Source organism: Salvia splendens, chromosome 15, assembly GCF_004379255.2.
Source record: "Salvia splendens isolate huo1 chromosome 15, SspV2, whole genome shotgun sequence".
Classification (NCBI taxonomy): domain Eukaryota; kingdom Viridiplantae; phylum Streptophyta; class Magnoliopsida; order Lamiales; family Lamiaceae; genus Salvia; species Salvia splendens.
Window position 1 is genome coordinate 20161101 of NC_056046.1, and position 72089 is coordinate 20233189.

At 38.0% G+C, this 72089-nt stretch overlaps 2 protein-coding genes and 1 long non-coding RNA gene across 4 annotated transcripts; 2 read left to right on the plus strand and 1 right to left on the minus strand.

Annotated features, from left to right (window-relative positions):
* The first annotated feature begins 4665 nt into the window (after positions 1-4665).
* Positions 4666-7065, plus strand: LOC121767506. 2 transcript variants are annotated; one of them, XM_042163789.1, is made up of 5 exons: positions 4666-4802; positions 4954-5837; positions 5999-6052; positions 6176-6348; positions 6759-7065. In XM_042163789.1, the coding sequence occupies exons 2-5, from the start codon at positions 5027-5029 to the stop codon at positions 6846-6848; spliced, it is 1128 nt and encodes a 375-aa protein (XP_042019723.1). In that variant the 5' UTR covers positions 4666-4802; positions 4954-5026; the 3' UTR covers positions 6849-7065. The 2 variants fall into 2 exon arrangements, with proteins under 2 accessions (XP_042019723.1, XP_042019722.1); XM_042163788.1 differs by having other exon boundaries at positions 4680-4863.
* Positions 7066-16185: 9120 nt separating this feature from the next.
* Positions 16186-17675, plus strand: LOC121767138 (ethylene-responsive transcription factor RAP2-13-like). The gene has a single exon (XM_042163336.1). It carries the CDS (start codon positions 16527-16529, stop codon positions 17238-17240), a length of 714 nt encoding a protein of 237 aa, XP_042019270.1. The 5' UTR covers positions 16186-16526; the 3' UTR covers positions 17241-17675.
* A 20896-nt stretch (positions 17676-38571) lies between these two features.
* LOC121767736 lies at positions 38572-39508 on the minus strand. Its single transcript, XR_006043190.1, has 2 exons — positions 39316-39508; positions 38572-38997 (listed from the first exon to the last, which is right to left on the minus strand). It is a non-coding gene; the product is annotated as an uncharacterized LOC121767736 (long non-coding RNA).
* Between the last annotated feature and the right edge of the window lie 32581 nt (positions 39509-72089).

The following is a 72089-nucleotide window of genomic DNA, read 5'->3' on the forward strand; positions in this document are numbered from 1 at the left end:
GGTCCGGCCATCAGTTTTGTAGCCAACGGCAACTGGCATGATATGGGCTACTACTTGACGGATGGGATATATCCTAGGTGGCCCGTTTTGTGAAGACGATCCGATGCGCATCAGATGAGAGGAAGGCCAACTTTGCGGCTCGGCAGGAGTCGGCGCGCAAGGACGTGGAGCACGCATTTGGTGTGCTCCAGTCTCGATGGGCGGCAGTTAGGGGTCCAACGCGTTTGTAGCATGTCGACTACATTGCTGATATAATGTACGCCTATATTATCATGCACAACATGATTGTCGAAGATGAAGGTGTACAACTGACTAGTTGGACCAACGACGATAATGAAGCCGGTCCAAGCCACGGCGTGGCCGCCCCCAACGTACGGAGTGGGGTACCTCACGATGAAGCCGGCCGCCTCCAAGCACATGCCGACATGCTCCAAAGGGAGGCTCATATTCGACTCCAAAAGGATTTAATTGAAGAGTTATGGGCGCGGAGGACTGCACGGCGTTAGTTTTTTTTTAAATTATGTAATTTTTTTAATTAATGTACTTTTTAAATTTTAATAATATTATTGAATTTTCTCGTATTTGTTTCGTAAATTTAATTCCGTATTTTGTGTGATTGTTAATTATTTGTTTTATATAATTTTGAGTGATGTGGCTAGGCTATGGCTGGGCTATTTGCTTGTTTTGATGATGTGGCAGGAGGATTTTTAGTATTGATGATGTGGCAGGAGGAGTTTGTGGCTAGGCTATGGCTGGATTATTGCTGGACTATTTCTATTGTGGATGGCCTAAAGGAGCAATTGAACCATGCAGGTAGTGATGATAAGAAATGTCTTTGATTGCAAATTGGTGGAAGAGCAAGAATATGCATGAAGAGCATATTCACGCAGATTACACTTTTGGACACTTTGGGCTCAAGGAAGAAATTTATCATTCGGGCTCACAAAAGAGTTGTAGTACTTTATTTTAAAAGGATTAGGCCCAAAATAATAACTACAGAAATTCCTCGTTGTTATTCCATGTAGTAACCGCAATTTGAACTCCTCTTGTTGATTGTTATCCAATACTCCTTAAATTGAGAGTGGGAAACTAAGAAAAAATTAGGCTCACAAATTCGACCTCTTTCCCAGAACTATTAAAAGAGATGGAAAAAGTCGTGGTGTTACACTCTGCTAACTCATCAACGCAATGTATAAGAAATGTCAGACACGATGACATTAAAATGTCGACACATAATGTCAACACAATATATTGAAATGTCAACAAAATCATGTGTTGGCAGTTTTAATACACTGCGTTGATGAGTTAACATAGTTAACAACTTAAGGAAGTTAGCAATTGATCACCCCCTATTATAGTATATATATAATACAATATACTTAATAATTTGTTTGAACACAAAATACATAAAATTATTTAGTATACTACTTAGAGCATTCCTTAATTATTCATGGACTCCACACCACTTCTAATAATTTTTTATTCTATTTCTTATCTAAAAAACAACACCTACAAGTACAAAATACATCTCATCTCTTAACTATTCATGGGTGTCACTATTTAACTCTTCAATTTCAAAAATACAATTAATAAAAACAGGTAATTAATAAACTTCATTAAAAACTCGAAAATGGCATTGCAAATTCCTAAAAATCAAAAGTTACATAATTTAAATCCTAAAAATTTAAAATTGCATAATTTAAATCCTAATAATTGAAAACTACTACAGCGGTTGTGTCGGCAGGACCGACGATCATCTGGCAATGCACAACTTGTTGTTGGAGATTCATTCAGCTCGTGCTGTTGTTGAGAGCTTGTTTCAAATATCCGAATAAAATATCATCATTAGAACGCGGGGGAGAGGGTGGAGCCGCTTGGGTCTTACTCGTCTGCAGGCTGCAGCTAGCTTTCGCCACCTTCGTCCCAGGCGGACGACTTTGCGTCCCAGTTCCGGAACCACTCGCACCGGCGTCAGAACTATACAAATGAGCTCCAACGAGCTGGCTTGCCCCTTCGTCCTAGCCGGGGTCGGCGTTCGACCTCGATCGTATGGATTCGGTTCCACCGGCCCACTTATCCAAATGGCGAACCATCCTCCAAGTACTGACATGCTTGAAGGCTCTACGGTTGTCATTTTGGAAGAGAAGCATGGCCGCTACCGATGTGCCAATTTTATTGTTGGATATCTTTGCTTGCTCATCTGAAATGCATGCGAAACATCTTGATATTGCATTCAACAGTCCCTTGCGACCGCTTTGCATTGTAGAGCTCCATGGCCCGTTCCCAAAACCTCTTTGAGGTTTGGTTGCTTCGCACGACTGAATCTTCCGAAGTGGCAACCCACGCTTCGAATAATTTATCCGTCTCGGCAGAGGAGTACGGATTACGGGTATTGAAGATTGGACAACGACTAAGTCAGGTCGTCGGTGTGCTGCATATCTATAGGATATGGTCGATTGAAAATTTCAATAGGAGGCCGAGGCTGCGATCCGGACATGTTGGCCGCCATGGGTCCTTGGGTACCCGGTGTCAGATAATCTTGGCCCGGAAATAATCATCCACTTTGTAAAAAATAAATAACACTGTACATAACAAAAATTGTTTCACTGAAATTTATTCAAATTACTTGGCCTAAAATTAAAAAAAAAAATTAATTCTACATTTTCACTATTGGCTTGACCATCATTATTATATTAATAATAGCATCATTGATCATGTGGTCACCGTGGGATCCATTATAATTGTTGTACAAACTTTTATCTGTAGGATGAATATCGAAAGTTATGTACTGTAGTTATGTGAATTGTAGTTATACCATGTTGTACTTATAAATATAAAATATACTACTCCACGCTTAAGATAGATGTCATAATTGAATAATAACAAGAAATTTTAAAAGAAATTTCAGAAGATGTTATTTTGCACATATTAAAGTGGAGAGAAAAATTATAGAGTAAAGGTCAAAATTGGTGCTAAACATATGGCTGAAATATGAATGTGGTCCAAAACATTCACTATCGGATCCTAAACAAACGAAATTGTCATCAGATTGGTCCTTTTTTTAATGATTCCGTCAAAACTGACGGTCAATGTCAGATTAGTGATATTTTTGACTAAATTAGTGTATATTAATGTATTATAAAAATTTTTGAAAAAATAAGAGAAATAAGAATTTCTCTCTCTTCTTCTCTCACATCTCTCTCCTCTCCATTCTTCTTCTTCCCTGAATCAGACTTTCTCTTTCTTTTGTGCCTCTAGCTCCTTCAACCAGCCGATGTTTCTGACACCCTCCTGGATAACATCAGCTATACTGTTATATATATCAGTAACTAACATCCCTAAGTTGTCGTCTGCTCGTCTTTCTTTTCACATCTATTGGTTCAATTTCTTGATTATACATTCTACTTTGCAGCATAGTTAAAGAAGTATTGGAAGGATCCCTCACAATCTTCTCGAATCAGTAACTGAATCGAGCATCCAAGATCTTCAACGAGCATCCCCGGATTTTTGTTGTGCGTATCGTGCTGGAAAAGTCGCATGTGGCTGTTGTCGGCCGTGTCGACTATTTGGGCATCAAGAGATTATCAGACGGTGAAACAGAGCCGTGAAGAACTAGAGCCCTTGCCATTGCTATGGTCAATTGCAATTTATAAACCTTTCTTATGTATTTTGTTTTTATTCGCTGCATTTTCTTTTCTAAATTTGTTGTTTTAGCAAACACATTAGTCCTATGCAAAAAACTCTGTTTTTATACATATAAAATCTTATCCTACACTATCCAAAGGGGCTTAAATTCTTGAATGCTTGACCTTTATAAAAAGTAAACCACATTTTTACAATGCATTCAACTCTATTGAACCTTATCTTAGCCGTGAGCCAGCCAGTTCAAAGATTTTCTGCGCCACCCTCGGAGGGGTCGAAAGCAGTCTTCAGGTTCATTACAGCTCGGAAACGTACCTAAATAAGCTTCCAATCAGAGTCACAAGAACTTTCACCAGCCGATTTTCTTTCTTCTATGTCGGCCTCAACTTCAACGAAGGAAGGAGAGGAGAGAGATGAGAGAGAAGAACAGATAGAATTTTAATTTTTGAATTTCTTATATTCTTTTTAATTTTTTTAAATAATTAATTAAACACTAATTTAGTCAAAATATCACTAATTTGGCATTGATTGTCAGTTTTGACGGAATCGTTAAAAAAATGACCAATCAGACGACAATTTCGTTTGTTTAGGACCCGATTTTCAAAAAGTGAATGATTTGAACCAAATTCGTATTTCGGCCATATGTTTAGAACCAATTTTGACATTTACTCAAAACTATACTACCATTATTATATTAGTATTAATGTACAAAGAAAAAAAAATATGACATCTTTTATGAGATAATGAAAAATAAAAGTGTGACATCTATCAAAATAAAAAGTTAAACTTTAAGTATTAAAAATCGACTTGCAGACTAACATTGAGCTCCGCAACATGGACAACTCCGAATCCCGAACCCCTTCCCTTGTCAAGTCTCCCACCCTACCCGGGACCTCTTCCACCGACTGCACCCCTCCGAGCTATCCGGGCCGCACCCCTATGTGGTGTGTGGTTTGCCCTAACAAGAATGAGAAAAAATTAAAAAAAAGTTTGCCAAATCCCTCAAAGAGCGCGCCCAAATTTCGCAATTCAAAAGATTAAGGCGGGTTTCCTCATTCTCTCTCTACCCTTCTTGACTCTTCACAATTTCCCACTGCTCCTCTTTTTCTCCAATTGAGGAAACCCGCTGCAGCTCAATCGCCATATAACTCTTCTTCAAGGTCAGTAATTATCAACGACGCCTTCTTCTTAGCTCTAATTTCGTTTTCACAGTTATTCTAGGTAAATTTGTCTCTCTTTCTGCTCTCATTCTAGTTGACCTAACTCTAGTGATGTGTGCGAAATTATTGTCATTACTATTCGTTTTTCTAGGTTTGTGAATTGGGATGCTGAGAATTCGTTGAGGTTCGGAAATTTTCGGAAATTAGGTTGTGAAATTTTTATTATGGCTGAAGGGAGTGGATCTCGTGGGCAGAGTAGGTCGAGGCCAGCTCTAGGTGACGTCACGAACCGGATTGGTAAAAGGGGGTTTTCAGCGAGGGAGAAAGGTGAAGGAAGAGGTTTCGATTTCAGTGGTAAAGATACAGTTAAGAGGATTTGTGTTTCGCCCCGGCCGTGTTCTGGTCTCTCCAAAATACCATTTGAAAACAGAGAGGGTAATTTGAAGGGGGGGAATGATGTAATAGGTAGCTTCAAATTTAATGATGGTGGTGAGAAAGGCAAGATTTTGGATCCTAGGGGAGGAAATGTTGTTAATGTGAGTATTAATGAGTTGGATTATATTGATGATGATGGGTCGAGTAACGGTTGTGATGGAGTAGCTGGTTTAAATTGCTTAGATCCTGATTTGGAAAATCTTGAAGGAGAGGAGGGTTTGAATTCCGTGGATGGTTGCAGCCCTTTAGACTCGTTGAAGGAAAACAAGATTTTTGGAACTGCTGATGAGCTTGGTGAGAGTTCTCATGCTGACACTTCGTGGACAGTGAGTGAAACTGGTGTCGATTTTCTCCATGATGGGGAAGAGAACATAAGTCTGGAAGGGACTCAGGGTGAACATAATCATTTGGATGATCATAATGCTGATAATTTTGTCGTCAGTCAGTCAGGATCTGTTGATTTCACGGCCCTGCCTCAGTCTCAGGAATCGAGAGTGTTTGGAATAGATAAAGGCAAGAAATTGGAGGAGGATGAATGTGCTCTTATGACCGGAGGGAGTAAAGCTATCAATGCTTGCTCTTGCTCTTTTTGCTCAAAAGGTTTGGCACCAGTTATTTTGCTTTATGGTTTTGTATGCAGTGAGTTTTAATAATTTTGCGACGTTCTTTTAGGAATGTAGCTTTGCTTAATGCTTAGTGTGCTGATCTTTTAGTTTTAACAAATTGCTATCTAAGTCTGGGCACTTTGTTTCGATAACCAGCTCAATATTTATGGTTGGACCTCCATCAGAAGGACATTAAGGCTCGATTATCAGGTTAGTCGCTTAAACAACATAGTGTTAATGAAATGTCATCGTTTTAGTAAAAACAACAGCCAGTCATATTTTTGCAATCTACTTCAATTTTTTGGAAATTTCAACTGTTTCGAACTTTCTTAGCATTGAAAAAGAGTCAGAAAGATGCTAGCATATTGGCTGAAAGAAGTAGCAGGATGAAGGTCAATGAGAAACATGGTGGTGATAGCTCTAAGTTGGAATCTCATCTGATGAATCAGTGGAGATCTCTCTTTCAGCATATGTCGGACATATGGGCCGCAGAAACTAGTCAGCTTGTAAGCCCCCTTCATATTTTTTCCTTATCCGGTCTTTGACCAAAGCCTTTTCAGTGAGTTATAAACATACGTTACAAGGCGTGCTGCATTTTCTGAAAGTGTGAGGACGCTCGACATATGAAATGATTATTTGATGTTTTGAATCCAAAATATTGGTGTTTTTGTACTCCATTAATCATTAACATTATTCATTGTTTAAAAATCATCACTTATTATGGAAAAACAAAGTGGAAATACTAGAGTGGCATCTTATAACTCTTGAAACTATACTTATAGACTTTGTTTTAGGTTATTTTCTGCCTGTGGCTGATGTATGTATGTAGCATTATGGCTGTTTTAGGTTTCATAAGTTATTTACTTATCGAAACTGTGAAAGCTGGTATCGAGTAATAATCCATTGCCTGTTGCAGGAAGCTAGTCTATTGCCACTGAACAATCTAAGAGACAAATGCAAAGTGGAGATGGAGTTGAATAATGCTAAGCTGCCAGAAAAGCATTAAGCCTGTTATGGAGACTCGAAATTTCTGTGAGATGAGTTTTTTTTTTTAAATCTTGTGCCTATCATTTATTACCTATATCAACATTATTCTTGCACTTTAGATAGGAATTTTGTTGTACTTCTATATGTAAACGTACTAAAATATCTTCGTTGTTGTTTCTATCATTATTCAGTAAGTTTTATCTGGAATACTCGTACAATCGATTAAAGTTGGTGAATACCCATCTTCATGTTACTTTCATGTCCTATAAGTTAGGTTGAACCTCCATAAATTGTGCTGGAAAAGTTCAGTCATAAAATCGGAATCTTTCTCCAGTTGATTCATCTCACTGGAAGCGATTCCCCATTCTCAACTGCAGAACTAGATCTTTCAACCGTAGTCGACTCTTGATTTGCAAAACTGTGGCAAAGGCATTGGAGAAGATTCGAACTTCTAACCTTAGAGGAGGCAAAGCTTTAACCTCAACTTGTAACTACTAAGTGTAAGTTTATTTATTTGGATCACTTGCTAGGCTAATCATATTTAGATATGGATTATTGACCTTTTTTCATAGGCATAAGTCATAACTAGACTGATAAGACTCATAGAAGGGGCCTAGAGATTTTATAATATAGTAAGCTTTCACTTTCAAGATTGTATAGATTAGTTTAAGTGTTGACTTTGGATCAAATAATTGAAGCTCCACTAGAAGTTTACACATAGTTGTGTCCCTCTCGTAAGGTCACCCCAATATTATAAACAAAATAGTAAGAAATATTTATATAAAAGTCACCATACTACATATGCAAGGCCCTAATCAAATGACTAATGACTATAGATCGAACCTATCCTATTTTTACAGTATGATGGTTGGCTGTTCATGGCCTGGCTATACCTACCGTTTCTTTTTTGGGGACAATATCAACACTGCAGTTCATCCAACGATATTATTATTATTATTATAAATATAAAATAGTTTATGTAATTTTTATTATTCCCTTCGTCCCATTTTAAGTGGAGCATTTCTATTCCGGCACGAGATTTTATGTAGTACTTACTCCCTCCGTCCCGGACTACTTGCACTTATTTCCTTTCCGGGCGTCCCAAGTTATTTGCACTCTTTCCATTTTTAGTAAAAATTATCACCTACAGCCGCAATTGTTGACTTTGCTATACACTCATTCCTTAATCTCCGTGCCGAAAAGGAAATGTGCGAGTAGTCCGGGACGGAGGGAGTATTGTTTTGTGAATTAAGTAGAGAGAATAAAGAGAGAAGGAAAAAGTAGAAAGAGTGATGTTTCTATTTTTTTTAAATGTGTCATTTAGAGTGTGACATTCTAAAAAGGAAAATAGTTCACTTAGAATGAGACGAAAAGAGTATATTAGAAAGAAAATATGGATTACTACTAGTATTTTATTAGGATTTGTTTGGGCTATGGATGGTAGTCGAAATTATATTAAAGTGTAGATTATGTATGTGACTAGATGAATAATATTTTATTAAAAAATAAAATTACTAAGTTGGATTGGATGAGGGACATTTAATCCATGTTTAATTTGACTTTTGTGATGATGAGGCAGATAAATGTGCGCTATCAACCATCACTAACATCTCAACTCAATTGTTATATATTCCCAACTAAATAAACTTTTCCTTTTATTATCATTAGTTGAAGCAAATACAATAATTTCTGTTTGGCGATAAGGACATTCAAAGCAGAAACAGAGTCAAATTTGATTGAAGTGTTTTTGTAATTTTTCGAATTTTGTACGAGTATTATTTGATTCAGACATAAACCATTTGAAATTGTGGTGATAGATTAACTGATGCTGCTCGCATTGCAAAAAGGTCAATTCAAATATACGTTGTTGACGGTTTGTTTGTTTTGATAAAAATATATATGCATCAAATAATTATTCCATGGATTCGACCATCGCCTTATCATGAGTTTATTTTGTGTGGTTTAGGTACAAAATTTGTTTCTTGGTGAGAAAATTTGGAGAAAGTAATGGCCTTGTTTGAAGCATAAAAACCATAATTCGTTTGTATACATTAAAACGTGACTGACTATTTTTTTTGGTACTGGGAGAGTATTATTAACTAAGTAAATTGTGTCTGGACAAACAATTAGTTCCATCAATCTGATTAATGATCTAATTATACTCAATCACATGTTCTCAGATTTGGCCAAATGTTTTAAATTAGGACGAGGGTATTTATGTCGAATTTTCCCAACATCCATAAATTAATCACTGTTTTAACTTTGAGAAGAACTCACTGATATGAAATTTTGACTGTGGGTTCTTTTTAGATTAAAAGTATTTAATTTCGTAGATTAATAGGCTCTTAAACTATATTTATAAGTTGATATGTTTCAGCAACCACTTATTAACACCTCAGTTTACTTTGGCAATATGCCTATTTTGTAACTTCAATTTTGAGCTACAATTTTTTTAGTACAAGACTTCTTGGTAACTTATACTTGCCACATTTCATTACTGCGAATTAGGCAAAAGAAGTCTCTCTTTTAATATTAAATGCACGACTAATCAAAATTAAATATAATTAAAAAATATATACTCCAGTAAAAAAAATAGTTTTTTGCATGAAAAATAACAAAATGCATGTGAATTGAAAGGACAACGCTTGTTCTTGTCACATGGATGCCCACAGAAATTTATTTAAGTTGATTAAACTTAGTTAAATATATTTGCACATGCTCCTCTATTTTTTATACATCTTCAATTACATGGTTTTTATTGATTATTTATTATAAGTTGTACGCATTTAAACCATATTATCAGATTGTAGAAAACCCGCAGACAAAAACACTGATGCCCGGCTAATAAATAATTTTAATTAAATTTTACGTAATTCACTAACCTTTACTATTTCGAGCTTGAAATTTTAACTTATTTAAGATACACAAAATTTTCGCCGATTCTGGTTTTGTACCTTATTGAATTTTGTTCTCAAATATACAGATTTAAAAATATTGTTTGTAATTTCCTTATAATGATTTCATTTTTCGAAGAAATGAAGCTTATTTGAATCATTTCACAGTCAATATTGTTGATGTTGAAAAGGGTGTAATTTTGTTTTATGCAACCAATAACGATTATAAACTAATTTTCTGATGACCAGGACTTAATTTGGCCAAGAATATACAATAGCCAATGTAAAAATTTTATATTCTTGAGGCGGGCATAATATTTGGAAAAAGTAAATAAAATTTCTGAAAGAAACTTTAAATTAGTTCGGATACAATATCATTTTTTTGAAAAAGGTAATAGTGGCTGCAACGTAGATTAGATACAGATGGCTCTCTCTTTTCTGGTTTGACCACAGGTGTATTGAATCTAATCCTGCTTGATCGGGTTTGCGGATTAAGACCGAAAATCTCCCGCGATGCACTTAACTAATTTAACAAAAATAATAATACTCCTATTGATGACCAATATAATTGATTAATTAGGTCAAAATTAAGTTTTTCGGTTAAAATTTACTAAAATGCATCAATATGTAACATCTTGGTCCAAAGCCATTAGATATAATATTTTAATTAAAATTACTAATTATTTGTATTTTGTCACCTTCAACTACAAAGTTACTAAGTCATATTAGTAAGATGTAAATTTGCTATATACTAACACCATTCATTTTCAAAACTCCTCTTCTAGTTTGCAAAAAACATAGAGTAAAGAAAGGGGTAAACACTATAAAACTCCTCTACACATGCACTTAGGATATCACCAAAATAAAGATTAAAATAATATTTTTTGCATTAGATTGAACATATGATCATGTTTCGTGGCCCACCTCGTTTGTTGTTACATAAACAAGAAACAATGAACCTAGCAATCCTCTGTTTTTGCAGCCGAAATCAATAGTTAATAAAGTCCAAATTTTTATTTTGTGAGTTGGTATGGATAAGAATGATAATTAAGGAAATTATATCCCCAGTTTCCACGACCATGTTAGTACCATGAGCCACCAATACATTATTTTTCATTCAAAAAATGTTTTATCGAGGGCATCAGCAGTGGGGCGCCCTAAGGCGCGCCACGTCATCAGTTTTATCCTCCTTCCCCCACCTGCAGTGGGGCGCCCTAAGGCGCGCCCTATGGTGCGCCACATCATCATTTTATTGTTTTGTTTAATTAATTTAAATGTTTACAAATAACAAGTAACGAGTAAATAAAAAACGTCAAAATAACAAATGGCGACGCATTAATAAAAAAAGTTACACCATTCAACTTTAAAAAAAAAACAACTAAGTCGGTGCAATTCCCAACTTCCGACACAGCTCATCGATTAACGCCCGGAGATATTCGGCTTCGTCGGGGTCGGTACACTTCTTGAGGGCCTTGTGCGTCTGCAATAACGTCATCGCCATCGACGCTGTTGCCAACGACTCAAACGCGGTGGCCGTCTGGGTCGGGAGCGTTTCCGGGAACGGAGATGGGTTTGCAGCGGTCGAGGATGAGGTCGCGGCCGCCTTCCCCTTGGCCTTCGCAGCCTTGACGTCGGGAGGACACCGGTGTGCCGGAACTCCCTTCATCCACGTACGTCCGGTTGAGGTCAACCGGGTGATTGCCGCTACCGCTGCTCGTGTAATCACCAGCTTCGGTGGTCTTCGTCCTCTTCGACGCACCAGTGTACAGAATTCCACCTTGGAACTTCTGCTTGTCCCTCAAGAGCGCCCAGATGGTCTCGTGCTTGAAGTCGCCGTACATCGACCGGTACGACAACAGCGCTTTAGCGCGCACGTCGCTCAAGCTCTCGCCGCTCCCCTGTGCCCGCGTGAACTTCTCGAACTCCGCCGCGTACAAGTTCACTTGCTTCTTCACTTGATCCCAGTGCTTGAGGAGTTGCTCACGTTTGCGCTTGTACGCGGTCGGCGGCTTGGCCTCATTGTAGAGGCCGGCGATGCGCTCCCAGTACGCGACCTGCCTATGGTTGTTCGCGAAAATCGGGTTTCGTCGTCGGTGTAGTTCGTACGCCCGGGGGAGTACTCATCGCAATTTCTGGGAGACGGCAACTTCTGCGCCCGCTGCCGGTTCCGCTTCTTTTTGGCTGGGGCGGAAGTGGTCGCGGCGGGTTCGGGATCAGCCGCTGCGGCGTTACGGCGGGAGGGAGCGCTTGGTCGGTTTGGAGACGGCTCCATGTCAGACAACCCGTACGATTTCGTACTGAAATCGGGATCGTACTAGGTGTCGGCGACGAACGAACGATATTCACCGGGTTCTGTACCCGGCCAACGCGCCTCTCCGCTAAACATAGGTGATAAGGCTAATTTCATGCATCGGTCTAGGGGTTCATTTCATGAAATTGCTGGGTCTAACGCATTGAATTAAGTCAGGTATGTGAAGTTTTTCGCCAGATCCAGGAAAAGAAGAGGACGCTTGCATGGTCCTAGGAAACTGGCGAAAGGGTGAACAATTGGAAGAAAATTGCTAGACGGAGGAAGCCTCGGAGGTGAAGGGTAGAATAGGGATTTCTACGAAAACTCTAGAAGGCTATGTCCACATCTATAAAAGGGAGAAGCATGCAGGCTGGAGGGACCTTCTCAGTGGAGGCCTCACTAACAGCTCCTTGCTCGATTCACCTTTCCACACACTTGACTCTGAATTTGCGAGAGATTCCAGTTAGCACTTGGCTGGTGGTTCACGTTTAGCTTTCCGACAATGGTTCGAGGGTTGTAACACCGTCCTAGTTCAAGGGCGAAGAAACAATTTACATTTCCGTTGCTATCTACACTGATTCCGCCGAGCTTCGCTGTTCGAAGCTCGGATTTGTTTTGACAACCAATATTTCCTGTTTTATTTCAGATTTTACTTCTGCTTATGTCTATTGTGTTCATTTCTGGTTTGCTGGTTGAGTTCGATTGATTTCGAGTTAGGATTGTCGGAGTTAGTTATTTTTGCAGTTGGTTCTGATTTATTGCCGATACTTGTTGTTTGGATCTGAAGAATGGTTTTGCTTTTTGGATGAATCGGAGGTTGGGTTTTGCTGGAGTTTGTGATTTGTTGCAGATTGTTCATGATTGATTGAGATCGGAGTAGATCTGTGAAAATCGGAGTTATGGCGTTGGTTTTGCTGTTTGTTGGGTTCGGATGGCTTGGATCCGGAGTGGATTAAGCGTCCGACGTAATCTGAGAAGGAGTACTTGATTTCCATGCCTAGTTTACGTATTTACATTTCATTTCGCCTAGTTTACGTAGATCTGTCGTATCTTCGAGTTATTGTAAGTTTCCGTCGCCCAAATCTGTTTATTATGTTTGAATCTGGGTATTTCCTCTGTTTTCTCCACTTGCGAATCTGAATTAGTTAGAAAAGTGCATGAAGATTGTTAGCTGCAGCCTTACCGTACGTTGTCAGGCTTGGCTTTCATGGTCCCCACTTTTTATTTCCTTTGTCTAGTGGTTATCGGTAGTTATGTACTCGGTCTAGGAATTGTTTAACTTTTTCTGCCTGTTACTTGGTTTAAGAGTCCTTTGTTCTTCGGTCTAGTATTTACGTTTTGTGCCTAGGTCTAGTAGTAGTTAAAATCTCAACCCCTTTTGCGTGGCAGCAGCCATTTTGTCCAAATTCTCTCAATACTAGCCTACGAATCCATCTCTGTGGGATCGACTCCACTTCCCTATACTAATCCATAGTATTCGGGTTGAGGAAATTTAATTGTTGAAGGAGAGTCGTGAGTGCCCAACGACCGAAGCGCCATTCGATCCCTCGAGTTACTGGACCCTGTGATTCAGTTAATTCGGAGAAGCGTGGTGTCTCGACCTAGCAGTTGCTCAGATCGATTTTTGCAAGCGCACAACTCACTAGACTTTTCGTCCTTCAATAGGACTATTAGGACTTGAATCCATTTCGTAGTAATTATGTAAATGTAATAAGTTTCGAAAGTGAAATCGTGAAATGAAATTACAAATGAACTCTATTTATAAAAAAATGAAACCGCGTGTCATCGTCCGCGTCGATCGTCCGCGTAGCCCACAGTGGGCCGGACGATGGCCTATCGTCCGCGGCCATCGTCCGCGTAGGCCGCAATGGGGCGGACGATGGGCATCGTCCGCGCTATACTCCGCGCCCTTAGTATAGGGCGCGACGATCGTCCGCGACCTATGTCACGCACCCGCAATGGGGCGAACGATCGTCCGCCCCATTGCGGCGGACGATGGGCATCAATGGGGCGGACGATGGCGCGGACGATGGGCATCGTCCGTGCTATACTCCGCGCCCTTAGTATAGGGCGCAACGATCGTCCGCGGCCTATGTCACGCACCCGCAATGGGGCGAACGATCGTCCGCCCCATTGCGGGTGCAACCGATGGCGGGCGCGGACGATGCGCGCCATCGGGCGTGCCATCGTCCGCCTCATTGCGGATGGCCTAACATGATTATTTATGATAAGAGTAGAAATGAGACTAATAGAAATTAAAAAATGATAAGAATTTTTGATAAATATAAATGCGATTACTTTTTATAAATTGGTAAAAAAAATTGAAATTGAGATTATTTTTCATTGATATGAAACATAATGTTTAATAAAATTAGAATTTTAGTTTGGCAAGTATTTGATTTCGAGCATTATTTACGTTAAATTTATGAATGTTTGTATTTTCAAGATGTGTAAGACTCAATACCATGGGCTTAAAAATACAATATAATGCTTTTTATATAAAAACACAAGAATGATTAATCCAAATAAAAGCTCATCAACCGAGGCATGCTCTTACTCTACGTAAGACAAAAACGAATTAAACCCTCAAAATAAAAACATATTCTCCGTCTTCTGAAATGAAAATTATTTTATTTTGGTTCGTCTTTTAAATATAAAAACTTTCTATTTTAAGATGGGGTGAGACCCTTTCTCTCCAGTTCTACTAGTAATACTTCAATTACTTTTTCTTTCTATTTCTCTTTTGTTTTACCAATTATAAATTAAAACATGTACCGCTTCAAAAGTTTATATTTTTAAAAGACGGATGAATATTATTTTATACATCTCATCATTGTAACACCCCAAAATGATCCTAGACGGAATTTACATTCTGATTAGGAATAACGAGTGGTTTAATAAATTGTTGCCAAGTATCCTAATAATGCCATATACGATTGACATGGTATGATCCTCGCCCTATACGGGCTATACGACGTTGCTATTTGAGCTATATGTTGATGGTTCATGTACTCATGTTCATTTTCGAGCATGCTAGGGGGCTATATGATATGATCTGGTTTCAATATGACGTGATCTAGTTTCTATATTGTGATCTAATTGTTGTACGATATGATTTTACTGCTATATGTGATGTTAGTGATTGATATAGGATGATATCTGAAATTAAATGTGGCTATATAGTGTAAAATTGATAAACATGGATTTTGCATGTTTTTATGCTTAGATTTGACTCGTTTTGAATGTCAATTATACAAAATATATTCTGTATTCTCATTATTTCTACATTTTGGTATTTGACATGTTTGTTAAGAATTGACATATTAAGAATTAGAAACTGTACAAAATAGCTGAAATTGAAGTCCGGACACAACGGAGGATCTCAACAGTCCACTTATATCAAGTCACCGGCCGCGGAGTGCATAAGCGAGCGCTAAAGGTCCAGCGGCCCGTTTCGATAAGCGCATGAGCCAAGACCTCTCGCCCAACAGTCAAAAAAAAAAATATAAAAAAAAAAAAAAAAAAGACCTCTCGCCCAACAGTCCGCCAAAGAAAAGTCAACGTCACTGAGATTGACACGGAGACTCCAAAGAGAAGTTCATGACCTGCTGACATGCGATCACCGGTCTGCTAAATTTATGCGTATGTACACCAATCTTAGTTCGAACCATTCTTTCTGGAAATGTCGATTTCCAATTAGTCTTTAATATACTCCCTCTGTCCTATTAAAGATGACCCACTTTCCTTTGTAGTTTGCCCCAACCAAGATGTCCCATTATTAAAATTGGAAACACCTTTATCTCTACTTTATTCTTTTTTTCTTACTTTACTCTCCTAACACAACCCACAAAATAAAACTGCGTAAAATCATATGCCGCCCAAAGAATGAGTCATATTCCTTGAGACAAAGGGAGTATATCATTCTCTTCATTCTCGAGAGAACTTTACGTGAGTGTGTTGTACGCCTTAGTTGGAGGCATGCATGAATATAAGGTATGACTATCTAATTCTCTATCCAATCACAAATCGTCACGTATCACACCCACTTACACATGCCCCCAGTCCACGTGTCATTCCGTCATGGGTAATAAGAACCTGAGACGAGTGTGTGTATATAATTATTAAAAAAAAAGAGAGGAAGAGAGGGAGAGAGTAAGAGAGAGGCGTCATGCCTATAAAAGCACACCATTGCACTATAGTTGGAAAATAAAAATTCATCGAGTCTTAATGCTCTAAGCGTTTAAACAAAAGATTCATTCTCATCTCGCCCTATCTTTCAAGAATCTGATCGTATTTTTCTGGGCTTCATCATATCCCAATTTCAAACTGTATTTTCTTTAAATCGGGGTGAGTTAGAATATAGATCACATGTTATTTGTGTAAAGATTTCATTTTTATTCGTTACAAAACGGGTGTGCTCAAAAACTGTTTGATCAATTGCCCCAATCGAAACTTTTTAACTCTGTTTTCTGCAAAAACAATCTTGAATCATCTCTTTTCTCGATACAAATCCATGGCGGCAGCTATCAATACATATAACTCCGGAAACAGTCAAGTTTTCTACGCAGATTCCTGCAGAGAAGAGCTTATGCAAGCACTCCAACCTTTTATGAAAACTTCTCCTTCTCCTTCTCCTTCTCCAAACACTTTCTCCCAAATCCTCCAAAATCAGAGCCAATTCTCAGGCTTTCTCGGGCCGAAGCCCGCCCCGATGAAGCAGCCCCCGAAGCCCGCGAAGCTCTACCGAGGGGTGAGGCAGAGGCACTGGGGCAAATGGGTCGCCGAAATCAGACTCCCCAAAAACAGAACACGCCTCTGGCTTGGCACCTTCGACACGGCCAAGGAGGCCGCCTTGGCCTACGACAAGGCGGCCTTCAAGCTCCGAGGGGAATTCGCGAGGCCGAATTTCCCTCACCTCAAGCACCACGAATTCAAACCCTTGCATTCATCAGTTGATGCAAAGCTTCAAGCTATCTGTGATGGCATGGCAGAGTTTCAGAAACAGGGGAAAACAGAGCATAGCTGTCATTTTTCGACAGAAACCGATGCCTCCCGCCTCCTGCTGAGTGTGAAATTGGAGGCCTTACCGTCGGAGGAGGTGGCGTCTCTCTCGCCGGAACCGGACGCTGCTTTCTTGGACTTCTTCTCAGAGCCTTCTTTTGGTGAATGTAATAATTTGCTTCTTGAGAAATACCCTTCAGTTGAGATAGATTGGGCTTCCCTCTAAGGCTGAGGAAAATTAGTTTTTATTTTTAGATTTGTGGCATTCTGCAATGAAGTTTTTGGCATGTGCAGATTTTGTTCATGAATCTTGTTTTGTGTAATAGTTCAAAATGTTAGATGATCTCAATCTTGGTCTGCAAGTGAAATATTTTCCATGTATGGGATCCCCAGCTCTGCAAAATGCCATGGCATGGGATGTTGTGGTGAATCAAACCATTCATTTTTTAAATGAAAAATAATAATACAAGTAGGGGAAATTAATTTGTGGTGTAGATCACCACGTCATCCCCTGCTGTGGCATTTTACATATCAGGGGATCCCATTCCTTTTTAGATTTTGTTGCTTGTACCACCTCTTTTCTACCACTTAATTAAGGAAACTTCCTCTGTAAAATTCTAGCTATTATCTTTGCTAGTTTATTGATGTTTAATTGTCGTAATATTTTCATGTCAAGTTTCGTACTTGATGTTATGACCGTCCACTGCACATTAGTTAGTTTATTGATGTTTAATTATCGTAATATTTTTATGTCATGTCTCGTACTTGCTGTTAGGACCGTTGACTGCACATTAGTTTGATATTGTACGCTTTGGGTCAAGTCCGCATGAATTTATTTTTGGATCACTTCCTAAAGGCCACAAATTAATTGTGGTTGGACTACACTAATATACTATTTCAACTTGTTCTCCGATATGGTATGAGTTTGCAACCCAATACTTGCATGTAAATTTAACACTATGTAATTGAATTTAAATGGTGGTTGGAGTCTTTTTAAATTTTGTAGTTACATTTTGAGTCATTTTTGTATGTAATAAGAAGAGGGTGCTGTGAATTATTAGGATGATTTAATTGCAATAGGCTGTTTATGAGTGCCAAAGGGCAGTTAGAGAATAATTAACTACAAGAAAATAAATTTTCCATTGAAAATGACTGTTTTGTGGAGTATATATACTAATGGCTTGAGTAGTTTATGAAGAGCCACCATCTTAATAATTTGAAGTCTCTTTCGCAATCTTAAATAATCGATTATTTTAAGATATGCTTTTATGTAAATTGTAAATCTATCTGTGACCTAATCAAGAAAATGAGTGACAATTTGGAGTTTTTGGTAATGTTCAATAATCTTTTTGAAATATATTTATCTTTCCCTTTTCTTGTTATGTTTTGTTTAATCTTATCACGTTTAATTATTGAAAAATTTGGGAATTAAGTGGTGATTCGAAAGACTGGTGTTTTTGGATGGATTAGTGCAATTTGTACATTTGTGGCAAGTTGGAGTTGGCTATACGATTCTGATAAAGGAAGTGCATATTTTTGTATATTTCAATCAATTTATTTTTGTTTATTATCCACTAGTTATCTATTTTAATCACATAAATAATAAATATGAAGAGCAAGCCATATCCTAACTACAAAGGAATATTTCGTTTTAATTTTCTCGTGTTGTTAAACTTTACTACAGTTTATATCAATGTTTTACAAACCGGACCGGCAAGCGAACCGGCAACATTACTGGTTCACGGTTCAACCGGTCGAACCACTAGTCTAACCGTTTTACTGTTGCAAATATATATAAAAATATATTAAATTTAGTAAATGATTTACAATTAATAATATATCACAAAACATTAAACCTTATAGATAATTAGTGATGTATAAATATAAATAATATTAAAATTTAGTAAATATATTCAGATATATATATTTAATATTAGTTAGTCTAGATAAAAAATTTAATATTTCATGTATTAAAATAGATAATGTTTATATTAATTTAAGAAAATTTATTTCGTAAAATAATATATAATTAAATACGAATTAAGTACTTATTAATTAATTTAGATAAGATTATTCATTAATGTCGATAGCTAGGGTATATAAATTAAGTATGTAATATAAAAAATTTATTTATAGTAAATAATGAATCTTATATGGTACTAATAATAATATAGGTGGTAAGTAGAGCATCATTAAAATATAAATGATGATAATTATATATATTATAATTAACAATTATATTAAAGAACAATAAAATTAAAATGAATTATTAGTTTTTGTAGATAAAATTAATGGTTAATGTATAAAAATATTTAATGTTCAAATTGTTTAATGAGTTCATGTGGTGGAGTGGTAGGGGTCTTCTTAACTAGAAGAGAGGTCATGAGTTCAACCTCTACAAACAACAAATTTTAAAAAATTTTGAAAAAAAATAGAAAACCGGTTTCCGGTTCATGGTCCAACCGGTCCGACCGGCCGGTTCCACCAGTTCGCGGCGGTTCCATGCAGTGGTGGTTTAAAGGGGTGAACCGGACCGGACTACCTACCGGTTCGTGGTCCGACCGGTCGAACCGGCCGGTCCGCTTTGGTTTTTAAAACATTGGTTTATATAATGAAAGGAAAATATATTAGTTATTCCAAAGAACACATTAAAAGATTCATATTTTTATGTTGTAAATATGCATAAAGAGAAAATGACAAAAAAAATGTATCTTCGATTTTGACACGAGACATGGAATATAATTATTTGAATTGTTAATGTGTATAACATGGCAAGTGAAAATCAAATCTTAGAGGCACCTTATCATTACTTGAAAAAAGATTGTGAGAAAGGAATTTGGAGGCCACCACTTTTCATCTCTTATGTCCAATCATTTCAGGTTTATCAAATAGTATTCTTATATTATTCTTATCAACCATAAAAGTTATCAATTCATTAAAAAAACAAGGATATTGATCCCTAAAATCTTAGTCTTATTATAAGTGATGATTTTCTTTTGTAAATGAATTTTCAGAAAATTATATTTATTGAGTTAAGTAGAGAAAATAAAGTAAGAAAGAGACAAAAGTAGAAGACATAAAGAGAGAATAAAGTAAAAGAGAGAATAAAGTAAGAGAAATGAAATAAAAGAAGAAAGATAAATGTATTCTTTTGTTGAAAAAGGAATCAATAATCACTTATGGTAGGACAACTCCAAATGCAAAGTTGATCACTTAGAGTGTCCACACTAAGAAGACCATGCCCAAGCCCAAGCCACAAAAACTTGCCCAGAGCCAAGAAAACTTGTCCAGGGCCACAAAAAAACTTGTCCACCCTAATAGTGGACAAGCCAAAGCCACAAATCTAATTATTTTTTCAATTCAAGGTATATTTTAATTTAATTAGAATAAAAATTATCGGACTATAATAATTAGAAAAATACGCATAATTCAATAAAAAAAATTAAAATCAAATCTTCGTTGTATTATAGAAAGAGGAAAATTATACAACGAAAATTATCGAGATCACACAAACAACACCGCGAACGCAAATCACGATGTGCCCCCTCCCCTACGTGCTCTGAGCTCTTCAACCAAATCAGCCTGCAATGTCGTATGTCTTGTTTCCCTCCGCATATCGGTGAACCGTTGGATCAAGTATTGATTAGTGTACGTGGTACACCCATCTGCAGGGGGGCGGTGGCAATACCGTGACTTGTATTAGCACCCTCTTCCGGTGCCCAGCGCTCTGCAGCAAATCCTTCATCATCTATTATCATATTGTGCAATATGATACATGCATACATGATGATCATTTTCGTGCCAAACTCGTGTCGGGCACCGTAAAATGGCCCATCGCGCTTGGAGCACGCCAAAAGCTCGCTCAACATCCTTCCTAGCACTCTCTTGTTTTCGCGCGAAATAGGATTGCCTCACCCCAACCGGTTGCCGGATCGTCTTGACAAACACTGGCCAACTAGGGTATATCCTATCGGCCAAATAGTATGCCCTGTTGTACTGCGTGCCTGGCCACGAATCTGACCTCCGAACCCTTACCCCGACACTCGTCATTGAAGAGATGAGACAACTGTAGAACGTTGATGTCGTTGCTCGACTCTGCGACACCAAAATACGCATGCCAGATTTGCAACCGGTAGTCAGCAACGGTTTCCAGGATCATCGAGGGGTATTTTCCTTTGAATCCAGAGTGAATTGCCCCTTCCAAGCCACCGGGCAGTTCCTCCACTCCCAGTGGATGCAATCGATGCTGCCCAACATCCCTGGAAAATTGTGCACCCTCCCCTGCATATCTATCAATCTCTGGCATTCATCGACATTGGGCTTCCGTAGATACTCCGAACCAAAGATGGCTTGGATGCCCCTACAAAACTGCCTCAGCACCTGTAGGGTAGTCGTTTCACCCATATCACCATATATGGGTATTCGTCCAACATGTCACGGGCCCGACATAGGCAAGCTGCCTAATTGCAGCGGTACACTTCTAATACGTTGACAATCCGAGCCGGCTGTTGGCATCACGTCGGAGGGTGAAGCACCCGTACCTCCCTGCCAATGACGTCGCTATATAGTGAAGAGTCGTTGTGACATTCTGAATTGCCGATGAAAAATCTCTGGTGGATAACGGGGGTTATCGCCAAAGTAGTCTTCCATCAGCCGCCGGTCGGACCCGACATGGTCACGGCTGATTGTCCACCGATGATGGATCAGCCGAGGGACCGCCGCTACCGCCGCCGCTACCGCCGCCGCTTCCTCCTCAGCTTCACATTGCACCTCTTCAACCAGTTCATCGAACGCCCCATCGATCATTTGTTGATACTCATCGTCGGTATTCATTTTTTGAAAGTAGAATAGATATAAATTGAAAAGAGTGGAGATTGCAATGGGGTGAAAAAATTGAGAGGAATGGGTATATTTATAGGAAATAAATAAGAAAATAAAAAATAATAAAAACTTTCGCAGAGCCGCGGCTCTTGGCCGCCACAATAGGGCGCCGCGGCCTGCGGCCAAGAGCCGAGTCCATGCCGACTAGCTACTCAGCGTGCCCATGTCTTCCCCCCGCCATGTCCTCCCTTGTTCACAGCTATAGGGAGCCGCAGCCCAGCCGCGTACTCGGGCGGAAGCCGCGGCTCTCTATTGTGAACACTCTTATAGTGGTATATTTTAGTTATATTTTTCATGAATTTTAAAATTGGTCTAAAATATCACAAACTTTATATTTCGTTTGTTATTTCTCATGGCAGGTCAATCACTAAATATCCGACTAACGTACATGCCATGTTTTATCTTACCAGGCACAACTAAATTAATGTGGTATTCCATGTGACTTTTTATCCTATTTGCGATGAACTTTAAAAATGGTCTAAAATATACATGTTTCGCAGTTGCCTCACGCATAATAAGTTTTTGCTGAAAATATCTTATTCAGGTTGGATTGAGAAATAACAATCAAAATGTAATGTTTGTGATATTTTAGACCAATTGTAAAATTCATGAGAAATATTAAAATTTGGTCAAAGTTGTTAGTTTTTGAGACTCAATATCCCTATAAATATACTCCATATTTGTGATGAAGGATTTGATAATAATGATAAATAACTAATTAATAAAAAGAAAAAGACAATTCTTTGGTCAACTAGAATCAATCAAAGACGAGCATTTGGAAATCTTTAAACCCTCAGAAGATTCTCATAGAAAACGTTAAAAAAGTTTTCTTTAATGTTAAAAGGCTTTTGATATGAAGTTAAAAGATGGTCAAAAATAAATAAAAGAACATCTTGTAAGATAGAGTGATTCCCTAGAATTGATGGAAGAAAAGGAATTAACCAACTTGATCACCCCAACTTGTGAGGTGGATTACTCTTTTCCTACGTACATAAGCCAAGAATATTACTTTTTCATAACAGAATGAAATATTAAGGAACAAATACGATTCTTTATTTTAAAAAGGTATTTTTATCTCTCAATCTTCCTCGTCATTGTAGGGATCCTTCTTACAAGAGATAAACAATACCGGATGTAATACAACCTAAGAAGGAAGAACTAAAACTGAAAAGTACAATGAAATCGTAACTGTAAACTGGAAATAAACTTAGCCGAGTCGAGGAGACCTCTTTCCGCAAGACGAGATACGCCCCGGTAGTGCTCTCGGTTTGGCGTGTCGTCCCCAAAGATAAAACAGCTACGTCTCTGATGAAGCAGCACCGCAATCAACAGAGCTTCGGCGAACTGGATGGAGGAGAGGGCAGAGCTTTCGGAATGAAAAGACTATGCAGAGAGTATGATGCTTGAATGTATGTTCTGATTATCTTTGATGCAATGAATGACTAGCCTATTTATAGCCTAGTCCACTGCAGGGGTTAACTCAGCCTTCATGGCTGTTATCATGGCTCATTATGGGGGGGCTGTAACCGCCGGCCGTTACGACTTTGAAAGCTAGAGTGGTCGACGTTGAATCTAGACGCTGTACACGCCCTAGTTCAACCCCGTCACATGTGGACTTCGTGAAGCGACTTGATCAAGACACTAATCAAGCCATCGCTCAAGGCGCAACAGACCGACTTGATCAGGCTGCTGATCAAGGCGCTGCATGTCAAGTTGATCAGGCTGCAGCCCAAAACTGAGGTGGTCCAAAACATTAAGTCTGGATCCAGGGACAAGCCCAAGAACCAAGACCAAGACCAAGACCAAGGGCTCGGGCACGGCTCGGCTCGGCGCGCGTGTGGGCTCTTTCACCCATCTTAGTCCACGATAATTACTAAGTGTAATTAGTCAATTAATAAATACACATTTAAAGATGTGTGTCATCTCCTATGTGAGATAATTAACACTAGTTAATTACTCCCTACACTTTCAACTCATAGCTTTATCAAAAGCTACAATGTGACCAACTTTTATCCACTATTTCTCACTCACCGGGAATAGGATTTGAGAAAGTGAATATACTACGGTCATCTATGCGAAACGTAGATCGACGCTATATCATTTAATTTTCCAAAATTAAATGTCTCATCACATTTATTATTGGTCAAACTTCATTGACCGGACATCTTAAATTCAAGATTCCAACAGTCATTACATGTAAACTTGTATTAATACATAAAAGCAATCCAACATTATAAAATATCGAAAATATTCTTCCCTAAATACTATTTTCCATGCCCATTATTTTCAAATATGATTTTCTAGAATAATATTGCAAAAGAAACAAAACTTATTTACCTATAGAATATTGCACTTCAAATAAAGGTTGCAGATTACACACGTCGCAAAAAAGAATATTGCATATTAGAAAGTAAAAGAATCTAGTTTTGGTAAATTATGTTATATTGCATATTGCAAAATTAATACCATCTAAATGTAGAAATACAGTTTGGAATGGGATGCATGTGAATGTGTCAATCTGTCATAATAAACTACCACTACTTTAAAATATGAATCCTTCAAGTTGCACCAACGCATCAAACACAAGACATTTTCAACACCGTCTTTATATAGGCCTAGAAAAAAAAAGTTAAGATTGGATATACCTTGAAAAAGAGTTGGAGTTGGCCACATGATTATACTAGTCTTGTTTTAGTTAGGATTGTGTGCTTCTTTATGTCGTTGTCTAGGTTCCATACCTTTCATTTCTAAAGATAGATGTTATATTCGATTTGTCACGTGTCCAATATAAAGGCATCCACAGTGAGGCACCCTAAGGCGTGCCACGTCATCAGGTTTATCCTCCTACCCCCACCTACAATGGGGCACCCTAAGGTGCGCCCTATATGTTTTATTATTATTGTTATGTTAATTAATTTAAATGTTTTCAAATATATAATGCAAACTAATTTAAAAACGCAACGAGTAACTAAAAACCGGTGAAGATTGCATTAATTACACAAAAGTTACACGATTCAAGTTGGCTAATCTACGCAATTCCCAACTTCCGGCGCAGCTCATCGATCAACCCCCGAAGATATTCGGCTTCGGCGGGGTCCGTACACTTCTTGAAGGCCTTGTGCGTCTGCAACAACGTCTTCGCCATCGAGGCTGTTGTTGCCAACGACTCATACGCGGCGGCCGTCGGGCTCGGGGTCGGGATTGGGACCAGGATCGGCAATGGCGTGGCGGCGGTCGAGGATGATGTCACCGCCGCCTTCCCCTTGGCCTTCGCAGCCTTGACGCCTAAGGGACGCAGGGAGGACATCGGTGTGGCGGAACTCTTTTCCTCCATGTACGTCCGGTTGAGGTCCACCGGACGAGTTCCGCTTTCACTGCTCGTATAACCACCAGCTTCGGTGGTCTTCGTCCTCTTTGTCGCCCCGGTGTGCAGAATCCCGCCTTGTAACTTCTGCTTGTCCCTCCAGAGCGCCCAGATGGCCTCGTGCTTAAAGTCGCCGTACAGGGACTGGTATGAGCGACTGCTCCCCTACTCCCTCGCGCACTTCTCGTACTCCGACGCGAACAAGTTGACTTGCTTCTTCACCTGATCTTAGTGCTTGCGGAGCTGCTCCCGTTGGCGCTTGTACGTGCTCGGCGGCTTCGCCGCATTGTAGCGCTCGGCGATGCGCTCCCAGTACGCCACCTGCCTCTGGTTGTTCGCGAATATCCGGTCCTCCGATATATCCACCCAACACCTCGCCAATACGAGGGTTTCATCCGGCTGGTAGTTCGTACGGCCGGGGGCGTACTCTTCACAAGTTCCCGGAGGTGGAAACTTGTACGCGCGCTACCGGTTCCGCTTCTTTACGGCGGGGGCGGAAGCGGCGACGGCGGCGGATGGGGTGGCGTCGGCGGCGGCGGCGCGGCGGGACGGGGCGACGGGTCGGTTTGGAGACGGCTCCATGTCATCCAAACCGTACAATTCCGTACTGAATTCGGGATCGTACTGCGTGTTGGGGTCGAACGACCGATATTCGTCGGGTTCTGTACCCGGCCAACGCGCCTCACCAAACATCGGACTATCGGGACTTGAATCCATTTCGTAGTAAATGTGAGTTTGGAGAGTGGAATCGTGAAATGAAATGTTACAAATGGAGGTGGGGTAGGGGGTATTTATACAAAAATAAAAAACGCGTGCCATCGTCCGCCGAGCCCACAATGGGGCGCCTTTTGGCGCGGACGATAGGCCATCGTCCGCGATTCTTCCGCGGATGATGCATCGGGCGTGGGCGTAGGGCGCGGACGATGGCGGACACCCACAATGGAGGCATCATCCGCGCTCGAGGACGATGGCCGCCATCGGGCGCCCCATTGTGGGTGCCCTAAATTATAAGTATTACATATTTAAATGTATGTTTTTTTTTGTATGCAAATATGTTAATTGGTTAGGAAAATAAACATTTCAAAAACATTGTATGTATAGTAATTTCTCGGTCTCATGTTACTCGCACTTTTCTATTTTAGATCGTCCCAAACAATTTACCTTATTTCTATTTAAAGTAAAAATTTAATTGATATATTAGAGTTAATTAAGTATTCCCTTATTAAGTGATTTCCTATTACACTTAAAATACTAATTTAATTTCACTAAAAAATCAATCATAAATTTACGATCTAAAATGAAAAGTGCTAGTAATATGGGACTAAGGGAGTATATGTAAAAATGAGAACTAAGAATCATATTGATTCGTTGATTTGATTCTTTAATATTAGTAAACATATCAGTTTGGGGACAACATGCCAATCCGAGAGCAGTATCGAGATGTATCTCATCTTGCGGAAAGAGGACACTCGACTCGGCTTACATTTTTACGGTTTACAGTTTCGATTATTGTATTTTCAATTTAGTTTATTTCCGTGTATTCTCTTATTCTTCATTATTGCATTACACCTGACTAGTGTTTATATCTTGTAGTACGGTAAGTTTCACCAACATTTAATACTCCTTCCGTCGCACAAGAGTATGCACTCTTTTTTTAGTCCGTCCCACAAGAGTATATGCTTTCTAATTTTGGAAAAAAATTTCTCTTTAATGATGTGATATCCATTCTCTACTAAAAATACTTTAATTACTTTTTCTTTCTATTACTTTCTTACTTTACCAATTATAAATTAAAATTCTTGCCCAACTAAATACATACTCTTGTGGTGCGGATTGAGTATTAATATCCATTTGCATCAATTTGTATATTTCAAAGTCCATTTTCACCCCTACTGATATGTACTATGAATCAACGAATTAACATTAAAGTCGGAAAAATCGAGACCATCGATATTACAATCTAATTGATCGAAATGGTTTTTAGTTCTCATATAAATGGTGGTCATAGGAGTATTGACCATTTATATTTTAATAAATACACACATATAGTATTTATTGTTTGGAATTATTATTATAATAATTATCTTCACTTAATTAAGTAATTTATGCTACGACGGTCAACGGCTGTGAAAGTAAAAATACCGTTGGAGCTTCTCTAGAGTCAAGATTTTAAAAATGATCATTGAGGAATTTCTTATTTCCCAATAAGATTGGGTTGATTTTAATGGGAAAAGCTTATTGGGTTGATTTTAATGGGAAAACGCGAATGGATGTTCATTCTATTTTCCAATTTAAATTAATTTTTGCATATTTTTTGTCTATTTTCAATCTATGCGAAAATGAGCTTTTATACTATGTTAACGGCAAAACAAGTTCATATTGAAAATAGAGTAATTAATCCAATTTCACGTATTAGAATCTAGTCATTATAATACAAAGCATTTCATTTTTAGTATTGTCCATATTACTATTTCTCTTACTTTTCTCAATTTTCACTTTATTTATTTATTATCATTTTTTTAAAACAAGTTCTGAAAACGAAGCGCCTTTATTAAAATGGGATATAGGGAGGATTTCCATACACATAAACAACAGTTAAAATATTAAAATTGTGTGTTATAGGCAGTGGCGTATGCACATGGGAACAAGGGGGTACAACTGTACCCCCAAAACTTTGTGCTTTAATACTATATGTAGTACTACTTTAACAAAATTGATTTATGTCCCAGTGGAAAATGTGCTCGTCTTCCATACTGGAGATCTGAGATCGACCCTTCTCAACCGCATTCCCTGTTGCTTTTGTTTTATCTTCTCAAAATTAACTTTGTTTTAATCCATATGACCTTTTTAATTTTGTTTTTAATCCATATCTCCTTCCCAATTCATTAACTTTGTTTTAATCCATAAGACCTTTTTATCAATTTAATTTTGTTTCTAATCCATATCTCCTTCACAATTCATGTTTAAGTTTCATTATTTGTTTCGTTTTTAACAAACATTTATTAGTTTAACCACTAACTTATTCTTTTTTAATTTAATTTTATATTCTTTCATATTTAATTTTCATTAATTATTTTTAATAGATACTTATATGACTAATATAGAGTAAAATATTTTACAAACAACTCAGGTTTAATTACTAATTTGAAATAAGTATCATAAAGTAATATTTATAAAATTAACCTCCTTAGTATATTATATATATTAATATAATTAATATTGCTAAGTAACAAAACATGGATACTTGTATTTCATATGCATAATGACTCTCTACGTGACACTATAAAATACTTTTTTATTTATTTAAAATGAAATTTTTAGGTAAAAAATAAAGACATATTTCATTTTAAATATTAGAACAATTAAGAAAACATAACAAAGAGAACAAAATTGATTAGTCACATTGTGAAATTTTAAGTCGTAATTTTTTTGCACCCCATATCGAAAATCCTGAGTACGCCACTGGTTATAGGCCAATGCAATCTCTTATAAAAATGTTATTCTATATTTACATGTCATGAAATATACACTTATATCGATATTATAAGGATGAAATACATCGTCATATAGAAAATATTGTTTTTGTACTGTTTTGATTAGGCTTCAATTTCTCAAAAGTAAATAATATCACTCTTGTGTTACGGAAAGCCCACAGATCTGGGCTAAATATTTCAATCCCATATTTCAAAATTGGGCCAAAATATACTTTTCACATAGTCTCCATTATTTACCTAAGCCCATTGTACTTCTCAATATCAAGGCCCAAAGAGTTTGTGAACAAGGATGTAAGCGACAATATCCGGCCCAAATAATTGGTTTTAATTAAATTATTTTAACACATGTGCAGTGCACGAGCCATAAATTTATTTTATTTTAGTCCAGATTTTAAAATTTTAAAAAATATTTACATGGCATAAAAATAATATAAATAAATTTATGTATAATATCCATTAGGCTTGTACATAATAATTACCAATTTTGTAAATATTTACAAACAATATAACACCCTAAAATTTTCAGGATAATAAACCTGAATTTATATTAAAAGTATATCAATTATAAAAAGTTTAGAACTTAAATAAATTATATTATTATAAAATAACATTCACGAGGTCATCAATATAATAATTGATCATTAATAGAAATTAAATTTTAATCAATTTATTTTATTACAATACTAAATACATATTGGTTAGTACATTGAGAATATTAAATTGATATCCTTATAATTTTTTAATTCTTACAATTGGATTATTACCACTATGACATTTACACATACACATTAATTAAAAATTTATTAAACTAATAATACATACATTAAAAACTAAATTAATAACACAAAGAAAAATATATTTGATACTCATGGCGAGTGATCAATTGATAACTCATCATTTAATTGCTAACTACAACTAATTTAAGACCATAGGATTTTAGAAATCTTGTGGTCTAAAATTTTCCACGTGTAATTTTCGTTTTTATTAATTAAATCGAAAAAGATAAAAAAAACTACCAAATTACAGTTTAGGATGAAAATGTCAATATAATGTTTCGAAAATATCAACACAATGCTTTGAGAATGTCATCAAACATAGTTTGTCATTGCACGTAGGGATTAACCTTGTATCTGTGTCAATTGATATTGATCGATGATTCATTCTTGTAATATTCCCGACACTCAAATCCACATAGACACAAGTAATTTCGTGTAAAGCAGTGTAAAACCAACCTCCTTTCTTACCCCAACAATTCTCAACATCATTTTTGGATGGCATTCGAACAACATTGGATGAGTCGACGACCTTCTTCCCTTCGTCAGTAGAATCATCCTACTTTTCGTCGTCTAACAATTCATTTTTCTCTTTTTTCGGGCCTGCACGTCGGGTAGGTATCCTCACAATATATAACTTGTTGGTCGTCGGGGCTGGTATCTCTACGTTCCCTAGATCCATGATTCTCACTAGGTAATCTAATGGCAACATTTGATACAGATTCTGTATCCGAACTATCAGCATCACTATCCCTAAACTTCTTTGTTGCTGTCTCTAATACGGAGTCCTCGAAATCATCAAGCTCCACTTCGCCCGTATCACGATCACAAACGCAGTCGAAAACTCTGGCCTCAACACATGAATATGCAATCTGCTCATCTAAACTCGAGGAATCAGACGTTTCATCTCCTTCTTGCTCCCTGATTCCAACACTAACTCGGTAATCTGGATTACACCGACTCCCAAGCGAACGAAGACCAAGAGTAGCTTTCTTCTTCGTCACTGGACTTGGCATTGAGTACTCAATATACCTATTATGAGAGAGAGACGACATTCTCCCCCTATATAGATCATCACCTCCAAGTCTCTCAACAGATATGTCATCATCTGTCGGGTATCCCTGCTGCGTAAGCAATCCCGACGAGTCCCAATAGGTAGGTAAGCGCGGAGGCTGGTACGAGGTCTGATTGGTCGCATGCGCGGGTTGACCGTACAGGTGATAAAGATCCATGTATTGTAAGATCCATTTCCCAAGGAAAACCCAAATTGAAGATGTTAGATCTAATATTTTTTTGTGATGTAGATTTTCAATTTATCAAAGCAAACAAAGACAAATCATAGATCCCACAAGAACTATTGAATCTAAGCTAAAACAAGAAAGATCAACAATGGATAATGTGGAAAGAGGATAAATGTCATTGATGGAAGAAGATAAGGAACTTATACCATTCTAACAAGCATCCATGGCTAAACATTCAAGGAATCCACAAGCCTCAAAGTATACCTATACTTGATCCATGCTTGAGCTAACAATTGATGGAAATTTCATACTTGAACTAGCAATTGATGAGAAAAGCAACCTAAAAAACTAGGAATTGGATACAAACCCTCAAGGGGAAGAACAAAGCTCACAAGCTACAAATTCGATGTTTAACCAAGGAATAAAATGAGTAAAAATGCTATTTATAGTTTAGGCCCAAAATTCAAGGAAATGGCCCATAAAATCTAAGTCTGCGTGATTCGCCCGGTCGGGCGAATTGTAGGGCGCAAAACGTCCGGTCGGGCGTTCTTTATGAAATTTGGCAAAACGCCCGATCGGGCGATTTTCAAGGAGCAAAATGTCCGATCGGGCGTTCTTTCTGAAATTTGGCAAAACGCCCGATCGGGCGATTTTCAAGGAGCAAAACGCCCGGTCGGGTGTTCATTTTAGATTCATGATGTGCAATATAATGTAGAATATAATTTACTTTTGCTTGTGCAGTTTTTCTTCCCAATTTGGGGTAGCTGCCTCCAATACGTAGTATGTTTTGACTTGCCTGATGGTAAAATGAATATCATTGACAATAGCCTGGCTTAATCCCATTCCTCATTCAATGCCAAATACGGAAAAACACCATCAATGATGGTATATAATTCAACTTCTGTTGTGATGTCTATATTATATTGCTAGTAACTTACATTATTCGGAGTTAATCGCACATTATTTGTTTATGCAGAAAAAATTCCAAGTGCAAGGTAACAAAAATGATGACTCAAATCAGAAAATGCACTACCCACGTGGTAACAATACCGTGGAGGAACAATATAGCCTCAATGGAGACAGGGGTGTATGTGATGCGCCATATGGAGACCTACTTTGGCGAAAGGGAGAAAGAATGGGAGTGCGGGTTCACTGCAAAGGGGGGAAAGAGCTTGGACATGTTGTCAATCAAGTTTACAAAGACACTACTTACATGTGCACACAACACCCGAGGTGCCATCAACCAAGCTGCCGCCACTAGGCATTGGAAGGCAAAGCCGACAAAGTTCAACTTTGATAAGTGGGTTGACGAATATGGGCTAGAGTGATGTTCTAGATGCCAAATGGATACTTTGTTTTTATACACTTAAATTTATTTTGTGATAACTTATGTTGGAAACAAACATGAATGACTTGGTGCTACTTTTGTTTTGAACCAAAGCTACTTTGGTAAACTTGTCTGATTTGGAATCACATTTAGGTGTTAATTTATGAGATCATTATCTCTCAACATATACTGAATAGTATTATACTTCATTTCTGTTAATGATACAGTTTGAAGGTGCCGAATGACTTAAATAATGTGACAAAATTTTCGTAATGTAGGATAATGGAATAATAATGTACATGATGGATATAATCAAGTAGTTTAAACTACATGATTGTTAAATTAAAATGACTGTAATATATAATAATAGAAGAATGATGTTAAAAAATAAATAATGTTACTTAAATGGACAATAATGTACTATAACTAAGTAATAATGTAACAGATGTACCATATACTGGATATTACAATATTTCCTCATGTCTCTTAGTGATACAGTTTGAAGGTGTCGAATGATGTAAATAATGTACCAAAATATTCGTTGGATATAATAATGTAGTCTAAACTACTTGATTGTTGATTAAAGTGACTGTAATGTATAATAATAGAATAATGATGTTAACAAATTAATAATGTAACTTGAGTGGATAATAATGTACTATAAATGATTAATAATGTACTAGAGGTCAAAATCATTCATAAATGTATTATTCGAAACCAATCTGAAACTCCAGCAAATGCAATGTACTGAATAAATAAAACAATGCAAAAATCAAAACTAATAACGTAGTTTTCTAAAATAATTCAGCATTTCCTCTTTCCCTTGCGCAGCTCTTTCTCGCTCACCATCTCTTTAAGCATTGGACAGTTTCTAGAGTCATGATGGCCCATCTCATCGCAAGACTTACACCGTTGAAGGGGCCTATTAGCCTCATTTATAGCCTTTTCTCTCTTTGAAATCAGACGGCTAGCGGAGCTGCTAGCGTGACCCTTTGTTTTGACAACATCAGGAGGATGGACCTCAACAACTTCAGGTCTTACCATTCCATAAAAATCTTTAATCATTCTCCTCTTTTCAGAGGCAGACGTTGTAGGAGTCCCAAATTGAAGAGAATTACCAAGTTCTTCAACACCACCGATGAAAGCACGAAGCACATCAATGTCCGTCTCAAATCATCGAAGAAAACCATAGAACATCGAAATCCCTTGCTTTGAAACGATTTGCCTGTCATCACCGATTGATTTGGTAGGTAAAGTGTCATCAGACTGACCATGGACAGCGTTGGCTAACAGAGTCTTTATCCATCTACTTTCACAGTATTTATACAAAAATTTTTCACTTCATTGTTCCTGAGCAAAAAAATGATATGGCTGCACATATATCCTTGCCTATCGAACAGTTTGCAATCTCACGAGTATGACTCATTAGTCTCATCGTGTCGCACAAAGTACGAATTGCGAATGTTGTTCCCGAGTTTGTAGGTGTCAACCATATCTGTAGATGAAAAACCCAGAACGCGACATCTATCTTACTCTCGACAATTTCCTCATGTATTTTCTTGAACATACTATCGGTGTACATCGTCGAAGCATGTTTCTTGAATGGCAAGGTAGTTACCAATATGGGCACGGCAGTTGCATCGTGGTAGTCCAACTTTGTTCTACTGTTCCGCTGAAATTCCAGAGCATTGTTGAAATTCAAGTAAAATTTGGCAATGTTGGCGCGTGGCTTCAAAAAGTTTTTATAGAAGCTGTTCTCCGATTAAGATATGGAGGTTGTCCTAATCATCGACCCAAGTGGAAAATCTCTGAAGTACGCAGGTATCCAGACATGCATATAGTCATACAAGATGTTGAACCAGTCAACGTCTTCTAGGCCATAACGTTCCACTACTCCATTCCACTCTTCTTCAAATTCGTGGGGTTCAAGCAGGTCCGACCATACACAGACATTGAATTCTTTCTTGAAATCTTCGTCCCTCAGTAACCTATTTGGAACTTTGGTGGCCAGCTTATGCATAATAAGCCACATACACCATATGTGGCGAGTCCCGACAAGAACCTCTTCAATAGCTGATATCATCCCCAAATCATGATCTGTTACGATCATCTTTGGAGCAACACCCATGCATTCAACGAAATGTTTGAATAACCAAGCAAAAGCCCCTGTTTTCTCGTTGCACACCAAACCAACAGCGAAAGTTACAGGTCTTCCATGATTGTCCTTTCCTGTGAATGGCGTGAAGATCAAACAATACATGTGTATCACAAGCAAAGAAAAATGCATCATTTTCTGTGAATAATGTATAAGAGACGCGTAGTAATGCAGAGAGTAATGCACATATCCCAGCGTTGTAATGTAACCGTAAGTAATGCAGTTTAATAAGTAAATAATGTATACCTGTTTGTGTTATAGGTAGAGTCAAATGACACAATATCACCAAACATATGGTAATTCCTCTTCGTCAAACCATCAGACAAAAACAGAGCAACCAACTAGTTACTAGCATTAACCTCATAGTGATATGTTAACGCATAAGACAGTTCCTTCTTCTTAGCCATATCATCCAACTGCTTTGATGTCTCGAGAAGCGTTCCTGATATCCCTGACATTGCAACCAACAAGATCAAATCTACCGAGAATTTCCTTCAACACCTTGAAGGTAAGTGTGGGGCCTATATTAGCCTTCGAACAATCAAGAATGAATTTGTGATATATATTATCTAACATTCGATTAAGTGACATAAACTGCTGATGCTGAACCTCAACCATATAATGGTTATGAACTTCGTTGAACTCCTGGATAATATAACCTAGAAGTCCTCATTCGGAGAATAACTGGAACGATATGCTCGCTTTTATAACCACAACGCTTGGATAACCGTCTGCGTTTCATAGAAAACCAGAACGTGCATTCACTTGGTCATCCTCGTTTGTCTTCTTGCTTCCTTCCCTATTGCATAAAACATAATGCCAAGTATTAACACCGTTCGTCTTCCTTATTCCTTGTTTGCGCGTATCAAATCCAACAGCGCGAGTATACACATCGTAAAACGCGAAAGTGAAATCTAGTGATTGGAACTTTTGACCGACGACGTGCTTCAATTCTGAAGAACACTTGGGTACAACCAACACTGTATAAAATCACAACAACAACGGCTCAGAAAATTATACAGTACAGAACACACATCGTCCATTACTTAGTAAATAAAATACATTACACTGAAATATTTGTACATTATATTTATCAGTTAAAACTACTCCCTAGCCTAACTGATATCTAAACCCTATAGGAATTACACAAACTCGTGGACTTTGGCGACGTTGTGTTACTTTCTCCATACTACACCCTAGCCCCAAAGATTTCTAAACACTGCCAATCTTAAACATGGCTTAGAAAAATATACATTACAATACACACATCGTCCATTACTGAGAAAATAAAATACATTACACTGAAATATTGGTACATTATGTTTATCAGTTAAAACTACTACCTAGCCGAGATGGTATCTAAACCCTAGAGGAATAACTTAAACTCGTGGACTTTGGCGACGTTGTGTTACCTTCTCCATACTACACCCTAGCCCCAACGATGATGAACCCTAGGTGAATAATTAAAACTTGGGACATACAATCAAACACTGCAACTCTTAAACTACTCATGAAATTGTATAACACAACCAAACAAAAGATACAAACAATTGTATAACGATTACTACAACAAATCAGTTTTTAAGTGAACAAATTAGTTTAATAATCAATAAAGGAACAAATTAAATTACCTTCTTCCATTATTGAAGAAAACGAAAACAATGCACGACTGCTCCAACAAAAATGATTTTTTACGATGAAAAAAAATCAACAAAATTTTAGAGAGAAAGTCTTCAACGACGTTTGTCTTCAACAGAGAATGTCTTCAACGGAGAAGAAACGATGAAAGTTTGGAGAGAGAAGAAAGATTCGTGTAATTCAAGAACAAAAACCGCTGAGATCTTTTGATGGGAAATTAAAGCAACTTACCATAACCAACTCAATTGTGTATACCAAAAATGACCTTTTTGATTTATTTAAACATTTTAATCAAATAAATGTGGCATTATTTTTTGCCATCAGATCTTGAAATTGAAGGGCCGAGATTTAGATGAAAAATTGGACAAAAATTAGAAAAGGATATGAATACAATTCTATATATAGGGATGTATTTATTTCCTTTTTGTATCTTTTGTTCTATTGTTCTTTTTAATCTCAGCCCCACGATTTTGTCATCCGACGGTTAGATTGATGCCCGTGTCATTTAATAATGCAGATTTTTAGTTGAATAATGCACACCGACTAATAATGCACCATTATAGTGTAATAATGCAGATTTTCAGTTGAATAATGCACACCAACTAATAATGCACCATTATAGTGTAATAATGCAGATCATCACAACCATCCAATTCAAGGATCCAAGGGCTGTGATTAAAAAGAAGCTTGGACTGAAAAGCTGCGAAGGACCTTAACACACCCATATATACATATATATATATATATATATATATATATATATATATATATATATATAGGGAAGTGATCAATGTCGAACCAATTTTAAAGACCGAACTAGAGACCAAATCTCATCCATCCATTAATCACATCTAATGGTTATTAACAATTACACATTATCTTATTTTTTTATTTAATTAAATTGACACAAGGGTAGATTTGGAAGACAAAAAATGATGCAGTTACGTGAATACACTTCTTCCTCCATTCCCATATCCAATCCACTTCTCTCTCTCTCTCTACGTTTCTCTCTCACCGGTCCCCGGCTGGCCGGCTCCAACTACCTACCGTGCGGCCTCCCCCAACCCACTGCATTGGAGTTGAGGAAGAAGCACCACACAGCGGAGTGGATCTCCGATCTGGTGGAGATGGAGAAGCTCTCCGACTACACGTGGAACGAGGCATACACAACAAATCGTCGATGTGATCTGCCGATCTTTTCTCTTGTTAATATCTATTTTCTTATCTCAATCTTCCTCAAATCGTGTTGCAATCATCATCTAATCGTGATTCATCTCTGAATAAAAAGCTGGAGATATCTACATAACGAAGCCGGACGTGAAGAATTTCGATTACTTCGTGAGATTAGAATTCTGATTACTTCTTAAGCTTACCTTCAGAATCTCATGGAAAATTCCGATGTTGATGGATATTTTTTCGAGTTTTTCATGCATGTAGTATAAACAGATGTATGATGAAGTAACAGTTTGGCTGAATGAAGTAATCCGCAGGTCAAATGAAGTAACGTGAACTTTATTGTGTTGAGATTTATGTAGTCAACGACAAGTTCTCGCAAAACTGGACTGTGTCATACTCCACATCTTTTGATTCATATGCATGTAGTTGTAAGATGTTTGGGAGGATTGGGCTTGTATGCAGTCACATCTTTTGGGTCTTGAGAAACAAAAAATGAAATTAATCCCTAATGAGTTACATGGAGGACGTTGGTTGAAGTCTAATTTTTCAAGGCTGTGCATTGTGGGTTTGATCATGATATTGAAGCTGGTTGTTTTATTACTTCATTCGGATATTTCTGTTCTTCATTCCCTTACTTCTGTACTTTAGACTTGTAGTTTCTTACTTCATTTACATTTTGAATTTGAATTTGTTAAAACTTTTTGCAAGCTTAAAGAGAATAGACTGAAGTGTTTTTATAATGACTTAATTTTTCTTTATTATAATGTTTTTCTTAGTCTTACTTTGATATATTTTCCATTTGTCATTCACTTATCAATAATCAATAGATCTCAAAAATGAACTAAGATCTCTGAAATGAACTAAATATGGTACCCAATGCAGTATTACAGGCTAATACTGAACAACATTTAAGGAGGAAAATATGATGTTGAGGCTGGTTGTTTTATTTAGTTCAAGTAGTTCTGTTCCAAATTTACTTCATTCGGATAATTATGTTCTTCATTCCCTTACTTCTGTACTTCAATCATGTAGTGTCTTACTTCATTTACATTTTGAATTTGAATTTGTTTAGACTTTTGCAAGCTTAAAGAGAATAGACAAAATATATAGTAGGAGTAGATTATTAATCTTACTTTATATTTTCCATTTCTCAATAGATCTTTGAAATGAACTAACATTTCTGAAATGAACTAAATCTGTTACCCAATGCAGTATTATAGACTAATAATGAACAACATTAGAAAGTGTGGTACTTTATTTCAAAATGGCTCATAACAGATGTATGTCGAATACAAAACTTGATCTACTAAAATCATAATTTCTTCTTTATATACGCTGCAATCATTTTCTCAACATCAATTTCAATGTGTTTGCTTTCCTCTTCGTAATACGCCGCTGTAACATTTTTGTTGTTAAAGCTCTCGTGGCTGTTTTGGGCTAACATCAGCGCCGAATAATATATATATAGTTGTGATCAATGTCGAACCAATTTTAAAGATCGAACTATATACCAAATCTCATCCACTCATTAATCACATCTAATGATTATTAATAGTTATACATTATCTGATTTTTTTATTTAATTAAATAGGTAAAAGGGTATTTCCGGAATATGCCGTTCTTCCTCTCTTCCCAAATCTAACCCACTTCTCTCTCTACAATTCTTTCTCACCATCCCCCAATTCCCCTTTCGCCTTCAGCATGTCTCTCTGGAAGGACATCCCCTCCGTCGCCATCGCCGTAGTCACTGGTGCTAACAATCGGTAGCCGGTGCTGGCACCGGAGTCGTAGTCAGAGTCGCTGGCGCGGGGCTGGTTTTCTGTACGTTGGCTGATGCTGCGAAAAAAGCAGCAGCAACAGAGTGCTGCAAACCACAACATTCATTCTTATCGATTTAAACATCTTCTCGATCTACTTCCAGAACCTCCTCCTCTCTACAACACATAACTCACTTGCTTTAGCAATGTAGCTAGATCTGATGGAAGGATTTACTTAAATCAAAGCAGCTGGTGGTTAATTTGGACCAAAAATAACTCGTAGAAGTAAGAAGCAACAGATCTATGGATGCGTATGTGATGTGAGAAGGAAAATGCAGCTCTACAACCAGATCTATAAGCTTAGAATTAATTAGCAAGCAGAGGTATATACATCATTTCGTTAGATTAGGTTGAAAATTCCAGATCCAGAGATTTAGAGTTGAATCAACAAGGTAGTAGAGCTAAATTTAGAGAGAGAGAGAGAGATTAACAAACCTGAGGGAAAAGTCAGTAAAATGCAGCAGTAATGCGGCAGAGGCAGCGAAGTTATTGAGTGTGTTGATGATGACGAAGCAGCAGCAACATAAATATAGAGGAGGGAGGCAGCGAAGTTATTGAGTGTGACTAGATCACTACTTCATTCAAATAGTTTTATCACTTCATTCAACTAGGTTATTACTTTAAGAGATTCTTGAGCATATGAGGAAGAGTGATCACTACTTCATTCATATGTGCATTTACTTTATTTAACAAGTATACCACTTCATCACAATAGGATTTTACTTCATTGAACTTCAATTGGGTTATTATTTCAGTCCATTACCTAATTTAATGAGGTTATATTCATCAACATTGACATACATTATAATATAGAATAAATACTTCATTTTGAAAACACTTCACACAATCTATTCACTTTAAATTTTGTAAAAAGGTTATACAAATTCAAAGTGGAATGAAATAATAATCTACTTGAATGAAGTAATTAACTACCGGAATGAAGTAATAAATCTACTGGATGAAGTAATAAACCATAAATGTAATTTGACAAAAATACCCTCGATTGAATTAATTTGGCTACCTAATGAATGCGAGCAAAACTAAATCTTATTGCCGAACCACAGAACCACACGCAAAGGTCATATTTAGAGAACATGTAGGTCATTCTTAGTTTGTTTTAGGTTATGATAGTATGACATAAAATGATCTAAATATGACATCCGTATTTTTCAAATCCGAATTTTATAAGCATGACCTAAAACAAACTAAGCATGACCAAAAACAAAATAGCAATGTCTTAATATGACCTAAAACAAGCTAACCATAACGGGTTTAGCAGTTCGGTTTTTAAAATTGGTTCGACATTGATTATAACTATATATAGGGTAGTGATCAAGATATAACTAATCTTAAGTGTATAACTAGAGAACAAATCTCAGCCACACATCTTAATGGAACAAATATTATTTATTTTAAAAATGTAAAATAGGCCAATGGTATTTTTGGAAATCATTTTATGAAATTCGCTATTCTGCTGGAGAACTCGCTTCTGCATGGTCGGCCTCTCCGCCGCCGCAGCACATGTGCCGGTTCTTCCCCTGAAGGCGTCCTCCGCCGGGCTGTTCGTGGAGATGACGGCGGCGGTGAACAAGCTCCAACCCTCGCAGCTCGCTGAAGAGCAGCACAACGCCACCAGATTGTTCAAGCAACTGCACGAAGATATCCAAACAGCGCTGATCCTAACCGATCTCATTACCGAAACCGACGTCGCAAGCGCGATGGAGATAGTAGATCGTATGATTTTGGTTGCCCGGCCCATCGTGACAGGTCTCGATAGCATTGTAAATGCAGCTCGCGGCTTGGATGTCGAGATCAAATCTTTGACGGAAGCGGTTGATGATGGGGAGAAAGTGGCGGCGGTGGAAAATTGCTTCGTAGAATTACTACAGAATGATGAAAAATACAAGTGTGTTGGGTAGTACTCCTAGTAGTACTAGTTTTTATTTTCTGTTGGGTAGTTTGTTTTATTCTTTTTATTTGTAGTTATTAGTAGTTTTATATTATTTCTATTTTATTTTGTATATTAGTGAGTAGTATTTTTTATTTTTTCTATTTTATTAAGTACTACTTAGTTAATATGTATATTTGGCCGCATTTTATTTTTTTTATAACAACCATGCATATTTAATTCTTAATACATTGGTATGAATTAGATTTTCTTTCTATTTTTGGTCAGCAGCCACAAAGGTAGTTTTTGTTGCCATAGTGTCACAAAACACATCACTCTTATTATGATTTTACTCCACTCTTGTTCACAAAATATATCACTCTTATTATGATTTTACTTCACTCTTGTTCACAAAACACATCACTCTTATTGTGATTTTACTTCACTCTTGTTTACAAAACATCACTCTTGTTCTGATTTCACTTCACTCTTGTTCACAAAACACATCACTCTTGTTCTGATTTCACTTCACTCTTGTTCACAAAACACATCACTCTTGTTCTGATTTCACTTCACTCTTGTTCACAAAACACATCACTCTTGTTCTGATTTCACTTCACTCTTGTTCTGATTTTACTTCACTCTTGTTCACAAAACACATCACTCTTGTTCTGATTTTACTTCACTCTTGTTCACAAAACACATCACTCTTAGCATGATTTTACTTCACTCTTGTTTACAAAACACATCACTCTTAGAATGATCTTACTTCACTGTTGTTTACAAAACACATCACTTTTAGCATGATTTTACTAAACAAATTGTTTGCTTTCACGAATTCAATTTTTCACCATAATAGTAAAAAAATAAATATTAATCATATATTGCTAATTTTCGTTGTCATTAATTTATTTTTTAGTATAGGATTTATAAAAAATCGATGAAGGGGAGTGTCCCTCATAAGAAACGGAATCTGATTGAACAATCAATGATGCTATGATACAGTTTGCATTCAATTTGTACAAAGAAGACGCATGCACACCAAATCTCCACCAAAGAAGAAAAAATGGATTATATCGATTCAGAAATCATAGCGACATTCCAGAATATGAAAAAAGAAAAACAAATCCCACAAAATTGCTAATTCCAAATTTGTATGAAGATTAGCTTTTAGCAGGCACGTCAGACAAGGTAGATGAAATCCTGCTTCCCTCACCCCCACCACCCTTCCGCCTTCTCCCCCGCTGGCAAGCTCGTCGCCACTCTTCTCCAAAACCTGATTTTGGCTATGCAATGACCATAATACCCCCGCCTTATTATTATGGAGTAAATTAATGATTGAGGGAGTTAATATCTCCTTAAATTCAAAAATTAATACTAGCCCTTGATTTTTTTGATCTTGTGGCTATGATTTGTTCTCTAGTTATATGGTTAAGAGGTGTTTGCCATAGATCATGACCCTATATATATATATATATATATATATATATATATAAGGAGATGATCAAAACAAAAGTGCATTTAAATCCAGAAATGCAGCCCAAATCTTGGCCCTATGATTAGATGATCTAATGGTCAATAATTAACCCAAAACACGAAAGGTCATAATTAAGTAGTTTTAGGTCATATTATAAGATTTGGGTTTAATGTCATGTTAAGATCATTTTAGGTCATGCTAACAAAGCATGACCTAAAAATAAACTAACTATGACCTAAAAAGCCCTACGTATGATTTTGTTTTGCATTTCTTTATTTAAATCTAGTTTTTCATAGATCAAAACCCTATATATAGATATATAGTTGTGTTACAGCAAAACTCAATCTTATTGCTGAACCACAGAACCACACCCAAAGGTCATATTTAGAGAACATGTAGGTCATTCTTAGTCTGTTTTAGGCCATGATAGTAAGTATGACATAAAATGATCTAAATATGACATCTGTATTTTTCAAATCCAAATTTAATAAGCATGACCTAAAACAAACTAACAATGTCTTAATATGACCTAAAAACAAGCTAACCATGACGGGTTCAACAGTTCGGTCTTTAAAATTGGTTCGACATTGATTATAACTCTCTCTCTCTCTCTATATATATATATAGGGTAGTGATAAAATGCAAATTCATATATTGTACAAACTTCAATTATGATCTGGACCGTTAAAAAATATCAACAAATGACAAAATAGTAGCAACAGAAAATGTCAACACAATATCAACACATCATCAACCGTTGACACTATGTTCACATTTTTTGTTGCTACTATTTTGTCGTCTCCTGAAATTTTCTAACGGTCCAGATTATAGTTTGTAGTTTGTACAATATTTAGAGTTTGCATTTGATTACATTCCTATATATATATATAGGGGAGCATTAGGGTGCCACCATAGTTAGAGTGACAACGTACCACCAACCTCATGCTGCCTCGTGGCACGCTATCCAACAATATTATAGGCACATCCAGCAATATCATAGTATGCGTTTTAGATGGATTTCTATAGATTGCATGATAGTACTACGTGGATTGCTGTGTGGAGTGCTGAGTATTGCTGTATTAGCTATACAATAAAATAATGGTATAAAAAAGCAATCTTTCTATATATATACTGCAACTAAAACATTCTATGCCTATAAAGCAATACTCAACAATCAACACAGCAATCCACCTATTACTATCATAAATCTGTAAACACATACTAAATGAATATTGATGGATATGCCTATAATATTGTTGGATAACGTGTCATGTGGCAGAACGAGATTGGTGGTACGTTGTCACTTTAAAAAGGGTTATCATCTTAACATAATCCTATATATATATATATTTATTTATTTATTTTATTTATTTATGTGCACAGTGCACGAAAATTATGGAAAAACATGAAAATGAAAATTAAAAGAAAAATAATAAAAAATATAAATTAGGTTGCTTCCCAACAAGCGCCTTTGTTTTATCTCTTTGGCTCGACATGAAGTGAACCAAAGTGGGTGGATCAACGACTCTCGTACTGCACACCGCAAATGTGATTAACTTGTTGTAGACCTTTTTCCACCATTTGTACTTCTCATTCGAGGTTTTGATCACGTAGACCTAGAAGTCAATTAAATGTGGAGGCTTCTTCGTCCTCTTTGTCCTTTCTTGCAAAGGAGTTTGTGATAATTTAGGTTTGTTCTTTTTTAGCTTTAGTAGGTATAGGGGTGACTATAAAAATAGAGGGTTTAGAATTATATTCCCCTTTTATTGAGTTGAAAGGCTTGGACTTGTCACTTATCATGACCATTTTACATTCCTCCTCCATCTTGACTGTTCTCATCTCCTCATCCTTGAGCATCGCACTTTCGATGTGGTAGGTGGATTTGTTGTGATTGTCACTTATAGTGATTTCGCCTCTACCTACATCAATAAGAGCTTTGCAAGTGGATAGAAAATTTCTGCCAAGGATTAGAGGTATTTGTTTATCGACTTTCATATCAAGAACAAAGAAGTCAGTAGGAAAAATGAAATCATCTACCTTTACCAAACATCTTCGACCACTTCTACCGTTTTGATTGCGGAATTATCGCCCAACCAATTTTATGTGATCTCACTGCAATGCAAAGGCAATTCGAGGTCGGCCTTCTTGAGCTTTTGTTTCTTCATCACTGCCTCAGATTTCACAGTCCTCAGATTTCACAGTCCTCAGATTTCGTCCCGGAGATGCTGGCTTCATCCCTTGGCTTCTTTCCTCCCACTTTTTGTTTATTTCAGCGACTCGTGCTGCTGCTTTGGACCTTTCCTCCTCCGCCTTCTTTTGGACTTGGTCCATTTGATTCTTGATAATCGAGACAGTGGAGGCAATGATGTTCATCTCTGCCTCGAGGTTATTTAATCTAGCCTCAACTACCCCAATCTTGGTTTCGTCGGCTTTTCTGTCTTCCACTAATACTTCCAAAATCTTGAGGATCCCTTGCTCTTACTTTTCCTCCTTCTTGATTGGCTCAACCACTCCATCTTTACTCACATTAAACCCTGCAGAAGGTTGAAGAAGGTTACTGTTAGAATATGAAAGGTTAGGATGAGAACGATTTCCATTATAATTATTGAAATTACCGCCCCCCTGAGTAGGGTGATAATTGTTGTTGAATGGCTATTGGGATCGCCCCCGTTTTGGACATAGTTGACATCTTCAGTTGGAGTAGAAGAAACATCGGGTTTGGTGACTGCAATGCAATGACTGAGGTCAGTGGAACCGAGTCCTCTCTCCTTGACGTATCCATTTGGTTTACTCTGACTTTAAGCTCGGCCAATTCCTTAGCAAAGGAACTTTCCTCGGCTTCCTCTATGGTTGCCACTCTCCTCAAATTGTGCCTTTCTTTCGACCACCTTCTGCTATTGGCGGCGAACTCCTCAATAACTGTCATGGCCTCTGGTCCACTGTTCCGTAAAAATCCTCCATTCACCCCTTAATCCAACATGGCATCAATTTTTTCAGTAAAACCATATATAGAATACCTACCTGATGGTCTACGGAAAAACCGTGGTTGGGGCATTTTCGGAGGAGGCCCTTGAAGCATGCAACGACCTCATAGAGTGGCTCATCAAGGCCTTGTATAAACAGAAAGATCTCACTCTTCAGCTTGAGGATAGTTCCCGACAGGTAATACTTATCAAGGAAGGCTGCTACTATGACGTTCCACGTGGAGACTTGCTATGTAGGCAAACACTCAAACCACTTTTGAGCAGAATCAATCAACGAGAATGGAAAGAGTTTTACTCTAATGGCGTTGTCGTCGACGCCATTCAACTTCAGAGTGTTCGCAATCTCCATGACCTTGGTGAGGTGGCGGTTGGCATCTTCAGTGGCCCTACCTGCAAAGGTATACTACTCAACCCTTTGTATAAGGGGCATTCACAGTTTAAAATTGTTAGCGTCTATGTGAGGGCCTTCAGGAAAGGTTATGGTGTTCCCATGATTGAACATGTGCATCACGAGTACTATCTCTTTATTTTTCTTTTCTTGCTCCTCTCTGGCCGCCTTCTCTGCAACCTTCTCATCTATCAACTACTCATCAAGGTTTTGTAACCTTTCTAACTTTTTTCCCCCATCGTTTGATCATTTCTTATTCTCCTACGAGTCTTCTCAAGTTCTAAATCGATCGGCTCTAAGATGTTCTTCCCATAGCGCATTCGCATACACAACCTATCGAAGACAAAAACAAAATAAAACTAAAATTAAAAATAGACACCAAGTTATAAATCAATCACGTAGTGAATGTTATCCCCGACAACGAAGCCAAAAACTTGATCCACTTTTTATTAGCACTAAATAAACCCGCAAGTATACAGAGTATATATAGTATAGGTAAAGGTCAGTATCGAATATCGAACACAGGGAAAATAGACACAAATTGTCTACCTTCTACTAAGCTTCTTCTACTATTTGGAAAACCGTAAGATTTTGAGATTTTGCAAAGAAAAACTTTTAAATCAGAAACAGTCAACTAATGCAAATAAAACATAAAGATAAATCAGATGAGATAAGGGAATTCTAGGGATGTGCTTTCATAGTTATGGTTAAACAGATTCCAACTACAACACCCTAACATAGTTCATACTTGAGTAGAACGAGTCGCCTAAGTTTTGCCCATGCGTACAAGCGTAGATTATACATACTAGAGACGGGGCGTTAACCCTAGATTTGTAACTCCCTAAAACTCCTAAGACCCTTGAAAAGTCCTCACTCTCAATTAACAGTGTCATTTCAAGGGAAGCTAATTGTAGTGTCAACTAAGTCATTCTAACTCGCCAACCTCCTCTCATGATTATGTAGCAAGTCAATAGATCATCACAGAATGTCTCACTCAAACGTGAAGCAATTATCCAGAATGTAGGATAGAAACGAAGTAAGAACAAAACAGATTTTCAATAAATAGGAACTGTATAACCAAAGTCGTTATTAACACATCCCTAGAATTCTATGAATTTAGTTACACATAATTGAATAAGCTAAAGACATAGGTTTAAGGGAAAACAATGAAAACATAGAGACTAAAGCTAATAAAACCCAAATGTTGAATCCTTGTAGTCTTGATATTCTCTTGATTCCTTCTTCAAAACCCTTGAACTTTGATGATCAAAGATGAACTCTCAAATATTATGCTCTAGAATTATGCAACAAAAAGAAGATCCTTGTTGATGAGGTTTGGAGGGATATTTATAGCCTCCAATTTGTGTACCACAAATATGGCAAATATTTAGCACAGTATGGTAAATCTTGGGGAGAAAGTAGGTCAAATCTTTGAGCCGCGTATTCCAGCGGGCCGCTGCACCTTGTCCAGCAGCCACTGTGGGTTGATCCGTAGCTTCTGCCTCTTGAACAGCGGTCGCTGGGCGTATTCTTCTTTTCAGCACAACTTTCCCGGAGCGGACCGCTATTGGTTCAACGGTCGTTGCGGCCAGCGGTAGCTGGTTGGGTTGCAGCGGACCGCTGGACGGCTTGAAAGCTCTAGATTTCCAACTTCGACTTTTAGCTATTTTTTTAGACTCTAATTTGCACATATCTCACAAAACACGTCAAAATACCAAAATAGATAAAATATACAAATAATGGACATGTAATGCAACTTTGACATTCAAAACGGACCAAATAAAGGCCTTAAAATAGTGCAAAATCCGAGCGTATCAAGATCTCACATTATTCAAAGTCAGTAGATAACCATTCTCAAACTTCAAACACACAGAGCCAATGCCAATAATTTTGCACTTGTCATTGGCCACATATACAAAAGCATTTTCCACAGGTTTGAGAGAAGTAAAAGCATCTTTGAAATGAGAAATGTGAAAGGTGCATCCAGAATCAATTAGCCAGTCATATTTAGTAAAAAACACTCAGAGGCAAAATTAACAGAAAACATATCATAGTTCATGAAGCACACTCCATCAGAACCTTCATCCTTGGCTAGATTAGCAATAGACTCCAATTGGTTGTTCTTATTGTGGCTCTTACCTTTCTTGGGCCTTATACATTCATTTTTATAGTGACTCACTTCACAACAATTGAAACACTTCCTTTTAGCTTTAGGGTCTTTGCTTTTAGATCTAGATCTGCCTCTGCCTTGCTGTTTACCATTTCCATTAGAGTTTCTGCCATCCCCTCTAGATTTAGACCCCCCTCTAACATTTAAAGCCTTAGTTTGAGAAGATTTAGAGTCAGAGTTTTCCTTAATTTACATTTCCTTTCATTTTAAAGAATCGATTATAGAGGGGCACTATCCTTGCCATACATAATGGCAACCTTTACAATACTGTAGGTATCAGGGATAACATTCATGAGGGCAATGATGGTATAATCATCAACAGTTTTGTCGTTTTAATGTTTTAGACAAGTTTTGAAAACGATCAATGCCATAATCTATGTCTTTGGAAAGGTTCAGTTTGAATTTAAAAAGTTTTTCAAGAAGATACATCCTAGAAGACATAGAAGTTTCAGTAAATAGAGTATCCAACTTTGTCCACTTCTCAGAAGCAGACTCAATGGGCCCAACCTTTCTGATCACAGAATCAGAAAGGTTTAGGATTATAGTAGACCTGGCTAACTCATTCATTTCAGTGACTTTCTCAGCAGACTCAGTAGGACGGATAGTCCCTTCTACAGCTTTGAAAACCTTCTGTTTGATTAACACACACTTAATTTTCTATTTCCAAACCACAAAATCAATTTTCTCATTAAAGGGGATGATGCCAACTAGATGAGTCATTTTTTAAAAGATTTTAACTCACACAAAAGAACTCAACACACACAAGGCACAACAAGTAACTCTGCTTACACAGAGGGTGGACTTAAACACAGAACAGTCAAAGAGTCCACCTAGAACAGATTTATAGGGATTTAACATGCAAAGAGCACACAGATACAAGTTACAGCAAGCACACACACATGCACAACACTAAAGTGATTCCAGACTCAGAAATCCAGTCAGAAAAGGAGTTCCACCCTATCTGTCACGTGCACCCTGGCAGGAGGATTTTCCAGGTCTCAATCACCTAATGAATGGGGGTGCAGGGGGTCACTCAAGGCGGTTAAGACACAGGTTGGATAGGTAATTCACTCTAAGACACAAGAAGACTTTTCTGGAATACACAGTTTAGAAGAAAAACAAGTAGAAAACAAGAAGCGAAAGCGAGAAAGCAGTAAGCACCAAGAGCATGTGAAAAAATAAGAGCACGAAAAACCTAAATCGCAGCCAGCGGTACTACCAGCAGCAAAACCCAAACCTAGAGCGGATACCCTTCGTTAAGGAGTATCTGTCTTACCTCAGAGCCTATACCGGAGGCTGAGCGACGAGCCCACCTCCTTGTTTTTAGCGACCCGGCGTGCCACAGTGCTCCCCCGTGGTTTTGATACCACTCTAGAGATCAGATTACCATGAATTCACAAATTACTGGGCCCTGTTTGTTACACCGCATACTCTGATGGCTAGTCTTAGATTACAAGTCTACTTAGTACAAGATACACTAATCGGAACCTAGCTATTCTCAAGTCTTCTACCGGACTTGAGACTCTAGCTCCACCGGTTTACCTGCACACTAAGTGAACATATCAATAATACAAGAAGTTGATCCCGAAGGATTTAAACATAGGAAATCCACAGACAATAGGAAGAAACAAATATGTGGCTCAGGTCACAACAACGACTACACCAGGCCAGAAATTTCCCCACATGCTTCAACCAAGAGTCACCAAAGGAGAACCGTCGAAATTAGCAGTCAGAAGTCACTGCCTCACCGACCACCACCAGTTTCGGCCTACTCAACACGAGGATCTTCACAAAACTCACAGGTCTCACACATTCTACACGGATATCTCACACCAGACACCATACACAGTCAGATCTAAACCCTAGGTCGGATCTGACACAAGATCTCTAAAGGAAACCAAAGTAGTGACCTAACTCGAGATCTTCACAGATAGAACTCACTAAAACTGAAATTCATCGGTGGAAACAGAAGATCAGAGGAGATGACCGGTGGTAACCATCTCAGGTATAGAGAGAGAAAGAAGAGAGAAGGGAGAGCGTATCATCGCCAGAGAGAGAGAGAGAGAGTTGAGTGAAAAAGAATGAGAGGTGAAACGGCACAACAACACTTAACTCATCAAAATTAACACAACCCTTAATCCGACGGCGGGTGTTAATGATCCAAGTGGAGCAGCCACATGGCGTGCATCGGTGTAGGCAGGTAACTGATGGGCTCAACAAGGCAGTGGACTGCCTTTATCAAAAATTGGGGCAGCACAAATAATTAAATAGGAACAGCCCATTCATATAAAAACATAAGCCCAATCTATCACGTCCACTAAATATCCAACATTCTTTTAAGTAGGTAATAGAGTAAAACTATAGTACACTTATGAATGGAAGAAATGATTCAAGGAACACAGTTGTTAATGACCTTACAAATAACATGCACTCATAAACGATAAAATAAATCAAGAGATATATAAATAACTGAGAATGAATGTCAATTTTCAAGTCTGTTGTGTTTGACTGGAATTGAGGCTGAAATGTCCAGTTTTTCAATTTGTTAACTCATTCCTTTTCTCTTGAAAATGCAATAATAATTTCTTGTCGTATGTATCTATTATGATGGATGTAATCACAAATATAGGTTTTATCTTTATTCCATTGGAATTAATAATTGTTAAAATATAAAATAGCAATCATCCGACTTTAAGATCATCCACAACCGTGCTCTTGCCAGCGAGCATAATTGTGGGCCCGGCGCCACTATTCATGCCTGCTCTCTGGCAAGAGCACAACACACAGTTGTGCTCTTCCGCAAGGACGAGCACAATTCAATTTAAAATTCAATTAAACAAAAACATTTCCATAATATTAAAATTCATTAAAAACCACAATAAATATTACAAATTACAAATAAAATAAAAAAAGACATAATTAAAATTCTAAAAATTAAAAATTACATAATTAAAATACTAAAAATTAAAAATTACATAATTAAACTCCTAAAAATAAAAAATTACATAATTATTGGCTAATATTACCCGAGGAAGACTACTCATCCGGCGGCACTAACCCCAATTATTTTTGGAGACCCAATATCATGGTCTCGTGCGTTTGAAGTTGTGTGGGGGGTCATAGTTGACCTATCGGCCATATTGAGTTGGCCTAAGAGCATCATCCACAGCAAGTTGTTTGGGAGCGGTGGCAGATGGAGTCGCGGCGCGACGGCGGTCGGCCGCCGCCTCCTTCATTCCTTGCGGTCGGCATCGGGAACCACTTGGTCCGGCGTCGGGGCTACCCAAGTTAGCTCCGGCGAGTTGGCTAGCCACTTCTTCGGAGCCGGCGTCGGATAGGGATACCGACCTTGACCGTTTGGATGAGCCACTAGAGGAGGATGTTACGCCTCCCATATACTTCGGGTGCGTCCGCGTGTCCTGCCAAACGTTGAGGTACTTGAACGACTTGTCGTTCATGGATTGGTAGGTGCTCAGTGCGGCAGTGATGATGTCGACCTCGCTTCGGCCGCTCCCGGCATTCCGCGTCTCTTGGAGGAAATAGCCATTGAACTTGCCAATTTCTTCGTTGGCTCGGCCGATGGAGTTGCGCACCATACTCTCGTTGCGCTCGATCATTCCCGGCTGCCGGTTTTCATTGTACCGGCGAGAGACGCGCCACCAAAAGTGATCGCCGGATTGGTTCGTGCCAACCACCGTATCTTCGGAGATTTCCAAGTACGCCTTGAACAATTTATCCATCTCCGCCGGAGTGTACGGTGTGCGGGCACCGCGAGTAGGAGGAGGCGGAGTTTGGGAAGGGGCGGTCGGCCTAGGCTACGGTGTCCACCGGTATCGCCCTTCGGAGGCACCTTGGTCGTCGATAGGGTATGGCCGGTAGCCACCCGGAACGCCTGAATCTTGGGTTTGAGGAGGGGCCAAATATTCCGTTTCCGGACTAGGAAACGGTTGTGAACCGAACCATTCGGGGTTCGAACCGTGAGAGGGCGGGTGGTCATCGCCTTGGCCGGACATTGTTATGTTGTAGGGTATGAGAGAATGAAGATGAAAATGGATATGTGAGAATGAAGATGAGAATGGATATGGGAGAATGAAGATGAGAATTGTGTAGTTTGATGTGAATTTTTGGGTGTGAAAGTGAGGGTATTTATAGATGAAAGTGTGTATTTTTGGTCGAAAAAAATAAAAAAAAATTAAAAAGTGGTAAAAAACGGTAATAAACGGATATATATTTTTTGGGAAGTGAATTTTTTTTAATTGATTTTTTTAATTAAAAAACGATTTTTAATTAAAATAAATTCAAAGGCAACGGCATAGCCGTTGCCCAATCGCCGCGCGCCACGTGTCCTGCTCGCTGGCATGGCGGCGAGACACGTCCGTGCCAGCGGCGCGGACGAACGCGGGTTGGGCCACCACCGTTGTGGATGCTCTAAGGGCACCCGCAACGCTGTGCCGTTGCGGTTCCTATGCCGTTCCGGCGGAACGGTTCCGCGGCGGCACGCGTTGCAGGTGCCGTTTCGTCGCCATTCCGTGCCGCCCCCGTTCCTATGCCGTGCCGCGTTCCGTTCCGGAGGAACGTGGAATGAAACGTTCCGCCACGCGCCGAGGCGACGTGGCGGCCTCCCATTCGATGCGTGAAGCCCACTCGCTGCCCCGCGAGTGGGCTTCGTCCCGGTGACGGAATAATTCAATTTTTTTTAAATACGAATTTAATAAAAAAAACTTTTTTTTGCAACGGTAATGTGACCGTTTTTATATCCGTTTTATATTTTTTTAATTTTTATTTATTTATTTACTCTATAAATACTCCTATTTCATACTCATTTCAATCACAAACACACATCTATTCCTCTCTATTTCCACCCCAATTTTCATCTCAAATCAACTCTGCTTTCCTTCTCCCAAATTTAATCAAACTAATGGATCCTTTTGAACAAATGCGTCAAATATTGCAACAATCACTTGAAGAAGATCGACGACGGGAGGCCGAAGAAGCCGCGCCGCCCCAACGACGCTCTCGTACGTACATCCATCGTAACCGGGAGGAAGCCGCTGCAAGGTTAGTACGCGACTACTTCCCGGGAAGAGTTCTTCCAGGAAGGGTACAACGCGGTCGGCCGTCCCAGCCACACGACGCTGCAGAAATGTACTGCAGCAATCCGCCAGCTTGCGACTGGACAAACGGCCGACATGTTCGACGAATACCTCCACATCGGAGACAGCACTGGGCGAATGTGGTTGCTCAAATTCTGCAAAGGCGTCCGGGCAGCCTTCACCGACGAATTTCTCCGGAGGCCAATCACGACCGATTGTCAGTTCCTGCTCGACCTTCACGAAACAGTGCACGGATTCCCCGGGATGCTCGGTAGCGTCGATTGCATGCACTGGCAATGGAATAATTGCCCGGTGGCGTGGAAGGGGTCCTACACGAGCGGCCACAAAGGAACCCACCCAACCGTTATACTTGAGGCCGTTGCCGACTACCGCCTTTGGATCTGGCACGCGTACTTCGGGGTCCCCGGGTCGAACAACGACGTAAACGTGCTCCACCAGTCCGACCTCTTGACCGAAGTTTTGGATGGTAAAGCGTCGGCCATCAACTTCGTCGCCAACAACCGGCTTTATAAAATGGGGTACTATCTCGCCGATGGCATCTACCCGAAGTGGCCTACCTTCGTGAAGACGTGCAGTGGGTCTGCGAACCCAAAGCAGGCTCTTTTTGCGCAGAAGCAGGAGGCTGCTTGCAAGGATGTGGAGAGGGCGTTCGGGGTTCTCCAAGCGCGCTTCAACATCATCAAAGCCCCGGCTCGTACGTGGTTCATGGAAAACATGGTCGACATCATGTATACGTGCATAATCTTGCACAACATGATTGTCCAAGACGAAGGACCCGAGGCGGGAAATTGGTTCGACGACGAATCCCCCGGAAGCTCAACCGCAAGTAGTCCGCCTCGAAGTGGAGCGCATCCGTCTATACAAGAACGGTTATCTATTCGTGCAAGGACACGAGACTCTAGTGCCCACACCCAACTCCAACAGGATCTAATTGAGCACATTTGGGCAAATTTTGGCGGATGAAATTATTAAAATTGTGTACTTTTATTTTTTTAGGATTTTAATTGTGTGCTTTTTATTTTTTTAGGATTTTAATTGTGTGCTTTTTATTTTTTTAGGATTTTAATTGTGTGCTTTTTATTTTTTTAAGTTTAAGTTGTAATATTTTTTAATGTTGTGTGTTTTTTAATAAAGTGTGTTTGTTTTTTAATAAAATGTGTTTATTTAAATTGAATTGGGTTGGAAATAAAAAAAATGAAATTGAATGAATAGTAATTTAAGGAACGGTTAAGGAACGGTTAAGGAACGGAGGGTTGCAGGTTCCGTTCCTTAGTTAAGGAATGGAGTAAAAAAGTACAGTGGGACCCTCAAATAGTGGTTTAAGGAACGGTATAGGAACAGCGTTGTGGATGGCCTAATGTGTGCAGCGAGCAGTATAAATTAAAGTACCGATTGATATTATATAAAGTTGAAATCTACCTCTTAATCCAAAATTAAATTAATTTAAAATATATATGTAGTCGTGGAAGGCCATATTGCCGACTTGGAAATTTGTAGGAAGGCCCCACCTGTTTCACATCATCAACTGTTTCAGTTGGTAAAAAAATTATGAAAAAGTGATTGTGATATAAAAAAATAGTCTTTATTTATATATCAGTATTTTAGTCTATCTTGATATATCCCAACTTTCTGTATCCAGAATATATCGAATTTGTTAAGTTTATTTGTACTACACTGAAAATTAATCTAGTTGAGAATATAATCATTAACCAATTATTCAATTAGGGGAAGAGAATTCAAAGTCATGTAGTTTGACTTGATTGTTGATTGATACAGTACTTCCACCGTCCCATAATAGATGACGTACTTAGAATATATCATGGGATTTTAGCAGTGACGGATCCAGTATTTTTAATTCGGGGGTACGACATATACATTGAAACTTTAAACTTTGATCGATCACTTTTCTTCCATTTTATTAGTTTTTATATGAATATTTTTATTAATTATAAATTATTTATATAGATATAAATATACTAATTACATAATAAAAAAATACTAAATCTTTTGAACATAAATTATTTGAATAAAGTTAAACTATTTCTAAAAAATAAAAAAATATAATCCCTAAACAATTGATAAATTATTTGTAATCGTATATAAATAGGAATATAATAATGATTCAAGAAAAAATCAGTTCTTTTCAAACAAAAGAAATTTTATCATAACTATAAATATTGCAAAGTCGCATATAGATAAAAATAATATTTTTAAAATAAATAACAATATAATAACTACTCCACAAATAGAAAGTAGATTAATGAATTAAATACAGTAGAAAAAAAGGAATACTACTACTTACTACCATCTAAATAAAATACAAGAAAATGAAATGCAAGAATGAAGGACAATAAATAAAATGCAAGAAAACCAAAATAATATGCAATAGCCAAGATTCAAACCCTGGTTGTTGTTGAAGAGAACGAGCAATACTCTACCGCTCGACTACTTAGCTTCGTTTGAAATAACATTACAATATATACTTAACATATCAAGTTTTGGGGGTACAGTTGTACCCCCTTGTCCTACACTCAATGCGCCAGTGGATTTTAGGAGATGTTTTGTGTGTTAATTAGGTTGAAAGAGAAAATAATACATTCATATTAATGTAAGAGAGAGATTTTTTCAAAAAAAGAAACGTGACATCTTTTATGAGACAAACTAAAAATGAAAGTGCGACAACGAAGTGAAGCTCAATTGGTAAGACGTTTCTCCTCCAACTGATAGGTTAGGGGTTCGAGTCATCACGAGGGGTAGATGGAGAACCATTGTTGATCCTCTTAAAAAGAAGTGTGGCATTTATTATGGGACAGATGGAGTATATTTCATACTCCCTAGCTTCATCCCACTATCAGTGAGACATAATTTTTTTTTTCGGCCGTCCCACTATAAGTTATAAAGCATTTTCTTTTATGGTAAAAAACAACACTATCTCTCTCTCCCTCTCCCCTACTTTATCATCTAACCTACTTTTTCTTTATATTTTTTTTCTCACGCTTACTTTATTCTCTTCTCATTTAACTACTAACACCACTACCTAAAAATTTATGTCCGAAAGAAATGTGTCACGTGTAATGGAACGAAGGGACTAATATATTAATTGTGCATAACTATATACTCCATATAACTAAATAATCCATAAGACACGTTTTGAATAATTTGTTCATGTTTAAATGTCATTTGAATTTGTACGTGATCGATCAAATTAAGTAAACAGTGTTAATTGCAAACCCTAATGCCTAAATGGCACACATATTATAAAAGAAGTGTGATCAATTGGTAACTTTCTTAAGTTGCTATCTCTTCTAATTCATCAACGCAGTGTATTAAAAATGTCAATACATAATTTTGTTGATATTTCAATATACTGTGTTGGCTTATGTGTTGACATTCTAATGTCATCGTATTGATATTTTTAATACAATACATTGATAAGTTAGCAGAGTTAGCGACTTAAAAAGTTAGCAATATAAGATACTCCTATTATAAAATATAGGCTTTTAAGATAAGATATTATCAAACTTAGTTCTTACTTTGCCCAAAATTGTATGATGTATATGTCGGCCTGATCACAAACTGTTTGGATAACGGAATGTGATATGCAACGCCTTTAAATCATGATTTTGTTTTTTTTTATTGGTGGCTATGACATGTGCTTGTGGTTAATTATTTTTAAGGCTATCATGACTCATAATTAGCACAAAAAGAATGCAGATATTATTAATCAGATAAGGATTAATCTTAATATCCATCTCAGCCAGGATATAAAGATTTGGGTGTTTATCTTCCTCCTTTAAAAATAATTTGAATTTAGAATCGAAACAAACAAACAAAATAAAAATCATTTGATGTAAAGTTGTGCATACTTTAATTATTTAATACTTTCTCTATCTCTTAAAAAACAAAGGTTAGAGACGGTACGAATTTTAAGTATAAAATAATTGATAAATATGAAAGATAAAAAAATATGATTGTATGCCTAAAATAAAAATAAAATAATTTTGTGAGCCAAACAAAAATACAAAAGAAATTGTTGTTTGAATATGGAGTGAGTATGACAAAAGAAACTGTTGTTTGAAGATGGAGTGAGTACGTAGGGAAAGATCCCCAACTGTGCTTAAAAACATAGAACACAATGTTGTGTACAATATGTTAGGGTTGGTATAAAGAAAAACATGTTTCGAGTAGGTCGTACGAATAGAATTTTACTTATATACAATATACTCTATATTCCACTTTTAACCCGATACGAGAAGAAGTAATGTTATTACATTTTGTTTGCTTATGCTTTGATAAGATGTTCTCGAACGTTTTTAAATGTATAAGAAGACAAGTGTTATTTTTCTGCTTAGTAGATGATAAGCTTGGATTTTGTGCATGGAATGAAGACACGCCCAGCGACCGCTGGACAATGCGTGGCAACCGCCACCCAAGAGTCCGAACCCTCGGATCAACCCATAGCGACCGCTGGCCAAGGTGCAGCGGTCCGCAGCAAAAACGTGGCGAGCAGATTTTGCCCTACTTTCTCTCTAAGATTTACCATATTTTGCAACCCTTTGCCTTATTTGAAAGGGGCAATTTTTCTCCTATATATAGCCCTCAAGCTTCATCATTATGATCCTCTTTTTGCAACATATTTTCTAGAGATTAAAAGTTAGAGTACTTCATTGTGCAAGGAGTTGAAGAAGGATTCAAGAACATCAAAGCTACTAGGATTCAACTTTTGGGTTTTATTTGCTTTAGTTTTATGTTCCAATTGTTTTCCCTACAATCTATGTTTTTAGATTATTCTATCATGTGTAACTAAATTCATAGGATTCTAGGGATGTGTTAATAACGACTTTGGTTATACAATTCCTTTTCTATTTAATATCCGTTTTGTTCTTACTTTGTTTCTTCCTTAAGTTGTAGGATAATGCTTCACGTTTGAGTGACACATTCTGTGATGAATTAACATAACTTGCTACATAATAGTGAGAGGAGGTTGGTGAGTTAGATCCACTTAATAGACACTACAATTAGCTTCCTTTAAAACGGCACTGTTAATTGAGAGTGAGGACTTTATAAGGGTCTTAGGAGCTTTTAGGAGTTACGTATTTAGGATTGACAACCCTAATGTTTGTAACCAACGTTTGCATCGCATGAGCATAAAGTAGGTGACCCGTTCTATCAAAGTAAGAACTGTGCTAGGGTATTGTAGTTGGATTTGTATAACCATAACTATGAACGCACATCCCTGGAATTCAATTATCTCTATACTTTTATCTCTGTGATCTATTTGCAATTAGTTGTTTACTTTCTTTCAAATTGTTTTGTTTTCAAAAATCTTCAAATCTTTAGGTTTCTCCAAATAGTAATTGAGTTTTAGTAGAGGGTAGTCAGTCTGTGATTGTTTTCTCCGTGATCAATATCCGGTACTGACCTTTAGCTATACTATTTCTACTCTGTATACTTGCAGGTATTAAAAGTGCTAATAAAAAGTGCATCAGTAGAATAGCTGTGAACTTCGTTCATAGTAAGGTAACACGGTCGGTTCTATATAATTCTTTGCAAAAGAGATATAGAATTTCACAACCTAGATATGCTTTGGCTATTTATCGCTAAAGGTTGCAATGTAAGTCCACTTGTTTCCGTTGCCTTTAGGAAATAAACAACACTGGTTTGATATAATACAGAACGGATATAATATTTGGCAGTAAGAAAAGTCTTTCTTGCTATTTATAAAGACGAGGTCTTAGTGATTGTTACTCCCTTCGTCCTCGAATAGGAGTCTCATTTCCTTCCAGTACGAATTTAAGAAGTGTTAAGAAAAGTGAGTGGAAGAAAATTAGTGGAATATGGGTTCCACTTGTATATATTGGTTTTAAATAATATCTGTGTAGAAGGAGTTAGTGAAATATGGGGTTTCTTTACCATTTATGGCAATTATGAACCGAGAATCCTATTCGCGGACAACTACAATGGACTCTTATTCGCGGATGGAAGTAGTATATCTTAATCTCTGTTGACGTAACATTGAGCATACCATATTGGTTATGCACCACTTTGATTTATTAAAAGGTACGGGTTTTTCGCAATCCAAGAATCCTGATTTCTTGGGTGGTGATGATCAATGTCTAGAGATGCTAGTATTGTTATTGCAATGAATCGTGAGCTAGGTGAGTCTAGTATGATAATATCCTCAAGAGGTTTCACAAGAAAGATTTATTATTCAAAAAACCTGGATGGTTGGAATTTTTTTCAAGAATGATAAATATATATTTTTCGAACAATTCCACTCTTGAAAAAATGTGTTAATTAAGCAAAATCATTAGGAGACTTAAATTAATTAATGGATATTTAAATCTTAAGCACGAAAAATAATATATTAAAGAGGAAAGCCTTAGATATTCGTAAATATGAACCAGAACTCCTATTCGCGGACAGACCAAAATGGAAAAACGAGACTCATATTCGCAGACAGAGAAAGTAATATATAACTAGTAAAATTTTATATTTTATAAAATATTTAAAAGGTTTATTTTAATAATAAGAAGTGATATTAATCGATAAAACAAAGAAAAGAACGGATAAAGGAAAAAAATGTTTCATTAAGAAAGAAGGATAAAGAAAAGAAAACATGTTTTCATTGAGTGTTACACACATAGACAACATAGATAAGAGATTAATGACTTGGCTATGTAAATGTATTTGCCATTCTTTGAAAACAAATACTCTCTCCCATCATAACAAGTCACTTTTCATTTTCATTTTCATTTTGAAATGTCCTGTCTAAAATAAGTCATTTTCTTATTTAGTAAAAAATAATACATTTCATCTTTTTTATTTATTCTTTCTCTGTCTTCACTCATTTAAATTTTTTAGTCGCTTGCTTTACTCTCTCCCCACTTAACTATTTAACTCTCTCCTCACTTAACTATTTAAATATTATTTCTTAAATCATGTACCCAAAAGAACCTCCTAGAAATAAACAATCTTTTCTTTTTTATATGTACTATAAAGGGATAACTTCCTTAAAAGTCATGAACTTTGCCCGAATTCCGGTTTTTCCCACGAGCCATTTTTTTGGCGTATAAAGTCACGAACTTTACTTTTTGTCGCCGATTTCCCATGGTGTGTTTTCCGGCAAACGAGTGAGATGACGTGTCGCGTTTAATTGACCTGGCGGATCGTGGCAGCTGACATGGAAGCTGATATGGTAATAAAATTAAAAAATAAAAACACAAAAAACAATTTAAAATTAATAATTTTAAATCTAAACCTAATATCCCCCACCCCAACTCACCTTTCTTCGCCGCTTTCAAACCTAAGTAACCTACATTGAGTTTGCTGCGACGACGATGAACCAATCGACCAGGAACGCTGAGGCGACGCCATGGAGTATGTGGCCGGGTTTCTTCCCAGACAAGCCGAATCCGAACCCGTAAGTTTATGTTTACCATTGTTTGGAGTATGTGGCCGGATAAAACTATAAAATTGTTTGGTTGTGTTGATTTTTTCAAAATTGTTTGGAGTATCCTCAAGTTTGGTTGTGTTGATTCTTTTAGTGAACCCTTTCTGCTGCGGATTTACCATGGGGGTAAATTTATACCTGATGGGAGGCTTTGCGAGAAATACGTAGGTGGGGAAATGTGGGAAGGCAGTGGGTTTGATCAAGATAGGTTTGGGTACTTTGACCTAGTGGATGAACTGAATAAACTAGGGTTTCATAGCTGGGATAGACTATGCTTCAAGAGAAAATGGGGAATGGAGTTTCTTAACATAAAGGGTGATACAGATGTGATGTTAATGTTGAAGTTTCTGACAACAGTTAGGCAACAAATTTGTGATGTGTATGTTGTAGGTGGGAAGGGTGGGCTTGAGAACATTGATGAAGATAAATCAGTGGGTGGGGGAGACAATGTGGGTGAGGAAGCTGCCATGAATAGAGTGGAAGTGTTTGAGTCAGTGAAAATGAGTAAGGTTGAGACTGTGAATAAGAGCATGTCTACCAGAAGGAGTAGAAAAGAAACAACTACAAGGGCTGGCAAGTTAAAGTCTATTTCTACCGAAGATGTTGTGGAGAAGAATGCTGAAAGTAAGGTTGAGACTGTGATTTTGCAATGTGTTTTGTGAACACCAAACAATGACTGTATCAATTTGTATGGGAGCATGAGACTTTGGAATTGGATGCTATTGTATGTGTTAAACCGTGTGTTGTGTTCAACCAAACCTATATGTCTGAACCATGTGTGGTGTTGCACCAAAAACATACTATGAGGCAGAGTACTATAACTCACACTATGCTGCTTTTGAACTCAAAACTCAATGCATTCATAGAGGAAAATTCACTACATAGGAGTGTATTACATTGGAGTTCAACATGCATAGATCATTACATAGAAGTTATGTTAGCTAAGCCACAACAAGATCCGAAGTTATGTTAGCTAAGCTACAACAAGATCCACAAGACGATACATAACATGCAAATGACAACCTTCAAGTTCCAGTTTTGACGCTGCAACTGTGCGACAACACCTTGGAGTGCTTCAACTTCAATGGTTTTCGAACGGACGCTCTCGTCGAGTGCATCCTGCTTAGCAACCCTATCTCTCAATGCTCTTTGCATGTTATCCCTATCAAGCTTCAAGCAACCCTATCTCTCAATGCTCTTTGCATGTTATCCCTATCAAGCTTCAGTTTTTTGAAAAAATACTCTTGATTTGGTGACAATGATGGATCAATCCAACGAAAGAATTTACAGTCGTCCTCCTTCCAGACTTGGCAATGACAGAAGCGTCGTCCGGGATTGGCATCCGTATTGGATGTCACCACATCAGCTTCAAGACCGTGATCACAGACCACTGCCTCAAACCTCGGCCACGTTCTGCTCGAATGCTGGGAAGAACTCGACATCCTGCATTTGAACAATCAAAACTCATATTAACAGTCATGAACCCTAAATACCCATTGCCAATTGCACACGGGAAATCGCTAAATTGCAGGTTGCCAACTGCACAATTCGGGCACCACAAAATCTCATACTCGAAATTAAACCCTAAATCGAAAACCTAAATTGGAAACCTAAATCGACCCCTAAACCCAACGAAATCAATCGCATCTTTAACGAAAAATCGGTAGGATGAATCGCGAATTGAACCATAAAATGAAGCAATGGTCTTACCTTGTTACGGGATTTTCGCTTCCAATGGGGGTGGATGAATCGCGACTTGAATCCAAGAATGGAAAATGGTTGGGGGTGGATGAATCGAGCGAGAGAGGAGGAGTGAATAGCGTTTGATTTGGGCGATATAACCTAATTTTGAATGATGATGTATAAAACGACGTCGTTTTATCCATCAGAAACGACGTGGTTTTGAATTTTTCCGATGTCTGACACGTCGGAATTCAGGCATGCCACATAGGATTTTAAATTGCCGGAAATCACAGGGTCGGGTCGGGTTGGGAAATACCAGACAAAAAGTAAAGTTCGTGACTTTATACGCCAAAAAAATGGCTCGTGGGAAAAACCGGAATTCGGGCCAAGTTCATGACTTTTAAGGCAGTTATCCCTACTATAAAAGTAGTCCATGTTTATTTATGTGATTCCCACAATCCATTAACAATAACTTAACTACATTTTCCCATTCTCTCTTATTTTGCCAATTGCGTATTTACACACCCTGTCATCCTTAAAGTGTTCATTTACATAGCATGAATGAAGTAGTATATTTTTATATTGGGAGGGGACAATCATATTATGTTCAACTTGGGACAATCAGGTTTTTTTGATGGTCGGATCCTCCTATCCTCCAATCCGCCACTTGTTCATGACGACTCACTCAATCACATATTCTTCTGAATCTTTATGCATCGAATCGACACCTTAATTTTTCATAACACATTGATGGAATCCTATGATTATATGAACCTACTAAAACAACATTATGAAAGTAGTCAGGTTAACTCTAAATAATTCAATAATCAAAAAGGGCATCACCTCACCCAATTGCTGAAATGAAAAGTTTTATAAGCTTCTTTATTTCCCACTAATAACTCTTAGCATAATGCTAACTTAAACATGCCATGTGGAAAAAGTAAAGAGAATAAGGCATATTAGCAAATTGCAATATATTTAATTCTAGTTCTTCATATTGTAAAGAAAATAATATATGTATTATTCAAAGTCATTCAATCACGTGATATCATTTTAATGTTCCCCAATTATTATCATTATTTTCTTGATTCACAAATTAAGGCTTAGGGGACCGATCATTTCGTCAATATGGTCAAGCTGTGTTGCGAATTTGTGGATTTTTCTTCTTTTAAAAGAAAACAGTTTTCTCCAACCCACCCACCTATGTTTTCCTAATACTCCTTACATCTATAAAAATGGTGACTTTTTCCAATTTCATTCGTCCCATACAAATAGTTCACTTTTATTTTGATAACTTCTTTCTCTCTAATAAAGTGTGCTCTATTCTTTATTAACAATACTACAATTAATTCTTCTATCTATCTCTCTCTTACTTTATTAATAGTGCATTAAAACTCACGTTGTCTCAAAAGTCTCTATATTATGGGATAGGGGGAGTATGTTCGTTTAACTTTTTAGTATCGTTGACTGAATTTTTCTGTTGTGGAATACTTCTTATGTATAAGCCGCTTTATCGAGAATATTTGATACCAATATATACATTCAAGGTGAAAATTTAGTTATGTCATTCACAATTGCTTACGCGGCTCTATTGCAACATTAAATCCAAGGGATTGCCAATAAACTGAAATCCCAAATCTGATTTCCTAAAATGATTTCTCTACTTCATCGTCTTCAAACGCCTAAAGGACAAAGCATCTCAAGAATCATGAACGAACATAATGCAAGCAAACAGAGCATACTTCGCTCGAAATGTAAATACGAAATTCAAAGTTGCAACGACCAGACCTACTCTAACTAATCAACTAACATACGAATACAAATCTAGAACTAAACTCTAACCATGCATTTTATACAAAGTAAACTAGATCTATGGAACCAAACAACCCACAATTGCGAAAAGCATCTAACCAAATAGAAATAAACAGCAAACACCACGTCAACAACGTAAACTTCCATAATGCAAAGATTAGACAGTACCCCACTTCAACAACAAAATAACATCTCAAAACATGACTCCGAAGACAATTAACTAGATATAACCAAGTCTAAAGATCTGATTACGAAATGTAAAGATAAAAATATTTAAAAATTTAAATAAGATTGTTTCTTGCTCCTAAGAGCAATGGATCTAACTGGCCAAGTAGAATGCATTATCCATTATTTAATTTAAGTATGCTATTTGGTATGCTATTTGGCTTTAATTAATTAATGCTATCTTTTTCCAAGAATTATCTAATTCAAAATATTTATTTATTATTCGTGGAAAAAATTCCAATCGGCCGGGTGATGAGGCTCGTTTCATGCATGTGTTCTATAGTAAAACTACATCAAATTCTGTAAACCAACAGCCAATTTTGAGTCAGGTGTGTGTGAAAACAGTCATATTCAGAGGAAGGAACAAATCAGTAGGGCGGACGAACCGATCAAGAAAAGAAGGCAAAAACTGCAGCATTAAGTTGATCAAGTCAAAAATCAAGCGGAGTGAAAAGCTAGTATTCTCCTTTTTAAACTGAAGTGCTCAGGGTTCACATGAAAATTAAAACATGTAGAGCATGCGCAACTTGATCAAGTCAGACAACGGACGGTTCAAGCTAGCTGACAACTACTGGTCGTTGGGTGTGTGAATGGAAAGACTCAGGGCTTTCAAGACCTTAACTCACAATACTATTAAACTACTAAAGGGAAGTAAGGGTCAAATCCCTCAGAGATGGAGACGAGTGGAGTTGGGATTGAGACATTTGAGAGGTTGGCTGCGGCCACGCTTTTAAGTGGGTTAAGTTTTAAACTAGGGGAAAGGAACTGATCAACTAACTAAACTAAACTGATCAAGCTAGACTAGAGACATCAATAACAGAGAAAAGTAACTTGATCAACTACGCTAAGTACGGAAATGGTAAAAAGCAACTTGAGACCACTGACACAAAACAAGCGCACTACTAAAAAGCTATAAACACCAAAAATGTGACAGAGACTGCGATCCTAACAAACTACTACCTTCTTCTTCGCTAAGCAAATAAATAAAAACAGCGAAAACAGATCTAAACAGAGCAACAAGCCTAAAACAGAAATCAGACAAATTAAACACGGATCCATATGAAATTGACGTAAAGAAAAACAGATCTAAAGTTTCTAACCTATTCCCATGCAAGTTGACGAACTGAAATGTAAATCTACCTACGGGAAAACATAAACAAGGCAGAACTAAAGGAAACGAAAGCAATCAAAACAGAAAACACTAGATCCAACACAACTTGAACTAGAAACTCCATTTCATTAATGAAAGTCGAAAAACGTAACTAAAACATAATTCCAAACAAGGATTTAAAGAACGATTAACAACGGAAAGGAAACTAGTGTAGCGACTGGAAGATAAACATTAAAAACAACTAAGCTAAGGAAACGATTGATGCACTTTTTAATAGCACTAAATAAACCTACAAGTATATAGAATATATATAGTATAGCAGAAGGTCAGTACCGGATATAGAACACGGGGAATAAAGTCACAGACTGGCTACCTTCTACTATGCTTCGTTCACTATTTGGAAAACCGAAAGTTTTGGAGAATTTGAAAACAAGAACAACTTGAAAGCAATAAATCAACTAATTGCAAATAATTAAAGAGGTAAAAGTATGAGAGATAAGAGAATTCAAGGGATGTGCGTTCACAGTTATGGTTATACAAATTCCAACTACAATACCCTAACGCAGTTTATACTTCGATAAAACGAGTCACATAAGTTTTGCCTATGCGGTACAAGCGTAGATTACTAACACTAGGGTTATCAATCTTAGATCCGTAACTCTTAAAAGCTGCTAAGACCCTTATAAAGTCCTCACTCTCAATTAACAATATCATTTTAAAGGAAGTTAATTGTAGTGTCTACTAAGTGGATCTAACTCGCCAACCTCCCCTCACGATTATGTATCGAGTTATATTAAATCATCACTGAATGTGTCACTCAAACGTGAAGTATTATGGAACAACTTAGGGAAGAAACGAAGAAAAAACAAAACAGATATTAAATAGCAAAATGGAATTGTATAACCAAAGTCGTTACTAACACATCCCTAGAATCCTATGAATTTAGTTACACATAATTGAATAAGGTAAAAACATAGAATGGAGGGAAAACAAAATGAACATAAGAACTAAAGTAATAAAACCCAAAGGTTGAATCCTTATAACCTTGATCTTCTCTTGATTCCTTCTTCAGCCTCTTGCACAATGAAGAACTCTCTCAATTTTATGCTCTAGAATTATATGGCAAAAAGAAGATTATAATGAAGAGGTTTGAGGAGCTATATATAGAGGGAAAATCGAGCTCCATCAAATAAGGCAAAAAGTGGCTAAGTTTGGTAAATCTTGGGGAGAAAGTAGGTCAATTTCGTGCGCCGCATTTTCCCAGCGGGCCGCTGCACCTTGGTCAGCGGTCGCTGTACAATGATCTGTAGCCTCTGCCTTTTGGATAGCGGTCGCTACACTGTGTTGCAGCGGTCGCTGTGAACATTCCAATAACTTCAGAAACTCTTCGAGCGGTCGCTGCGCACTCCCCAGCGGTCGCTGGACGTGTTCTTTGTTTCAGCACAACTTACTCCGGAGCGGACCGCTACTGGCTCAGCGGTCGTTGTGCATGTTGCAGCAGACAGCTGGGCATCTCGAATGCTCCAAATTTCCAACTTCGTCTTTTTCCCGTCTTTTAAGGCTTAAATATGCACAAATATCACAAAACACGTCAACATACCAAAATAGAGAAAATATATAAAATATGGACATAAATTGTGATTTTGACATTAAAAATAGACCAAATAAAGGTCGTAAAACAGTGCAAAATTCGAGCGTATCAACGATGAACTAAAAACAGAATGGAAATTGTTTTAACCCCTCGGGGTGCAATAAAAACTCCAACTACGAAGGCTTCTACGCAGATCTAGGTCCCTCCTTCCTTGACGAGGAAGAAGAGATGAAAAACAGAGATGAGAACGGCGACTCATACTGCTAGCTTCCTACTCCATGCTTTCAAACTAAGGTGAAAATGAGGTGACTGAAGGTGATGATGGTGTCCTACCCTGTGTGCACTCTCTCCGTATTTATAAGATGGTGTTGGGCCCAACTCCCTACGGCAAACTCATCCTACCTTGACTTTTATGTCCTTGAGATGATATCTTTTATTCTCTCTCCTCTGACTCATTACTTTTTGTGGTGAACTCCACTTGATCAACTTGTCGGTTCGGCAGGCTGTGCAACTGATCAACTTAGCTTCATTTCTAGCAATTTTTCACATTATCAACCATGTTAGTGAATAAACCCTACAAAACTATGCTTGTAACGAGCCCTATCAAACTGCTCAAACTTAAACCATGCTTGTCCTCAAGTATGAAAGAACAACAAGAAAAGGGAAAGTTACATGCATGGGTCCCTGACCGACTCCTAAAAACAAACAGACTCACAGATACTGACTCAAAAACAACACTTAAACGAATAGTTACATCTCCATGTTTGAAACTGGCTCAACTTCTAGAAATATTCCCCACAAACTTAAGGTCATTCCAAATATTTTGCAGTCTCAAATTCCTCCCTCCCCTTGGGTTTAGTCTGATCATCCTATTATTTCGTCAAGATAGCCCCTACTCTAGCCAACTGTTGGATTCACTCGGTCACTCATTTCTCACCAGAGATGTTAGGACCACTCTCTAATTCATTTTTCCATACCACTAATCCTTGAGTTCCATTGGCACAGACTAGTTCCTTAAGGTCTTTTATTAAGGTTGTAATGGGGCAAGGGGTTATGATGTAGATAGGTAGGGTCCTATGGGTCATAAGTTCATAAAAATCTTGAAAAAACAGCGAAGGATATGTGAACTCAAGAACAAAATTGGAGCAGCCTCCCTATTACACTTTTAAACTTCTCAAAATTTAACAATATCCCTTGGCCATTGTGGCCTTATTTCTCTATCATTTCTGGGTCAGGTTACAGCATTTCCTGCCATGCCTAAACTAAATATAGGATTTTTTTTGCTTTTTTTTTCCAGAGTCATGTTACATTTTCTCCTGCCCTTTATTCTACTATTTCTCTCTTTTTTCTGGGTCAGGTTATAAGTGTCTGCCCTTTTCTTTTCTTTCTTTCTTTTTCAACCAGCTTGGTTGTAACTCTTTCTTCCTATCCCTTCTATCCCAAATTTGTTAGATGCTCCTTTCTATCCCCTTATTCACATGGCATGGAGGCTCGTGGTTTCAACAGAGGGTGAATTCATAATGTAGGCTCAAATTGGGTAACTAAGGGTACCTTTACAATGAGGCGGGTTCTTTTGGTTCGAAAAGAAAGAGGTCCAACTGGTTATTTCCTATTGCCTTTAGTCCTCACTAGCCTATGTCATTACCCTCTCAGTATCAAGTGGCGGCCACTCTATTTTTTTTTCTTTCAGTAGAAAGTGTTCTACTCTGGCTTATAACTCACCTTTAGAGGACTTCACAGTTGGCTAAAATCTGGGCATTCCATCGTTCTTACTTCGTCTAGACCGACTTCGACTTATTTTAAAGAAAGAGGGGTCTCACAATTCAACATATATATTTCTTCTTCATTCACTCTGACTAAGAGTTTTATGTCTTCTGTTTTTGCCAGCTCATTCATGATTTCCTACGACAATTTGGACAAGCACATAAGGACTGATTTGACATGCTTCGCTCTACTGACTCACTATCCTACCAATTGACCTATCAACTAATCAAGTTATGATTCGACATGCTTCGTTTAGTTGACTCAGATGATTTTAACAGGTAGCAAAGGTAAACATAGATAAGTCAAGTCATGCTTTATGTCCAAATACTCCACACTACTCCCCCATCTCACTTTATCGTAGCTTGCCCTCAAGCTAGCATGATAAATTGGAAAAGAGTATTAAGTGTTGCAACAACAAACATTCTAAACACAGATAAAAACTTCTCACACTTAGACCGAGCATCGGGCTAAGTGGAAGAATTCAGCACACCAAACACAGAAAACACATAAACAAACTTCTCGCACTTACACCGGACACCGGGCTAAGTGTGAGGAAGACAACTGATACACAAATATATACAGAAACTAAAAACAAAAACTTAAATTACTTGGTCATCGCGGGGGAACTCAAGGCTATCCTCTCAACCAGCCCCTCCATTCTGGCTCTCCAGTCATCCAGGTGTCCCACCAGCTCCACAAGGCTGGCATGTCCAGGGGACACTTCAGGTGCAGCGGATGTAGAAGGCACATCAGCTTCGTGATTGTAGAGCGGATGTGGCAGCTTCGGTTTGTGCTATGGTTTCCTTCTCCTTCTTAGCCACAACCACCTCCATATGTTTCTTCTTAGTTTTCTTCTTGACAGCCCCCACCGACTGTGAACCTGGCCTAGTCACTTCGTATAATTGAAGTAAACCACCCTTCTATACCAAGACGCCTACATTTGCAAGGAATTGTACACCAAACAACTCTGGTTTAGGGCAGTAGTTCATCGTGTGTATCCTTTCTACGATGCCCATTTCTACACAATTCTTGAAGATGGCCCCTAGGATATGACAACAATATAGATTGTGAGCAGTGCGGCTAGCGATCGACTGACAGGTGCGAGCAAGCCAATATCCCAAGTGCACCTTCCTCTTTTTCATCATGCACCAAATGAAGTATAATTCAGCATCTGTGAGGGAGGCGATGGTGTTGGCTTGGCCTAGCAGATTTGCACTTATAAAGACTTGGGTTAGACGGAGGATGGGATTCCTGATGCAATCAGCTGTGGATGTTGTTGGTTGATAAGCCTTAGTACCCCTTGGGACCATTTCTTCCGAGGCAGCTTGCTCGTTGAATTCTGGAATATCCTTTGGAGGACCAATGTCTCTCTCAAACCATTCAACTTCTTGGTCCGCGGTGTACATGCCAAGTCTCGCCGACCATTCCCTGAGGCTCATCCTCATTTTTCCTGAAGTTGATAGACTCGACTCCTACATTAGTCGAGTAAGTGAAATGGAATGACGTGAAGAACTCATGGGCCAACTCTATTGGCATCGCTGGTGTGTTCAGAACCAAAATCCATTCGAATCCTATCCTAGTAATATACTCCATACATTCACCCATCGCTTCCAGCTCTTCCAAGGCCTCTTGGTTCAGTCGTCTCTCAGACCTTGCTTTCTTGCCCCGTCCTATTCTGGCTGCACATTCCTCTGTTATCTGGGGGTCGTTGAATGTGATCATTCGTCCGAGCAGATCGTTGTCCAGACGGACCTGTATCTTTTCAAATTGGATCCTAGCCATTTCTGGCCTCTGCTCGGACGTACTCCTCGCCCCGTCATTTCATCGCTTCGATCGGCGCTCAATCCTCAACGCCTCTTCTTCCTCATTATCTTCCTCCTCAGTTCTCTGCCTTCATTCGTGGATTACCAGAGTTGATGAAGCCTGCAGTGGCTTCTTTTTCCTTGGGGTAGCGATGGCTTTCCCCTTTCTCTTCCACTCTCTCCTGTCTCTTTCAGTGTCTTCCACCTCAGCAGGTGGATCTAGCTGCCCAGCGCTAGGTAGTGCATCCACTGTCGTGAAAATGACATCGTCTCCCTCCTCTGGCTCTTCATCAATCAGGAGCCTTCTTCTGCGGCGTGGAGGTATCACAGCACTCCTTGCTGGACTGTCTAGACCCCCCTCTGTTATCTGGCTAGGGGTTTCCTTTGGTTGTTCCTCTGTAGACTTCCTTCCTAAGGTCTCTTCTCTGGCTGGCCTCCGCTGATAAATATGAACGGTTGTAGCTCTTGCTCTAGCAGCCTCATCTCCGGGAGGCGCCTGCTTAGTCTTCTCTCTTTCATCGGTCACGATCACCACTTCTCTGTGTCCCAGTGTTTCATCAGTTGCTGCCTCTGCCCTCTCAGTAGGGTTCGTTCTCACCCTCTCAGTAGGGTGTCATTCAACAGTCCTGTCCCCATCCGCCTCCATATTAGTCTCAACAGCTTCAGAGCTCATTGCCGCCAAGTTTGCTGCGACTTCCTCGGGCGTGAATAGGGGTTGCTCGGCTTCCTCTATTGGCTCATTTACTGTGGCAGTTCCCATTGAGATTGACTCTGCCCGAATCTCCTCTGGCACTTCAGCTCTTGAGATTGGCCTTTCCCCCGCGTTTATTTGCCTGATAATTTCCAAAACTTCATCTTGCTGGACGGTGGGTTCCTTTTCAACTTTCTCTCCATCGGACAGTTGTTGTTCAACCTCTCCTCCCTGCTCCACTGCCTCTGTCATTCGTACCTCTTTCTCGTATTTGTCACCATCCATTGTTCCGTCACTGCAAGTTTCTGGGATTTGTGTATCGACAGGCGGTGGTGGGGTAGGTATGACTCCCATTTGAGCCAGTAAAAGACTAGCATCAACATCAGGCTTTATTGTCTGGACAAACATCTTCAATGCCTCCAGTGAAAGTGTGACGGTGGTTTGACTGCTGTCTCCAGCGACTTGAGGTGTTGTGCTGGTCGAAATCATTTCCGGCCCACCAACTCCTTGTTGCAGGGGTTTCGAACTTCAGGCGGACTTGATGCGGATGCACTTCCTGAGGCGTTCTGTGACTCTCCTTCCATTTCCTACGGTGGATTGTGGTGGATTTAGGAACTAGGGTTTGCTTTCACCGGAATCTGCAGAGAGAAATCGTGGTGAGAAATTTTGGGGAGTAGTTGGGGGAGTGGAGTACGGAGGTTTCAAATATCACTATTCTATTCGCGACTCTTCTGTTTGGGGAATAGTTGGGGGAGTGGAGTACGGAGGTTTCAAAATGCATTAAAACATGCATTTTTTAAAAGATTTTATTTTCAAAGTACGGATAGAATACCATCCGTTCCATATTAATAGAGTCGTATTCCTTTTTTAGACGTTCCAACATAATAGAGTCATTTATATATCTGGTAAAAAGCAATATACTCTTGCTCTCATGCTTTTTCATGTTTTTTACTTTATTTTCTCTTCATTTCACATATTAAATATCTATTTCATAATTTCCGTAAGGAAAAATATGACTCGTTAACATAGAACGGAGAGTATTATTTATGGACCGAG

Coding starts and splice junctions, on each gene's coding strand:
- LOC121767506 (XM_042163789.1), top strand. CDS start 5,027: ATGGCTGAAGGGAGTGGATCTCGTGGGCAGAGTAGGTCGAGGCCAGCT. Junction 5,838..5,998: donor TTGCTCTTTTTGCTCAAAAG/GTTTGGCACCAG, acceptor TTCGATAACCAG/CTCAATATTTATGGTTGGAC. Junction 6,349..6,758: donor CCGCAGAAACTAGTCAGCTT/GTAAGCCCCCTT, acceptor TGCCTGTTGCAG/GAAGCTAGTCTATTGCCACT.
- LOC121767138 (XM_042163336.1), top strand. CDS start 16,527: ATGGCGGCAGCTATCAATACATATAACTCCGGAAACAGTCAAGTTTTC.